The 62,620-nt window shown below is 41.4% G+C and overlaps 5 protein-coding genes across 5 annotated transcripts; 4 read left to right on the top strand and 1 right to left on the bottom strand.

Annotated features, from left to right (window-relative positions):
• Positions 1 to 1,312: 1,312 nt before the first annotated feature.
• On the top strand, positions 1,313 to 30,941 carry stac (SH3 and cysteine rich domain). The gene is made up of 12 exons (XM_071523765.1): positions 1,313 to 1,426; positions 2,974 to 3,006; positions 5,026 to 5,359; positions 14,188 to 14,321; positions 18,255 to 18,336; positions 18,600 to 18,706; positions 19,782 to 19,863; positions 20,683 to 20,750; positions 24,111 to 24,205; positions 28,135 to 28,186; positions 29,465 to 29,602; positions 30,649 to 30,941. The coding sequence occupies exons 1-12, from the start codon at positions 1,313 to 1,315 to the stop codon at positions 30,745 to 30,747; spliced, it is 1,338 nt and encodes a 445-aa protein (XP_071379866.1). The 3' UTR covers positions 30,748 to 30,941.
• A 5,381-nt stretch (positions 30,942 to 36,322) lies between these two features.
• Positions 36,323 to 37,684, top strand: LOC139647789 (saposin-C-like). The gene is made up of 4 exons (XM_071523768.1): positions 36,323 to 36,449; positions 36,549 to 36,655; positions 36,888 to 36,971; positions 37,343 to 37,684. Exons 1-4 carry the CDS (start codon positions 36,398 to 36,400, stop codon positions 37,526 to 37,528), a joined length of 429 nt encoding a protein of 142 aa, XP_071379869.1. The 5' UTR covers positions 36,323 to 36,397; the 3' UTR covers positions 37,529 to 37,684.
• Positions 37,685 to 43,272: 5,588 nt separating this feature from the next.
• LOC139647788 (non-pathogenic pore-forming peptide amoebapore A-like) lies at positions 43,273 to 44,649 on the top strand. The gene is made up of 4 exons (XM_071523767.1): positions 43,273 to 43,409; positions 43,509 to 43,615; positions 43,848 to 43,931; positions 44,307 to 44,649. The coding sequence occupies exons 1-4, from the start codon at positions 43,358 to 43,360 to the stop codon at positions 44,490 to 44,492; spliced, it is 429 nt and encodes a 142-aa protein (XP_071379868.1). The 5' UTR covers positions 43,273 to 43,357; the 3' UTR covers positions 44,493 to 44,649.
• Positions 44,650 to 45,246: 597 nt separating this feature from the next.
• LOC139647776 (antimicrobial peptide NK-lysin-like) lies at positions 45,247 to 46,910 on the top strand. Its single transcript, XM_071523753.1, has 5 exons — positions 45,247 to 45,400; positions 45,599 to 45,684; positions 46,017 to 46,094; positions 46,249 to 46,403; positions 46,708 to 46,910. The coding sequence occupies exons 1-5, from the start codon at positions 45,352 to 45,354 to the stop codon at positions 46,739 to 46,741; spliced, it is 402 nt and encodes a 133-aa protein (XP_071379854.1). The 5' UTR covers positions 45,247 to 45,351; the 3' UTR covers positions 46,742 to 46,910.
• Positions 46,911 to 49,739: 2,829 nt separating this feature from the next.
• tonsl (tonsoku-like, DNA repair protein) lies at positions 49,740 to 62,290 on the bottom strand. The gene is made up of 28 exons (XM_071523754.1): positions 62,162 to 62,290; positions 61,925 to 62,020; positions 61,297 to 61,439; positions 60,849 to 61,032; positions 60,530 to 60,659; positions 60,157 to 60,328; positions 59,905 to 60,019; positions 59,622 to 59,773; positions 59,290 to 59,442; positions 58,883 to 59,008; positions 58,352 to 58,550; positions 58,169 to 58,224; positions 57,954 to 58,043; positions 57,473 to 57,545; positions 57,021 to 57,184; positions 56,810 to 56,933; positions 56,475 to 56,716; positions 55,579 to 56,065; positions 54,836 to 55,047; positions 53,904 to 54,010; positions 53,440 to 53,596; positions 53,265 to 53,343; positions 52,856 to 53,163; positions 52,218 to 52,389; positions 51,405 to 51,580; positions 51,078 to 51,151; positions 50,513 to 50,646; positions 49,740 to 50,363 (listed from the first exon to the last, which is right to left on the bottom strand). The coding sequence occupies exons 1-28, from the start codon at positions 62,184 to 62,186 to the stop codon at positions 50,164 to 50,166; spliced, it is 4,350 nt and encodes a 1,449-aa protein (XP_071379855.1). The 5' UTR covers positions 62,187 to 62,290; the 3' UTR covers positions 49,740 to 50,163.
• Positions 62,291 to 62,620: the final 330 nt, after the last annotated feature.

Below are 62,620 nucleotides of genomic sequence, written 5' to 3' on the forward strand. Positions count from 1 at the left end.
CTCTCTAGAAAAGCTAGACAAATAGATTTCAACAGAAATACATTTTAGAGCACATATTAATTATCCCAGATCTCATGGGGTTTGGTCCAATTGCTCGAAAGTGTACCATCAAATCTATTTAGAATAGATGTCTCTTGGAGCCGAGGAGTCACAGGGCAATTACAGAGACCTCAGTACCTGGCAGGGTGAAATTTATCGTCCAGTCATGAGGAAAGGGTCTTATGACGATGCATCATACTTAAGGTACTGGGTCGTTTCAGATATGAGACACACAGGGTGACAGAGAGAGAGAGAGAGAGAGAGAGAGAGAGAGAGAGAGAAATACAGTAGCTTAATCCTTTTATGTCACTGAATAGGAATATTTGGTATAAATCAAATAGTAGGCATAGTCCTTTTCTTTGTATACTTTGTCAAGCATTATTTGTCTCATTTTGGTGGTGAAACAGTGTTTCAGTATAAGAAATAACAAAACTGTGTTTTTAATAAAGAAAAGAATGTCTGTCTTAAAAAGTAATTTAGTCTCAAAATCGTATTTTGCTTCAAATAGCCTAAGTGAATAAGTTCAAGAAAATTCTTATAATAAGTTGATTTGCAGTGGAGATATGAAACAGGTGACATTATGTAATCACACTGGTACATTTTTTTTTTTTACTTCCTTTAAGAAAAGTAAGACAACACTAGATTAAAGAACTTGTTTATAGACATTTGTTGTAGTGTATCTTACTCCCATCTGAATGTGGGCAAGGCAGAGACTTGGCTATCTCATACTGATACCGACACATTAAAGAAGGAGGGATCTCTGATTCCCCAACGTTGTGTAATATTCCTCCTCCTTCCCCATCCTTCCTTCCCTCCCTAGTCGCCTGCCAAGCAGCTCTCCGCCCATTTGCATGAGTGCTGGCAGTGTGAGGCGCACGGCGCACAGCATGGACATGGAGAGGTCTTGGCAGCATTACGCACGACACGACACACGCAAAAGTCTCCTTTAGACGGACAAAACAGTTTGAAGCTCAACTCGACCGACTTTGAACTTGAGATTTGACAAGAAGCAACACTACTTTCCCAGCCGCTTGAAGTTGTCTTGTGTCGTTTTTTCCTTCTTCTTCTCCTTCTTCTTCTACTTCTTCTTCTTCTCTTTTTCCTGTCGGTGGATGAGACTCGGCTCTCCTCTTCTTCGCAGCAGCAGTGGATCTGGATGACTTCTCTTATCCTCGGGTCACGGTGACCACAGAGGCATGGCAACGATGTAGACATTTTCGGGGAGAACGCAAAGTCTGCAGAGCAACAGTTCTTGAGATCCCGGACAGAGAGGATGATCCCACCGGCCAACATGATTCAGGACGAAAGTGGGGGCAAAGAGGACGAGCGGGACCAGAACGAGACGCCCCAGTCCCCGGCGATAAGCGTCAGCCAGCAGGAAACCAAGGTAGGGCTGTCCTGTCTTTATTTCTTATTTAGCATTAGCCCGGATACACTGTGTGATCGCTTTCTGCACCAATCCAACTCCTATTAATAGAGGGGGGGGGGAAGCAAATTTCTATAATCTTAAAAATTGAACTAAAATCGACAAAATCAACGGTCAGCTGTTTACTTTGGTTCGACCAAACTTACAACATGCCCCTTTTTGACACTGTCACTATATGTTTAGTACTTACCCATGCACTCGTCAGCCTCAAAAATAACTCTTGTAGCCTAATAAATCTAAGGAGCATACTATACGCTACCGACGTCACAGCAAAACTTTAAAAAATTTGTCAAAAAACTATAGGCCTACCACAGAAAATCCTATAGTAATACCATATTAGATCAAAAATAGCATATATATGTTATAAGGTCATTGTAAACTGGGTTTGTGGTACCACAGACACACGGTAAGTCCGTGTATGGGAATATTATAGGAATAATATAATGATACCTATTAAATTACCATAAAATATAGATAAAGATAGTCACTATATAGTCACTAATGAGCACCACACACACCCTCTGGGTCCCTATATGAATTTTATAGATATATGACAGTGATTTTTCTTTAGGGAAGATCTGGTAAGTGACAGTTATCTCAGTTCAGTTCATTAGGCCTTGTGGTATTTCAGTTCAGCTCAGAAATGTAGGCTACATCAGCAGAATATAGCCTAAGCAATGTATTAATAGTCTTAATTGCAGCCTTAATTAGCTGCTACCCAATATAGCCTGATGGGAATGGAATTTATTGTATGTCTTATACTTGTTGTATAGCTTTATATCATGTTAGTGTACTGTAGTGTCAAACAAAGCAATTGGGCATTGATATTATGAGAATATTAATAAGAAGGAGGCATATGGGATGTGCATTTTACTGGCTGGCAGACAAAACTAGGCTGTGTGGTAGAGATCCAGGCTGCCACAGGCGTTTTGTAGTCCAGTGCCATCTATGTGGGTCACATGTTGCCCAGACTACTACAATTAGCAGTGAAATATTGGACTAGTCATCATGGTAGTAGATGGTTACAGCCACTCTCCCTTGCTTCCCCCAAAGCTCCTGTGTGGCAGCGGGACAGATGAGACTCACACATCCGTTTGTTCTTTTTTAAAATAACAAAGAGAGAAAGTGTTTACGTTTTTACATCTGCATTATTTTGTCGGACAGTTAGTTAAGTTTCCTCTTTCCTTTCTTTGTGTCTTTAACGCTCCTGGCCTCTTACGTTGGCAGATGTGGTCACTGGGTTATTAGCTGCTATTTCAAGAGACTCCTGGCTGATGTTTCACTGAATTTTAAGGCTTCTGGCAAACAACCTCACCCGCTTTCAATATCTTGGGATGTTAGTAGTAGATGACCTCAGAAAACAAAACAAAAAAACAGGAAAGTGTTTGATTTTGCCTGTAGTTTTAAGACTGAATAAGTAGATATAGTATAAGCAATACACAGTAAGAAAAGCCAAAAATTTAGGCTGTCTGCCATTATACTGTTTGTGTTTTTATTCCTCCTTTAAGAATACTGTGAGGCCTGAACATCACAAGCGCAAGGTGAGGAACAGCTCCACTCTTGTGCAAACTAGTAGCGTACTGCTGATTTCAGCTCATCATAACAGCATACCTGCATGTACATGAAGATAAAAGTTGTTTCGCATTACAACTTTTATAAGTCACCCACTGAGATGAATGTCGCACACCGTAAATTTAAGATGAAATCGATCATCACCCTGTAACTTCCAGAGGATACGCTTTGTTCCGAGGCCTGTTTACTGTAAGCTGCACCGATACATTTATATGATTCATGTTAGTGTTGTGGGCAAATTAGGCTTTTTCTGCATTACCTCTCCGATTCCCATTAACCCTCCCTGCTTAATGACAGAACATAGCTGATAGATTCGGTGCCATCAACAACAGCATGAGCTCTCAGATGCATGCACACAATCCCTCACACTGCTGTCTGATTTCTCTCTGAGCGTTCGTTTTCCCTGAAGCATATCAAACTCAAGTGTTGAGTTTCAGCCTTGAGGAAAGGAGCATTGTACCCTTTTGCCACTGTAGTCTTTGTAGATAAGTACAACACACACAAAATGTGCACACAGCTATACAGTATCTGATACTATAGATATAAGTAAGTGATCTAGAGCCAACTGTATTTTTTCACCACTCTGCTCTTTTGCTGTTTAGGATGTATGAAAGACTTGCGAGAGGAGAATATATGTGTGTTTGTATGTTTATGTTACTGCATGTTTGTGTGTGTGTGTGTGTGCCCTCCTGAGTGTGGGTGGTAGTGGTAGAGAAGAGGAGGGGTCCAAATTGATTGTTTCCAGATTGACCCGTAGAATCAATAGATCTTCATCATCCCAAACACTCACATGCATGCAATGGTGCCTCCATAACTGCAATGATGTATTAAGCGCTCTGAAAAATGTGCTCATGCATGTCATACAAAATATCCATAGCAAACAACATACATAATGTTAATTCACCTTTGAATATCTCCGTTTAATTAACTAATTTGATAAGAATATCTGTCAAACAGTAACACATCAACTGTTAAGTCTGTGCGTCTGTGTATTCATGTGTGTGCATATGCAGGCATATGTGTGTGTATATCAGCAAGCATGAGTATGTGTGTGTGTGTGTGTGTGTGTGTGTGTGTGTGTGTGTGTGTGTGTATAGCTAATGCTCTGTAGTTAATGAACTTAAAAGCCATTGTCAATATCATGTTCAGGGAGAGGACGGATCAACCTTGAGCAACTGGCAGAACAAGAGTAAATCCGCCCAGGTGTTTATTTCCAATTAGGCAGGCCCCTGCTGTGTAATAGGACATAATGGATCATTAGGAGTTCTTTCCCTACTCATCAATTACTTAAAAACATAAAGATCTGTTTCTTCAATCAGATATCTCCAGGCACAGACTGGACAGAAACCAGCACCATAAAATGACATTATAGTAGCTGGGAGATTTGTTATTGCATAATTGAGTCTAAAATTACCTGGGTTCCAACACAGAAGAGGAAGCACACACTAAGAGGGTAAATTAGGAGTTGTCACTGGTGTAGCTTTATAAATAGCGTTTTTTATAAAAAGGACCCTAATGAGATTGATGGAGGCCGCAGCCAGACATTGCATCCCAGCGTGTTAGAAATAGTTCTAATGTGATGCATCGCTCTAACCTCGGAAATTACATTACCTTCCAGGTGGGGAACCTCTAAGGTTTTCCACTGAACAATGACAAGTTGCCCCTAGCAATGGTCTTTTTATCGGCCGCTGCTGTACAGCAGGAATAGAGTTAGCTGGAAACAAAGGAAATGAAGCATTGCCTAAGACATTTAGGTGATGATTTTAACCAGAGGCTCTGAAAGCTAGCAATTCAAGTAACTTATTACAGGAATTGATTCACTTCACATTTCACTCTCTCCTGTCTGTCTTGCAGAGTTTTTTGTCACTTATACTTTGTTTATTCTCTCTCTTCATTTATTCTCTCATCCTACATCCCTCTATTCTGTCTTTTTCTCTTTTTTCTCCCTTGCTCCTTCGACTCCTTCTCTCCTCTCTCTCCTCTTCCAGCTGCAGAGACTGAAGCGCTCCTTGTCCTTCAAGACCAAGAGCATCCGCAGCAAGAGCGCCGACAACTTCTTCCGAACCAGCAGCGACAACAAGACGGAGCTGCTGTCCGATGTGAGCAGCAGCACGGGCCATCTCTGCAGCATCGGGATGGCCCCGCCGCACTCCACCAACCTGCCCATCCCACCGGTCCCTCCGGCCATCCCCTGCGCCCCTCCTCCTTCGTCGCGCTCCCCGTCGCGCAACCCGCTCCAGCTAGACTCGGCGGGACACTGCTTCATGGAGCACATCTTCAAGAAGCCCACCTTCTGCGACGTCTGCAACCACATGATCGTAGGTACGGTTGATGACGCCTCCCTTCCTTCCCGCGCATGAGTAAATCGCGATGTCAGAGGAATGAGAATATCGAAAGAGAAAAACTGTCTACTGAACTTTGCAATTAGAGCATCTTCATTGAGAACAGCGTCTCAGCGATTTTGAAATATCACCCGATGAAGGTTCCAGTACTGAACCATTGTTCTCAATAAAGACACTCTAATTGGAAAGTTCAGTAGACAGTGGAGCTTTTTCTTTCTTTAATGTCATCAGAATGACAGATTCACTTTAATTGCAGAGTCTAATGAATGTGCGGAGATATGCGCATATGGCAGAAGGACAGCAGGACGTGAGAGGTTATACTCTCACCAGTGTTTTCTACTGTATAGGGTGTCCTGTCATTATTATGCTAAACACTAGATAATGACTTGCAGTGATCCGAGAAAGCCATGTAGACCCGAGACACAGAGAGACAGACGGACAAATAGGCAGACGACGCTCTGAGCAGCCAACTTGACCAACTGACGCCTGACGCGAGCCCGGCAGCAACGCCACGCTGCCGAGCCGGGTCGCTCCATCTGTCTGCGAGGGTCTGATTGTGTGTCTGATAGCCGGTGGAGGCAGGAGAGCCAGTGCCAGCTCCGCTACCTGTCCTCCCCTCGGCAGATGTTCCAGTTTCCCTGGCTGCCCCCCTCCTTGTTAGCCGTCCGCACCGAGGGACCGCTGAGTCTTTATATACCAGAGCCTGTCCTGCACCATAGTGACCAGTGCGGCACAAACCATCTGCTCCACAAGACACTGACACCCAGTCTGGTAGCAGATTAAAATAATCAGACGAGTATTAGAGAAGTATAGTATAGGCTGGTGGGAATGTAGGTAGGTACACAATATATTGTCAGTGTATGCACAATGTTTCATGCAAACATGTATATGCTCTAGGGTTAGACCAATATATCAATATATCACTAACCTGGTAAAAAAAAGTCCTTCAAACCTGTAAGGAGATTTGATTTTCTTTGCACATTGCATTTATTTAATTTTCCAATAATGATTTTGTAAATTAATTCTTCATTTAAAGTAGTAAAGAATGTCACAGTTTCCCCTACCATTGAATAGGTGCAGTAGGTGATCCTGCTTTAAGGAGCTGCTAATCCACCTAAAAGAATTTCATTACTATGGGCTTCAATGGAGCGTTTTAGTGTCCCATGATGGTCTAAATGCTGTTTCAGAGACTTTTCCACCTTGACAAGTTTAAAGATATTGAATAGTGGCACAAAATATCAGCTACTAAAGTAAACCTATAGTATAGTTCACTCTAACACCAAACATATTTATTTATTTATTTATTACTTGTTCATGACTGTACTTGTTCACACTTACAACTTTGTTTTATGTGGTCTGGCCAGTGAAGCAAGTCCAGCGGCTGAAGTTTTGAATGGCCCTCTGGTGGTCTCTGGGTAATAGAAGTGTAATGTCAGGCCTGCCTGGCCTGTGATTGGTGCTTCTCCCTCTGGCCACTCATAAAAAAAGATGTTGCGCTCCTCCTCATTTGTTCAGCTTTAATGAGAACACATTGTGGTCAGCAGCGGAGAGCAGAGAGAGGGAGAGAGAGAGAGGGAGGGAGAGGACGGTGGGTGGGTTTTGTGTGTGTGTGTGTGTGTGTGTGTGTGTGTGTGTACGTGTCTGTAATGAGCAGAGCAGTAGATGCTATGTTGCTGTCAAAGTCTGATTCAGTATCCCAGAGTCATAGAGCAGCAGAGAGAGAGACCGAGAGAGAGAGGGAGAGAGAGAGAGAGATGGTGGCGGGGGAGGGAGTTGGGGTGTCGGGGACTGAAACTGCCAGTGCAAGCATATCATGTTTCTACAATACTAATGGCCATTCATTAGAAATTGCTACATAGAGAGCGTAGTTCCATATAGTTCCATTACCTGACCTGGCAACGTCATCCAGAAACAACATCTGCTGCACACCAGACCTGTTAACAGCAAAGACTGTGTTACTGAAAAATACAGTGGAAATACACTGCTGGAAACTTAAGAAAAAATAGAATGATCTTTGGATAAATAAAATGAAATACAATCCATTAATTTCACTAATCAATTTTTGTCATTTTCAGTGTTTAAGCGAAGTTAAAAGGCATTATAAGGGCCATAAATACTGTATGTATGTTTGATCCACTGTATACAGAGGCACAGCTAATCAATGATTGATGATGAACAGCAATATGCTAATATTATGAGGGGTAGACTACAAATATTAAACGCCCACCTTGTTCCTAGAGAAAGACGGTTTATTACATAAAGGTCTGCGTAAAATTAATGAGTCATCCATAATGAAATAGGCTGAATTAGATTATAGTGATTTCTGACTCATTCATCAGATTTACTGTAGATGAAGGCTGAGCAAACTTAATTTGTAAAAATTCAATAGAGCACAGAGCTTATTTCCATTCATCTGTAGGCGTTTATTTGTTCTTGTGACAAAATGTAACTGAACCACTGGATATATGAGATTAACTCATATGCTGTATTTAATTGATTTGGGAAATTGCAAGCAGAATTATTGTCAAATCCAAAAGGGAGCAGCAAGGTCAGGAGTGGGTTGATGAGAGCAATGTAATAGTTTTATTATGTAAATCACTGATTATTGTAATCCAACATGGGAAGAGTAGAGACCTACGCCAGTTTCAATGAATGCCAATAAACATTGAGGTTTTTGTCTTCTTGTGTGCAGGACTGTAAAGATTTAATTACTTAACTTGGATATTTCCTATTTACTCATCCTCTCTCTTCACTGTAGATTATAGTTCTACTTTGTGTCTTTATGGGGATTTCAGCCCTTCCTGATTTTTGGGCGTCCTTATAAGAGCGACTACAAAACCCTTTTTCATGGGGAAACTTGTCTGCATGGTTCTACGTGGAACTCTTTGCATGTAAGAAAACTAAAATGAAAAGTACAGTAATCTAAGGTGTCAGTGTAGGTTGACTCACCATCTGCTCCACATACTGTATAAGCACAATAGCATCAAATTTATTCATACAAGTTAGAACAACTATAGTGGTGGAATTAGTATCATCTTGTTAAGTTTGTCTACCTTTTGATTACATTGTGTTTTAATGTAAAGAGCGTTGTGTCATCCCTCACTGACAGATTTCTGGATTTATAAAGTTGTACTTCTGCTCCAGTTTGAGCAGAAAGATTCTCTAAACCCATGAACTAATCAAACAGTACATTGTCTTACTGTCTTATTGTGAGACTACACTATCACACATCAGAATCATTTTAAATCTCCAAAATAAGAGTAAAGATTAACAGTGGTTAAATGAACAAACAAGCACTTAATCATAAGAACCGTCCAACTTAACTAAGAAGCCTATTCAGTGTGAACCTTCAGCTATTTCTACCAAGGTTGCTCTTTGCGTTTATTCTGCTCCACCATTCTGGAAAATAGCGTTTTAATTCATTACATGGGTTGAATGCTGTGTGCAGTATGTAGCTTTTGTTCATTAAAGCAGGTGTCCTTCTTGAGGAGGGCGGAGGGATGTGGTTTCGTTTCACCAGTACATAAAAATGCTCTGACTGAATACTGGCTGATGCCGGGATATTGATTGCAGGCCCTTGCTGCAAATGGCTTATTAAATAAACGTCCAACTTTATGCTGGAGAATGAATGGGAGAGTTATCTGTGGTTGATAGAGGGTGAAATATAATTTACGGTGCAGAGTTGAAAGAGCTAATAATTCCTTGGGCAGCTTTTACGTTACTATTTAATGTAAAAAAGAAAAATTCCATATGCAGAGCTCAAAGGATTTTACTGTATCTGCCTTGTAACTGATGTATTTTTCTTACAGTACATAGTGCAGATGGAACATGCAGCAATGTAAGATACTATGTGTGTGTCAGTAGCGTATGCGAATATTTCATTGCATTGAAATGTGTAAACATCTCTTGTATGTAAACTATGTCTATTCGTAAGGAAAAGTTTCAATTGCATCCTATATGGCACCTCTTACACACACACACACACATGCGCGCAACACATATGTACACTCTCTCTCCCCCTCACTCTACAAATACAAATACACACACACACACACACACACACGCAGGATATGATCGCCGTTGCCTGTAAAGACGTTGCATTTCTATTCATACTCCATTTTAACATTATAATTGACAGCTGACACTGTCTGCCACGTGTTGAAAATGTCTCACAAACCATTAAACCATTGAGAGTGCATTATAAAATGTCAAACTACATGGGGGAAAATGTCAGCTGGAGAGAGTCAGTTCAAGAAAAGTTGAAGAAAAGTGACATTTTTGGAGATGCAGGTTTTTTTTTTTTTTTTTTGCAGGGCTGTTGGGATACAGTGTGCGACCATGTGAGACGTTACATCACTGCTGCATCTGTTCAGGATATGACATATTCTAGTTAAAGCCTTGACTGCACACTACAGATAGCTGTTTTTCTGAGACATCCTGTGATAAGGAAAAGGTTTATTTCAAATTGTCATTTTGCCAGAAAAAGCCACACAGGACGGTATGAATGGCATCAGTTACAAATGTAATTGGTCTTCCAAACTCCCAGATGTTTGGGCAGGGATTAGCAGATGCAGGGTGAGCAGACGTCTCTGCAGGGCAGAGTTAGGCCTCAGTGCTCCAAGTGAGTTGAACATTTATGAATCAGATGCTACCAAAAATAGCTCATGTTCTTCTTTACCCTCAACACCCCTGTTGTAGATGGGTAGATAAAGAAAATGTTCAGCTATATTAATCTTTTATGCATTAATCTGTGCCATTGCCTTTATCTCCATCCATTGCAAGAACAGGACTGGACAGGAGCATCTGTCTATCTAAAAAAAATTCAATATATCGCAATACAAAAATGTGACAATACATATCATGGGGCAGAAAATGAATCGCGATATTAGCTCCATTTTATTCTGCTGTAGTAATCACAAATGAGACAGCTTGACCATCACAATTTCACAAACTCTCCATCCAAATTATATTATTTGCGCTTTGTAATAACATTTTTAAATTGTTGTTTACATTCTAGCAAGCCAGTGCCATTGCCAGAAAGATTTGTGGCTCAGAAATAAACATAATTCTGCCGTCAGACTTTGTTGTCATTGGACTTTTATTTTTTTACATCGTATTGTGGTTGTATCGAATCGTGAACCCGTGATTCATCATAAGATTAGCATATCGTCCCATCCCTACTATCTATCTATCTATCTATCTATCTACACGTTATTTCATAAATACGTACAATTAGACATATATATCACCTTATTCATCCATAGCATTTTATTGAGCAGTGAAGGCCCCATTTCCTTTATTCTCCAGATGGGGAAATGGTGTTTTCAGTGGCGACGGATCAAATGCCTAAGGGGAAAACTAATTAAAGTTTGCAAATAAACCAAAGAGAGTTTCTCGGGTTAGTGTTTTGAAGGGGAAGACGGGGAGCGTAGAAGAAGAGGAGGGAGAGCCTTTGTCACGATGAAGGTTATTTGCGCAGGAAATTAGGAGGCGTGAAGTAAGAGCGGCGGCTTAATGGATCAATGTGTGGGCGTCGTATAGAGAGTTGGTGCCGTGTTTGTATGGGAGAGATAGAGAGGGAGAGGAATACTGGAAAAAGGAAGGGAGAAACTGAGAAAGTATGCGAGAGAGAGAGAGAGAGAGACGAAGAATTTGAGTGGAAAAAAAATGTGCCTGCCTGCTCAAACACAGCGGTTTGTTCCCTTCCTAGCTGTTACGAGTTAACATGGAGGCGTCACATTATTCCCCAGTGTTGCTGCAGTCGGTCAGCTCAAACAACCCCAAACCCCAATCAACAATCGCTTGACAAGGGTTTCATTTGCTTCCTGCCCCCCTGTCCAGCCGGAGAGAAGGGACTAGAGACGGGAAGTGTTAAAGGTCCCGTAGAGAAATCGTATGCTGACCTGTAACAGAAGGTAGACGGAAAACAAACACCAGGGATTGAAGTGCTTGTTAATACGGTCTATTAAGCCAGTGGTTCACAACCTGGGGCTCGGGACCCCCAGGAGGTTGCAAGATAATTTTGGGATATATGGGATAGGGAAAAAAACATATTTCTATTATACAAATTGATTATCAAGTGTATTTTTTCAGATTTTCTCAAATTTTTGCTTTTTTTCTTATAAATTCTGAATAGTTTTCAGCCTCTAGCACAAGCCACAAAGGTTGAGAACCACTGTATTAAACAACATAATTAATCGACCTGATTTAGCTCGACCTAAACACCTGTACAGGTGTGTGTGTACGGATCAGCTGTGGCTTGCAGTCACTCTGTTGTGGTTGCTGCTGCCGTTGTTGTCGTTGTGATCTGTGACTGACCGCTCCTGGTCTGGACCTGGATCACATTTCACTGGTTTCCATCTCAATATCACTAACTCTGTGGCAGTGAGACTCAGTCAAGCAACACAAGACCCAGTTTTCCTCCTATTATTCAGGTTCAAGTTCCCGACGCGGCAGCCTCGCTCCAGATAACCGACTCGTGACAGAAGTTCATATTACAGCACGTGTGGAACAAGCAGAGATTTGTTTTTCTTTGGTGAAGTTGACTACACATGAGGGGATTCATGTTTGCTGTCTTGTTCGGGGAACCGGTGCCCTGCTTGGTTTCATATTTACAGTAGAGTATCACCTCTCCTCGCTGACCCCGCTCCCCCTGCTCATCATAATGTATTATGCAGACCATCTGGACCTAAACGCTGTCTGACATCCCTTTGCATTCTTTTTCTATGATGAAACTGGCTCGCTGCAGTGCCCATCCACAATGAACAGTAATCCATATACAATCTGACCTAAGCGTACAGCCTTGTCAGGTGACAACATGGAAAAAAATAACATGACAAGCTACAGTGATGGAACTTGGACAAAGCGTATCTTATGTACTCGCTGTGCGCTGGTGCCCAGTGAGAGAAGTAGATCGATGAATCCTTTGCATGTCCACATTTTCACACGCTCACACAAAGAGTCACGGCCCGAGCGGGGCACGTGCTCATTGATTAATCAATAAAGAGCTGGAGGAGCAGAGCTGCCAGACTACGACTAATAACAGCACTGTGACTTGGTAACACTGCCCTTTTTTTTTTTTTATTAATGTGGAATGGGAAGTAATGCTGTCAAGCGCTACACTGTTGTTGTTAGTAAGCACCATTTTCTGTCAAGCTAATTAGGAACATGATTCTATTATGATGTGGAGCAATAATTTTCAGCTTGACGTTTCTCATAAAAAAAAAAAATATTTTCTGTTAGCCGCTACATTCTTACACTGGACACTTTACTATTTTTGCTGGTTTAGTCGGATTGTTTCTTAAATTATATACACCAAGAAAACCTTGATGGTTAGGGTTATCAGTGTGTAATGAGTCTAATGCTTTGGGGATAAGACAGTAATATCAGCATCTTTTAAATGTTTAAAAGGCAGCTAAACTTGCCATGTGTATCAGAGGTTGAGCTCCACCCTATTCACCTGTTTATTTAGTTTGATTGACGAGCTTTATTTAATTAAATCCCTGAGATAAACAAGGGAAAGTTTGATTGTCCCTGGAGTGACATTAGCAGTGGGGTCACAGGTCAACACTGACCAGTGGTTAGATCCTGTGGGTGGACTCAGACTGTGGGAGTCTTCTGCTAAGCTTTACACTCCCTCTCTACATGCCAGTATTAACCACAGACCTACCTACTCTTTCTCTCTGGCTCTATCGTTCTCTTTCTCGCTCTCTTACACACACACACACAAAGTAATCAAGTCCCAGCTCAGTGCCCTTCATTGTATTGGAATCAGCTGCTGTGAGACAAAAACATGGTACAGAACATCTGCTATTGTCGCCATGTGGGCTTTCTTCTCTGCCAACACCTTTCTCTTTACTGCTCACATCTCCACCCAAACAAGATTAGCTTTCGCATTTTCTCTATTCCTTTTTTTTGTGCCATGGCTGTTTGTCCATCCCTCTGTTTGTTCGTCTGTCCTTCTCTCTGTTTCTCACTATCCGCTCATTTGTTACTCATTCACACTCCTATACCCCCAAACGCACACACACACACACACACACACAGACTGATTGCAGTTGCAGTTTTGCATAACTTTGGTTCACAAATAAAGCAGATTAATCCTCATTTGTTCCAGCATCTGTGCGTCAGATATCAATGGGTAAAAGGTGCAGCAGCACGTAGAAGCTGATTCACATGAAGGAATCAGTTCTGAGGCTGGCGGACTTCCTTTGTTGCAGATTAAATTATACTGCGCCGGGGTGTGGTGGGAAGGTGGACGTGAAAAAGCAGAGACAGGCTTTTGAGGAGTATTGGATTAAGTGAGATCCACTTTCATTTGCAAAGGTCTGTGTGCACCCATTGATCTTTTTTGTATTTAGGATTTTAGTCTGAGATCCCTCCAAAGTATTCTATTCGTGGGTACCTGGGCATTAGATTCAGTTAAATTCAGGTGTGCAGAAGTATACACATCCTATACACTGTTGCGTTTGGGCTAAATTATACCAATGGCTAATATATTCCATGTATCATATGACATGTTCCACCAAATGCATGCTGGGATAGTCTCCCACCCCCTCTGTGACCCTGAAAAGGAGTAAGCGGGGAAAGTCAATGAATGAATGAATGAATGAATATTACATGTTATACAAGCTGTCAGTGGGGTCCTGAACAATATTTTCCATTGAAAAGTTTTCTTATTCTGCCTTTTTACGTGGAATTTGTGCCTCACTCAGGAATACCATTCAAGTCCAGTTCCTAACTTGACTGATTTTACCATGGATAAAAAGCGGACTTGACCATGTTGCCTGTTTTCTGTGCGTGTATCAGGTACCACAGCCAAGCATGTGGTGTTCCTGGCGGGGAACACGGCGAAGCACGGCCTGCGCTGCAAAGCCTGCAAGATGAGCCTCCACCACAAATGTGAGAATGGCGTGGGGCAGCAGCGCTGCATGGGCAAACTGGTAAGAGCTGGATCAGGATCGCAAACACAAACACATCAATCGGCAGGTACAGTAAATGTACAGGAATTTGTCCCGGTGAAATTTGTGCAGAGACATATTGACAACAAACTGACACACATGAAGAAGAAACAATGTTATGGACAGGAGACAGTAGTATGGGAGATTGTAATCTCTGGAAATAGACCTATAATTGATGTCATCATGTATCATAGTTAATAAAAAACAGACACATTAGACTTGGCTGTATGACTGTTTTTCACCAGAATGCGCTTATTCAGAAATCACACTCTCTCCTATGTGTGAGTGTGCTGGTACATCTGTGATCTGCATCTTCGTCATCATCCTCATCATCGTTATATCATCGCTCTGTCTTTCTGTTCTGTTAGATAATAGTAATGTAGCACCAACATGCTGACTTCCTCACCCCCAGCAAGTTCCGCTGTGCTTCCGTCAGCATAAACCATTAATCAGGATCAATATGATTACCCCGAGGCACCTTCATACCACTGTTGAAAATATCATACATAGCAATATTAGATGTGTTATGATGTGTCGTCTCTGACCTCTTTTGTTTAACATGCAAGTCATCCTTTGTTCTTGCAGGGTCAGTTAAACAGGGAACAAAATTATATTTGGGATAATAATCAAATTATGAATTATTTAATTCCAGTATTCATATCACTGAGAGAGGTAATAGGATTGTAAAAAAATGAGTGATACAAAAACGGAAAAGTTGGTGATATTGCTAGTTATACTGAATAATTGTGGTCCTAATGGTCTCCTGTTGCTACCAGCATATCACCGTTGTCATGTGAAAACCTTGTGATTCACTTCGATTGAAGGATTACATGCTCCTCTAATGGTTGAGAAAAATCTCCCACCTGTTGTTCTTATGAAACCTTTTCAAAACCCATTAGATAAACTCAAAAATGCATGGTGGTCGAGCTAAAAACAAAGACATTTGACATTTTTGGAGATGCAAGGTTTTCACCTGACAGCGACGAATATTAAAAACCGGAAATTGAGAGATCAAACCTACTCATCATTGCTAAATATATATTTCATTCTGTCCCAAGAACACGCTGTCTGGGGGCCATTATTGGGTGATGGTTATTGAAATTGGGAGTTATTCTGTCATCGTCATCGTCATCGTCATCGTCATCATCATCATCACATCACCATGTCTGTGCTTCTGCATTATGATGAGAGCGTTTAGCTGTGGAGTTGGCCCACTGGGTTTGGGGTGGGCAGGGTGTTTTTCCAGGGGAGGGTTTGGTCACACTCATGGAAGCCTGTGCCAAGACACATTCATCATTTTGCCGTCTTCTATAGCAGTCCAGAAAACTGGCAGTCATGACTGAACTGGGACTCTTTAGTCATTCACACACACATCCCACACAGAAGGGGGAAGAGAGAGAGAGAGAGAGAGAGAGAGTAGGAGAGAGAGAAATGGCAGCACTGTGTTTGTGGTTTGTAGTCACATTATGTGTCATTTCCACTAGGAATGCCTACCATGTTCTTCTACAGTCTTCTACAAGGTTTTGTTGGGATTTTTTTTGAAGGAAATTGGAATAACGTGGGACGAGTCTATGTTAGTGCGTAAGAATGAAGGGAATGATTGGAAATGATGAAGATTTGCTGACAATTCCTGTAGATTTCATTGTGTGTCTCTGAACTGAATCATGTTCCCTGAGATTTCACACAGGATACACGACACAAGGAATGCGCTTTCTCTCCCTTTTCCCATTGCTTTCCATTAGATGCCTTGAAGATGAGGCTCTCTTGGAGATATGATCGGCTTTCAGGAGTGGAAAATGAGGTTGAGGGGTCAGGCATAAAAAGGGAAGTTTCCCCAGTGGAGTGCAGCTCTAAATTAGGGTTGCTCTAAACTTGGACACTTGTACTTCTCTGGCCATGCTTATTTCTCTTGGCCAGAGAAAGCTTTGGCAGAGAAATAAAATTACCTCATGTTTTGCTTCTTTATAAATGCTGAAACCAGTTTATTATCACTGCTTCAGTAAGTTTGAATGCTTCTAACAATGACTAAAAACCAGCAGTGATATAAAAAATAAGCCTTTGTTGTCGTTCAGCTATTTCACTACATCACACATAACTCCACTGATATTACTCAGATTGCACAGCTACACGCCAAGAGCTGACTCAGATATGTTATGATTTACTTTGTCAATAACCGACTGTAGAATATTAGATGTCAAGAATGATATTTTTATATTTTCCAAGCACTCCTTAAACGCTGCTGTCACAACAACATCAGAGTGTGGCAATTGAAGTCCCACTCGCTGGCAGCGCTGTGCTGTCTTCTGTGTGTGGCCAAATGAACCAGATGGGCTCACGACAAGCATGTCTCTTTTAACCTTTTCCTTAATGAGTTTGCCCCTGAAAGTCTGACATCTCAGTTCTTGAGAGCGGCTTGAAGAGCTCTAGAGTTGCTTATTTTAGCCGTCTCATCACGGGTTGTGTCAAACAGGGAATTAATCAGGACTGATTAGCGATGCAGATTGCACCTACTGTGCACTTGAATATATCAAATGTAAACAAACAGAGAAGAGCCTATTCTGGGAGTGTGTGTGTTGGCCCAAACATACAATGTAGAATTAAAGCTGTTGTTGTAATTGAGGTACATTCATCTTGTGTGTGTCATGCCACAAATATCACAGTGTCTTATCAGTAGATGGGTTATGAACATTATGTGACTGTTTATCCAAGACTTCTCCCACAGATCAAAAACAGAGAAAATACAAAAAAGTGTTGTGCTGTACATATTTCATAAGCACAACTTACATTAATCATTACCCTCTGTGCTGCAGACGACGTCCTCTCTGCAGGGAGAGAGGAGAATTTCACTCTTCTGTCTTTATATCTGTATATAAGAAGGAGTCAAACCCGATGGGGAGGTATTGATTGAGCGGAGGACTTTGACTACAGGCATGGATAGATAAATTATAAATGTTTGAAGGTCTGTCCTTACTTGAACTTGGGAGGCGGGAGGAGGACATGACAGGCAGGTAAATTAAGTCCATGACTCCACGTCTCCAGTTTCAAGCCTGGCCCAAGGCTCTGCGCCAGCTCAGCCTCAATCAATATGTACAGCTGCTGAAAGACAATACAATTACGTGACATTTTCTACTCCTGCTTGTTAGGAGATTAAATCTATAATTGACCGTTTACAAGAAGAAATATGGATAGCAGTAGAGATGTTGCTCAAGGTACAAGGCAAAGAAAGGCACAAAACCACGATTCAGGAGACATTTTAGTTTATATTTTAGGAATTCATCTGATGCTTTTATGCATAGTGGCTAGCCTGGGACAGATTAAGTTATAGTCTGCTGGGTGGAATATGACTGAACTTGTTGTGATGCATCCAAGCAGTGATGTACACACAGAAAAATAAAGGTGCGAACTGGAACCGACAATGGTTCTTCGGAGTGATGACATAGAAAAACCATCTCTGGTTCCACAAAGAACCTTTCAGACCAAGGTTCTTTAAAGATCCATTTCTGCACTCCTTTGCTTAGACACCTGCATTGTGTTTTTGTTTATCTGCCTTTGTACAGTCTCATTTGCAATTGGACAATAATGGAGGGGTTTGGTTATTTATCTGAAAATGTTCTTTGTGGAACCAGAAATAGTTCTTCTATGGCTATTTTCGGTTCCAGTTCGCACCTTTATTTTTCTGTGTGTAGCATTGCAGGCTAGAGGAGCAGTCCCATGGTCAGTGTAGCGGAAGTTTAGCAGTGCAAAGTCAATTCGATTTGGAAAAGCAAAGATGGAAGACGAAACAGGGTTATGTATTTTAATGTGAAGGTGCCGTGCTGTCTGTGGTGCTGCATGTTGATTCATCTCTCACTCTAACGTCTATCACCTCTCTCTCTCTTTCTCCTCTTCCATTCCCCCCCCCCCCCTCCTCCTCAGCCAAAAGGCTTTCGGCGCTACTACAGCTCCCCGCTGCTGATCCAGGAACAGTTCGGGTGCATCAAGGAAGTCATGCCCATTGGTGAGGACATCTGTCTTAATCTTCATAATACAGTTAACTGTCAGCTCTGTGGGATGGGGTGCACTGAAGTGGGCAGCAAATTCTATTCCACTACTCCAGGTCCACTTTTCCAGCTCAGCTGCTTTATAAGATTTGCGTTAAGTGCTACCTGTTTTTATAGTATTCTACATCACCGCTCGGCCATCCTGACAGCTAAACAGCAGTTGTTTGTGATCAGGGTGCCGTGGCTTTTATCGTGCCTCTTGTGTTATTCTCTTCTCAAGCCTGTGGCAACAAGGTGGACCCGGTGTACGAGGCGCTGAGGTTCGGGACGTCGCTGGCACAAAAGGCCAAGAGGGCCAGTGGCTCCGAGTCTCCTCACAGAAACTCGGTAAGGACAACTGAGTATCATCTATCAGGTAGTTTAGTGCCAGTTACCACCTTGTTAACATGTATCTTCTGTTGCAGCTGTCTTTGTTTTGGCGATCAGGGCTTGACTCATTTTAATCCTAACACAGTCCAATTTTTATTACTTTCGATTACTTTCGTCGGTCCTGTTCTATCTCTCAGTTATTCTAATCATTAAACATACATATGGACACTTAAGGATTAGGAGATCATCACAGTTCAGTTCAGGTATTATGTCTGTTATGTTTAGTCCCACTCAGACAGACATGGTCGATGGTCTAAATAGATACAGCCATCGTTGAGCCATAAACACTACCAATAAAGGCAGTCTGGTCAAGGCAGTGATGAGGGGAGATGTCAGTGGGAATGCTCACGTTACAGCTCTCTAGATGGGCCGGACAGATTGTAGAGCGAAGCTACACTCTCCAGCCTCCTTCCCTTCTCTGTGTGTAATATAAAAGGAAAGCTGTTTTTCACAGCTTATCGCTTTTAGTGTAAGCTATATGTGCAGTTTGGATACGCGCCTCTGCATGATGACATCTGAAAGCTGTTGGGTTTGGGCCTTCCTGTCCTGGGCAGCTGCTAGTGAATGGGTGTGTGTCACTGGAGGCCCGTTGAGACAATGTGATCTCAACAGGGGTTATGATCGTTCCCAAATGCAGACTTAGAAACCACATGCATGCTGCATTAGAAGCTTCTAGGAAATGGCTGGTCAGTCTCTTAAACTGAATGCATTTCAGAAATCTGAAGTAATTACTAATAACTGCTTTGTTTATGTGCCAAATGTTTCCTTGTATGAAGGGGAGGACACAGTTTTCATTGTAGTTTCAATCTATCTATCTATCTATCTATCTATCTATCTATCTATCTGTCTGTCTGTCTGTCTGTCTGTCTGTTTATGTGCCAAATGTTTCCTTGTATGAAGGGGAGGACACAGTTTTCATTGTAGTTTCAATCTATCTATCTATCTATCTATCTATCTATCTATCTATCTATCTATCTATCTATCTATCTATGTATAGATCATTATTCTGTCTCTCTGCTCTGTTTGTGTGCAGACCAGCGACTTGGATAATGTTCCAGAGGAAGCGGTGGCTCACAGCAGTAGGCAGGAGCTGTCTAGAAAACACAGTGATGATGGTGAGTATCCATTGCAGTACACTGTGTGCATCTGGACAGAAGCCAGACAGTGACACAGGGAAAAAAAAAAGAAAAAAAATGTCCTGCTCTTCCCACAAGAGAGGCTGAGAAGGTTGCAACATCGAATTCTCTCTCTATGAACCATCAGGTTTTTCACCGTTTTCCACTGAGCTTGACTCACTCTTTTTTGGAGTGTTTGTTCACTGGTTAAAGCTTCAAAAGAAAGCGTGGATTTTTAACTTGTATTGCGTTTGGCACTTTATTCAGCGGTGGCTGGGTTCTTTTATCTGCTCAATGTGTCGCTGCACAATAGGATCTGTAGTGGAGGGCGAGGCATTGACCCTTTACATCCTGAAGCATTCAACCTGAGCAGTGAAGGCAGAAGTAACTACAGGGAGAATCGTGAAGTGTACACCTCGGTATTGGAAAAAAACATTTCAAGCACACCCACAATGCTGACCAATATTCTTCAAAGAGAATAGCAGCCGACCCACGAAAAAAGAAATGAAAAACCTCTTGCTCACCTTCTTAGGTTGCAAAACAACAAATTCCCCCCACTGTCTACTTGAGTTTCTCGAGAGTGAGCTTGGTGAAGGGAAAAACACACACACACACATTTATGAGTGTGCTCTATTCTAAATGCCATTTCGACATGCTGTGCCTTTAGCAAAATATGTAATGAAAGCAGGTATTTCACTGACTCCTGTAAGGTCAGCAGTTTAAGCATTTTCTGATAAGACTTCTTCTGAAGTGTTAAATGTTTAAGATTGGTTATTTCATGTTCGTTGGTTTCATTAAGCGATTTGTTTTTGTTCTTAGTCTTCACAGTCCTGGAGAACGGGACGGAGCATTACCAGCAGCCAGAGAGAAAACCTGAGGATTCACCGGTGAGAAACTCAAACACTTAAAGACAAAGCCCACAAAATCTTTTTATGCAAATCTAATATTGAAGATCAAAGGAGGGATGGAAGGGCAAATTAATGAATATGTGTGTGTTTGTGTGTGTATGTGTGTGTTTGTGAAAGAAAGAGAGTTTTAGACACCTTGGCAACACTGTTCATCTAACCTTCATGTACATCAATAATGTCAGTAAAGCAAAGTGAATTGAACTGAGAGGGAAAGAGAATGATTTAAAGTTGCTGCTGTTTTAAGCTCCGTGCAAAAGCAGAGCAGAGCAGGATGCACAGCCATAAATATGAATTAGTTTGATTTACAGTAAATGCTGCTTTATTAGGCCACAGTTAATGGTTCTTGTAAGGTGCTTGTTACATCAAAAGACCCTTTTCATGGGTCCACCTCTTATGACCAAACTCAAACCTCAGTGAATTAAGACTGCTGGCACACAAAGCATGGGCCTACAGTACTGCACTGTTGTTAGGAAACCTTGTATTTCCAAAATGTCGACTTTTCAGCTTTATTTTTAGCTTGACCACCATGCATTTTTGAGTTAATCCAACTGGTTTTGAAAGGGTTTCATGAACCCAAGAGATGTAGAATTTTCTCATCCTGTAGAGGAGCATATTATCCTTAAATTGTTAAAACATGAAAGTCACCAAAATTGGAGAGTACATTAAAACATTGGAAGGTTTTCACCCAACAGCATCTGTACATAAATTAACTTTTTAGCCAAATAATAAACTTCTGATGATAGAAAGAGGAAAAAGAAAATGCAGACTGAATGTAGCCTACTGTACGTTAGGGGAATGAGATTGTGTGATGCTCCTCCAGTCCTGGACTCTCTTGCATTCCACTTCTTTTCAAGTTTTCTACAAGTCTCCAGAAGCCAACTTTTTACCCTGAAATTTATTTTACCCTCGTCTTTCACAGTGCTAGTTACTGCAGCCCGGTGTCTAGGCGGGTAGCACCGGTGCAGCCTGAAAACCTCTGAGAACTGTCTGTGCTCGTTGACCAAGGCTGAACTCTGTCCTGTCGGTCTGAGAACTGATACGGAGCCAGATCACGCCAGGTCCATCAGCATGCTACACTTGGCCCGGCTCCATCGTCGCTGCCGAATTTCCCAGGAGTTAGAGGGAAAACTTCTTTTCCTGCTGTAACAAATCATACCCCAGCTGACTCGGCCGCTGGCCCGCGCTGATAGGGATAAGCCCTGACCCTCATGTTTGGATCTGCAGCTCTAGGGTCTGCGCTGCAATATTTATTCTCCACGCTACATGCGCCGCTGACAGTGCAACAATTCATGTCGGTGAAAGAAAAAGGGTAAACTTTTGCGAATATCACATTACCCCCTGTGGAGTGACGATGAATATTTCATGAGCAGATTTCGAAAAAAGCTCTGTTCGTTCCCTTTCTATCTTTTCATCTTCCACGGTGGGATCTGGTGGGAGAGGTGCTGACTTTACCGCTGCAAGATCAACGTTCGTTGCACATATTTCCTCTTTGCGGCCATCTTTCCTGTTTACTTTTTAGTTTTACATGTTTATCTGTATTGTCAACAATGGAAAAAGACCACAGACACTTGGGCAAACGCAAAAATGAACAAATAACCATGCAAGGCAAACATGAACACACACACACACACACACACACACACACACACACCTCTCCTCTGCACACACCCAATACAATCTACCAGTCCAGCCGGCCATTTCAGAGGAGCGCCGTGAAGTGCATTGTGCGGTGTTATCAGGCTGGACTGAGCACAGCTGGCAGCGGGCTGTTTGTCTGTCGGCCGACAGCTCCATTAGATCAGGCTGGCGGACGGACAGATGGAGACTCTGCAGGGTAATGAGCAGAGGAAAACGCTCGATGCTCCTCCACCAAGGAAGGTGCCTCCAATCTGAGATGAGAGGCACACACACACACAGACATTCACACACACATACATTCACATAAATACACACAGACACACACTGGATCGCCGTCTGTTCACATTTCCACATTTACTGCTGAAGTCCCAGAGATCACTTGATAATCAAACAGTGTGGCCAGTAATCTTTTTCCTTGGACTTTCTGTTGATGAAGTTTGAGTTTCTCTTTTCGTTGTCTGTTCAGTCATGGTGGCTATCGCTGCTCATGCTAGCTACCCAGTTTTCTTCTGTTTGTTACAAACAAACCAGGAATGTATCACCACTTGTGTGTCAGAGAAAATCTCCTGGGAAAGATCTACCAGACATTGTAAAATCGTAAAAGTGTGATGTGCGATGAACAGAGTATAGTTTGAATCACTATTCTGTTAAAGGAATCGGCGATAGAGACAAGTGCTTAGCACATAGTCCCACATACTGCCTACTGACTTTTCCAGTACTTCAGTTACAAAGGCTGCTGTTATCTTGGCTGCCCGAGCTCCTCTCCACTGCTCCAGGCTCCCGCAGCACCGTGAGGCTCTCAAGGCCAGTGAGGAGCTCTTAGTTAACTGTAATAGATTGCCATTGGTTGATGCTGTTGCTTTCAACCAGAGGCCAGAGGAGCAGTTTGCCTTGTGGCTGCGGTAACTCGACTCATCCATCAGCCACATCGCTAGTCTGCCCGGGTGATGCATGGGGAGCCATTTTGTACCACGGCAAACTGGAAAAACCGCTCTTCATTACTGTACAGCGCCACGACCACGGTCTCAGAGACGGCAGATTTCCCTGTTGTCTTGCAAAAGTAGCCATCAGTGTGTCTTAAGGTCTTTCTCATATCTTTAAACACAATTTCCCCACAGGCACAAAAGAAAAGCGTACATGATCTGTGCATTTGGAAGAATTTCAGATCCACAGGAGGTTGGTTTGAGACTTAAGATGCTGGTGATGAAACAGGAAAACACACCCTCGGTTTTTTTGAGCAGGTGCGAAGAGCGCCAGAGCGCCGGAATATCTTGCTGCTAATTGTGCTAACACTTCAACAACTTCCTCTCCACCCACACCTCGATCCTCTTTTAATTTCCTGAGAGTTTATGAAAACAGGACCGAGGGATCCTGCTTCTCCCACTCATGTTGATGATGGATTAAAAGGGAGCAGATTGCAGAACAACTTAAGCGCTTCCTCCGTCTATCAGTCTATTGTAAACAAGGGCTTTGTGTGAATGTTAAAAATGTTAGACTATATTACGATATGATTACAAGAAAAGTGTGTGTGTGTGTGTGTATTTCTGTTTCTGCATGTGTGTGTGCCTGTGCATTCTTTAATTTGTCAGTCCGTATTGCATTTTAATTTTTTCCCTTAGAATTCTTGAAAACCAACTCTTTGTGTTTGTGTGTGTGTGTGTGTGTGTGTGTGTGTGTGTGTGTGTGTGTGTTCTCTATCAGGAGCGGAACCAGCTACAGAAAGACGTACTCCAGCTCAACACCTATGTGGCCTTGTACAGTTTCACTCCCCAGGAGAGCCAAGACCTGGAGATGAGGTTAGTTTGCACACACACACACACACACACACTTACACACACGCTTACACACACACACACACTTACACACTTACACACACACACACACACACACACACACACACTTACACACACATGCATCTTACATCTTATCTAGAAATCTCACTACAACACCCATTGGCATTACTCAGTGGAAACAATAACACAGTACCTGTCCAGGGAGCGCAGAGGAAATACAGCCGGCTGACTGACTCTGGCTTGCCCACAATGATTTCTTTTGATGCATTTTTCTGCTGTCCGGAACATCCAAAAGAAAAGAGGAAACCCAGAAAGGAAGCAAAGCAAAAAGGCAGAGACTCTGCCACGCTGCACACTCAGTTCTTCTTCTTCTGCAAGCACAGTTCTACATTAATGTGAAATCTGATGTGAAACTTCCTGACAAGATAAATTGAATCCAGCACTGCTGAATTAATTCATAGACAGACATATTTCCCCAAAGGTCACCTGCCAGGTAACATCTATCACAAAGTCATGCTGTACATCTCTACCTGCTTAAAAAACTATCTGCTCCAGTTCAGCTGGTGTCTCTCTGTCCATAAACTGTGGCTTATGATGATTGCAGTTATTTTGCTTGATATTGTGATCACAATTTTTAATTATGATTATTAGTCTCAAGGATTTGTGAAACACTATTATTTTCTTAGACTTTTTTCATCTCCCGTCAACATCCTCACTATTTTCAATTACAGCGGGGCTGAGGAATTGAATTCCAGTGGTGTAAAGAGAACTAAAACATCCTACTCAAGTAGAAGTTGTTACTTTGCTGATATTTTACTTAAGTGGAAGTAAAATTATCAGTGTAAAAATCTACAATAAGTAAAAGTAAAAAGTAGCTCATTTAAAAAGTAAAAGTTATTTTTTTAGATAAAAGAACATTGTTACAAGTGATTTTTTTCCATGCAATTATAAAAGGATGAGAGGACAGAGTTCAAACTAGATTATTTTAATTGGAAAAATTACAAAATAATGTGCAAAACTCCTCTTTGCTAACTGACTGTGAATGGATCCACAATTTGTCAGTTTATGATTGTCCAGTTTCTGTTGCTTATGGAGATCTTACAAAATTTGTATTCTGTAATGGATGTGATTTAAAATGTAGCAAAGTACAATATTTCAGTAAAAACATACTTAAGTAAAAGTAAAATCACTGACTTTAAAAAAGACTCAAAAAAGAAACTCAGAGATACTCAATGAAGAAACGACTTAATTACAGTAACGTGAGTAAATGTAATTAGTTACTTCCACTCTTGCTGAATTCTTTGATTTTTACAGTAATTGTGGAAAGTATAACCATGATATAATGTACAATTATACATGATACACATATTACATTATACATACATAGGAGCAGTCTCAGATGGAACCACTGATTACCAAACACAGTCCTCCTGACCCTCCTGGCCTCAGCATCTGACCTGCAGCGTCACAACTGGATCTGTGACTGGATTGAGTTTTATTCATGGGTTTCTGTTGCTTTTCCTGTTGCCTTTGTAATGGTGATCACAGCTATTCTAAACTCTCCTTTTACACCACATGTACACATACTTTATGCATGCACACAGACACACACACACACACACACACACACAAGGTGTTTACCATTGGAGATAAGCAGGCAGGCATCAGTGACTGCTATAGTCGCTGGTGAGCAGCTATCTGGTCCTTGTCAGTGTCCCTCTCTAATTCCTGCTTTATTATGCCAGGAAATCCAATTGTCTGTCATTAGTGTGTATGTGTTTGTTGTCCACTGTTGCCTATGTAATCATTCAGCCTGTATTCTATTCGGAGAGTAGCAGAGGCCAAAGTCTACAGGAATAGATCCCCAACAGGATCTAATTAACTTCCTTTTATTGGAAGAGTTTTTGACCACAGTGGCCTCATTACCAGAACCCGTCTTCCTTGATAGTCTATAAATATCCGTCAATTTCATGCGTTGTTGCGCTAACCCTGACAGAGACAGCTAGTCTTTGAAAAGTTGTGAATCAGCACTAAATCACGTTTTTTGAGCTGTAAACATGCTTATATGGCGTCTATATATAGTGACTGACTAGCATTAATCATGTACTTAATGTTTTTTAATTAAGCCCTGCATCCGCTACTAGGGGAAGAAAACCGTGTTTGCACTTCTCTCTATGGGCTGAAACTTTCAACTGTATTCGCACTTCTAGCCACACCTTCAGTCAAGCGGTTTGCCGTGAGAACATCAACCTCTATTCGCTCTCACTCCACACCCCGCTTTTTTCGCACGTTCACAAAAGTGTGTTGCTACTAGGCTGAAAACAGTGCATTAACACACTCTTTAAATTTAATAATTCTCTAAAACAGTATGAGGTTTTGTTTGGACACTATATGTATGGCTGCCTCTTTTTGTTACAAGTATTTAGGTTTGTCAGCCTGCACCTTGACACTAAAGATGTGCCGTTTTTTATGTGCATGTGTCAAAAAAACATCTTGTAGAACGATAATTCACATTTGACATTGCTGATATCTCTATGCCACTAGCCTGTGTCATTGTCTACAATACAATCTGACACTCAAGCTGTGAATTTTATCCCCCACCTTAACAGTGATGGATAGGGTGTCATCTGTAACAGCCTTTGAAAGAGGCCCTTAGGAAAGAGAGCATTGCTTATGAACAGTCCTTCAGCCCAAGTATCCATTTGCTCCTGGTTCTCATAGAAATCCTAGGAGGCTTTAAGGATATGAAAGTGCTCTCTCTCTCTCTCTCTCTCTCTCTCTCTCTCTCTCTCTCTCTCTCGCTCTCTCTCCCTCTCTCTCTTCAATCACCAGGCTTCATTTGATATTCATTGACTCCTTCTCCAGGACTCCCTGTCCACCGATAGCAGCCGTACAGTACAAGCTTCACCGAGTGTTGTTTCAAATCACATCTCTTATGAAAGCCCGCTTCGAGGCTTTTCCCCCCGAGGATCCCGTCGCAGACCGTGATCAATACATCACAAACTTAACACATCAAAGCACAATGGGGAAAAATTGGAAACCTCAATCAAAGGGTTCAATTTTCTTTTTAAGGTAGAAAATCAGGTTTGTGATTAGTTGCAGATGCTGCCACACGCTCTGATTACATGATTACTTTTGGACTATGTGATATTACAGTGATGATGAGTGCTGCATTATTAAACTGTTGATTCAGAAAATCTCTTTGTTATTTAATGGACAATCATTTCAATAGCCTTTGTATAAGAGATGCCCACCATTTTTCTCACCTTTTATTGTATGTGGAAAACATGCAGCATCTCATGCTGCACAGTTCCTGTTCTTCTACTTGGAACAACATGCATCAACTTTGTTCTCACAGTCTTAGAAGGTTTTACAGTGTTGGGTGAGGATGTTTTTCTCACCTACTATAAAACAGTGTTTTCTGAGTCACATTCATTATTCCCAGCAAAGGACAGTCAGTGTTGTAATTGGACCACGAGAGGAGAAGAAAGGAAACTATATAAAACCGCATTTCGGCCAACTACGCCGGTCCCTTAAGTTCTTATTGGTTGAATGTTGCCCGTGGCTTTGAAACAGATGCTAGTAATTATGACACACAGGTTTGATGAGGTAGACATGATTCATGCATTTCCTGGATGAGGAAGAATTACAGACAGGATGGAGGTGTATCACATCTAGTGTGAAAAAGAAAAAAAAAGAAAAGACAAACTCCCTCTGTTAAGAGAAGCTTTAAAACTAGCCAATTTGTTTTGGAAAAGTCAATAGTGATTTTGTCAACAATCTATCTTGTCTTTATTCTCCAGTAGACGATGCCTAATGTAATGTAATACTCTATTCCATTCAGCTTTTACATTCACCCTTGCTGCTCAGATAAGAGGAGAGAAAAAAGGAAATTTTAGGCTAATTCTTTTTTTTTGCTCTATTCGTTGTAGACCGGGAGACAGAATCATACTGGCTGATGACTCCAATGATGACTGGTGGAAGGTAGGTATGAAACCAATAATGTATCACACTTAAGTAAATAACTCATGGTCATTAAAAATGTAATAATTTGTTTTGTTTGGCTCATTCAGCAAATTGTTTATCTTCCCATGAACTGGATTCAAAGTTACTGTTGGATAGTTGGCTTGTTGACCAGTTTGTATCTACTGTGTATCTTCTGCTTAGCCTGAAATGCCTGCATAAGAAATGGATTGATAAATTACAGGTAGTCGAGCAGTAAATTATGGGAGCAAGACAACAGCCAGCCTCCGGACACAAATGCATGACAGATAAATTATGGAGACAAAAGGGCCAAAACGTGACTCTGCAGAGCAGCTCGCCGCCACCAGAGCATGAAGAAGCTCATGCATCTCTTAACACTCTTGTTGTTCTCCACAGTCTGTATGTAAACACAGACATCTGGCCTGACTGGCCTTAGCATTGAACAACAGATACAACAGATAGTAACAAGTCAAAAGACAAACCTGGCACCTGATAAGAGACATGGACTAAAACAGCTTTTGGTCTTGTGTTGTAAAATAGCCTTTTGTACGTGTGTTATGTGCTGTAAAGGGTCGGGGTCAAATAAATGAACTCATCAATTCCAATTCAACTGAGGAATTGGAATTGGAATTAAAAAAAACAAACTGAATTGGAATTGAATTGGAATTTCAGGAAGATTAATTTAATTCAATGAAATTCTGTGAAATTACATGTTTTTTTGTTTTTTTTTTCTTTCCCCATATCTGAGATTGCATGTAGTATTATATACAGTATTATCAATACTGAATATCATAAAAAGTTAAAGGTATGTTTCAGGTAGTATTTGATGCATAACATATAATTGTAATACATACATTATGACTGACTGCATTTGATTTGTTTAACTGTCTTATTTGATTAATAATGTTTGATTTATAATGTTTTAGCAAGTCAAGACAAACTCTCAGTGGAATTTAATGGAATTTAATGGAATTAAATTCTGTTTCCTGTCATTCCAATTCTGTTTCCTTAGAGCTGGGTAAAATTCCAATTCCAATTCCAACTCTAGGAATTGAATTGGAATTTACCATGCATTCTCCATTCAATTCATGAATGACCCAAACCCTGCTACTGTATCTAACTAACAAACACCAGTTACCTCTAACCTCCTGTTGTTTCTTGGTTTAGACTTTTAGCTAATCATTTATAAAAACGTTGGTTTTGTAATCCTCTGATGTAGTTTGCCATCTTTCCATGTGTCAGCTGTTATAATGTTGAATGTCATTTGTTTTTTTCCAGGGGGTAATTGAGGACAGGATCGGTTTCTTCCCAGCATCCTTTGCTCATCAGGTGCGGGCCGGGGACCAAGTGTTCAGGTGTAACAGGACATTCATCGGCTGTAAGGAACAAGGCCAGATCACCCTGAAGGAGGGACAGGTAGGGTCCCACAATCCTCATGATGATGATGATAATAACAACAACAGTAGGTAAATGCTGGATGTTTTTTATCCAAAGTGCAGTACAGTGAATACTACAGTAGAGGATTAGGGCCACATGTGAAAAATGTTTCAGAATCCTGAGAAAAAAAACGTTAAAATCAGAATTCTGAGAATAAAGTCAGAACTCAGAATTCTGACTTCAGAACTCAAATAATTTTTTTACATGTGGCCCTAATCATCTTCTGTAGGAATACAGTACAGTCCGTAGGTTTTTTGGTTAGGGTCAAGCACCTAAACTTTGCAGTGTTAGAGCCACGCTCTACCTATTGAGCCTCAATGACAAGACACATTAAGGATTAATCTAGCCAAGTAAGCAGTCGGACCAAGCATTAGTAAGGCTGATCCACTGAACATCGCTGTCATTATTGAATTTTGAAGCAATGACCTTTATCCTGGGCATAAAAGTTTCCACAGTACGCCTGTGACTAATTCATAATCACACCCGGCCATTAGAGCACATCAGAATCACATTATCCACCAGCTCCTTATCCATCTTATTAACCCCCTGCAGCTCCCAAGTCGCCTCTTACCTCACCTTGACTCTTCCCTCCCATACACTTATTCACTGAAAAGCTTGACTTGAATTGGCCGATAGAGAATCCCTTTCAGCTGTTACCGCTGCATTAGCATTTTGGCATAATGGCTATTCGCTCGGATCACTCCGCCTTTTTCCCACAACGCTTTCCGGGGCATTTTGGGACTCGGAGGAGAGTTAAAGCAAGCAAACCCCCAGCGGAGATGAAACCACTAAACACAAGATCAGTCCGTGACCCGCTGCCTTTATTTCCCAGTCTCACAACAGTGAACACTAACCCAGTGGAAAATGTTGCATAGTACTTAGAGCAAGTATGCAAAGTCAATGTGTTTCAGGTCACTTGTGAGGGTTTATAAATGAACCAAATAGTAGGAAAGACAGAAATACATCCTGAGATTTGTCTTTCCGTTCAAGTAACATTCTCCATTATCTTTCCCTTTTGCCCTCAGGTTTGTGTGAGCAGTGAGTGTGAGCGCGGCGACTTCATCAGAGTGGCCTGCGGGAAGAAGAGAGGCTATGTGCCGTGTGATGTTCTGGAAATCATCTGAGAGAAACACTCAGAGAAGCGGAGAGAGAGAGAGAGACAGTCAGAGAGAATGAGAGAAAGAGAGAGCGAGAGAGAGTCGGAGAGAGAGGAAAGGAGGGTACGGTGGCTGTGACAGTAGCTGTGGGGTCAGTCGTCGCCAAACGCCGAACCCTCAAAATGGCCGCGCGGTACCAATGAGGGAATCGGCAGAACTGTGAGTTCAAAGGTCAAAAGGTGATGCTGCTTCTGTCGCTGTGGACTCAACTCTGACTCAGTCTCCCTTCCTCACTCCCTCTCAGCCCAAAGGGAGAGACGCTGAGATGACGGACCATGTCATGTTTGCAAGGAGACTGCAGGTCACCGTATCACTGGATCCAATTTAATTTAGAGAGCCTATTTATGTTTCTTTTTTTTTCCCTTTTAGTTTTTATTCCGCTACAAATTGTGGTTTATTTTTGAAAGTGGAGCTGGCAGGCAGAATGTTTGACCTTACAAGCCTAAGAAAAGGAAATAAATCCTTTTTGCCATGATTGTTTTTCAAGGTTTGAGTACATACAGTGGCATTCCTCGTACAAGCAATTTAGTCTCTCATGCTTTAACATTATGTTCCAAGCAAGAGTTTAGCTTTTGAATCAGTGATCAAAATAGTAGGTAGGTTTTGCTCTGAAATGTCAGATTATTTTCCATGATGTAATCCCTGATGTGAGCAGCTGATGTAAGAAATGGATGAGAACAAACACCATATATTATGAAAAGAGACGTAAAATTTGTTCCTTTGCCTCCCAAAAAGTCTACAATCTCTAAGAATTTACTGTATAACATCTAGCAGAACCAAGAAACAGCAAAACATCAGTTGCAACAGTAAGATGTGGGGGAGTATCTTCAAAGGAGTATGAGAATCAAAGAGATCAGAAATTCTCAATGGTTTTTCAAAAATAGTTGCTTAGTCACTGCACTCCAGGATTTCACGTAATGATGATGATAATACACATTTTATCATTCAGAACCTGTTAAAATTTTGTTTCAGTCGATGCAAAACTTCCCACCAAGTTTAACAGTTTGTCATTCATTTTTGAAGGCTAATCTTGATTTGATAAGATATGATTTAATTAGTTTTTATTGATTTATCGATTCATTTCATTGATTTATTTGTTCCATACATACATAAGATGTCAACATTTTCCTCACTGTAAAAGACAAGTGAATGAGACCCAGAAGGTACAGCCAAGGTACAAAACAGTTGTTCATGACAGGCATGTAGCCCACATTATGTATGTGTTTTATGATGTAAATGATCAAAGCCCATTTGAACAGCTAGGAATGGCTTATCAACACGTGATGGTACATATAAGACATAAAATGATGCATTTCTAGTTAGCGCTTTAACTTTAAATGTGATCACTTTCCTGTGGTTTTCCTCTTTCTCAGCACAGACTATTCTAAACAGGATCTAGATAGGATTTCTTGTTCAGATCCTCGTTGAGTGAATTTATGGCAAGGTGTCGCACCATAGTAGATATAGTATATCTCTTAAAGGTCATCCTGCACTGAAACTTGGCTTTATTGAATGTCCAAGACCACTACAATGTACATACTGTATGCACAAGATTAAAATCCCTTGATTATCACAACAACCAAGAGTGTTTTATGAAAAGTGTTTTATGTGGTGTTTAATTTTTTTTGTCCTCAAATGGGATTTCAAATGGGAAGAAAGGAAAGTGGGAGAGGGTTTTCTTCCATTCTTTTCTGAATGATTCATGTTTTTCTTACCATCCCCATTGTATCATCTTGCTCTTTTCATTAGTATTACGATTTATGTTTTCTGTGAATCCCAGGAAAGTAGCTTGTTGTTATGGCATCAACTAATGGGTTTCTTACAGTAAATTATATGAAAAAAAACATACCTAATATTTCACCACTCACTTGGACTCTTTACTGGAATACTGAAGTCACAACATTAATCCAATATAGGCCACACTCACCAGTCCTATAGCTACAAATGCAACTGATTCTTGCGTCTGTCAGAATGATTCATAAAGTTTCTATCAGACAGTTCATGGTTCTGCTTCATGCTCCTTAATTACCTATTGATAACAAGCTCATCATTCGCTCAACTGGGCCCCCAAAAATCATCCATTACCTATCAAGCTTGTAGTGTGATTTATTTTCCAATGAGAACAACTGGGCTGTGACTCATTTACTGAGACTCCATGCAGAACTGAACGGTGTCATATTTTCACAGTAAAAAGGTGTTAACGACTGGAGTTGAGAAGGAGACAAATCAGATGAATATTTTACTTTAAAGCACAGCACTGGCATTTCAGTTTTGCATTTACCTCAGTTTTCACAAGAGAATTTCAAAGTGCCTCTTAATGCAAAGTTCTATACTCTAAAGTCCCATACAGCAGGCAAAATAACAATAACTTTGTCAAATGACATTGTCCGAAAGGCTTATCCTAGCATCAGAACATTGGATATGTTCCTTGTTGAATTTTAGAGTATGCAAAGGTAATGTCCTAATATTTAGATATTTAGATTGCAAGTAGGAATGAGCAAAAGGTTTTCAAACTCAGTTGCATCAATCACATCAATTTACTGTATATTCTCTGTTCTGCATCGACCTTACAGTAAAGCTTGTGTTTTTACACAAGACACAAACCACTTTGATTACTATACTGAAATGTAATGTAATCACTGAAGATGAACAAATACAGTAATGCTGTAACAAGCAAGATTCACTCAAAATGTGTACATGCAACAAATGCTGTAATGTACTGTAACAGTACAGCAGCACAATACTGCAAGGTGTACACAAAGCAGAAACTCAGTACATTACACTATTTTAAAGTACCATTAACCCAAAGAAACCAAAAATAACAGTAACAGCAACCAAAAATGTTTTAGAAGTACGTTTTCTGTATTTTCTGTAGTGGTGAAGTGATTAGTAATTGAGTTGCAGTGCCTGTAACCTGGGAAATATCATTGGAAGTAAGAAGACATGACTGAAAATACTGTACATGTTTTTCAGTAGTGCATGTGTATAGTAATAAGCATTGGAACATTGTACTTACATGTATTGGGTATCTGAGAAGTGAGCTTGTGATTTAGAGTTGTGCACTTTGTAAGCAGAGCATTTATGAGTCTTAAGGTAAGATTTTGGCTAGTCAGTTTGGCTTTTTGCATCCACAATTTTGCACATTTTTGGAACTCTGTTATGAAAATAGGCCATAGCAATTGTAAAAAACAACAACTGTATGTTTCCAGGTCACCCTCAATTAATCCAGGTCACATTTTCATCCCCATCCATCTCACAGTTCAGTAAGCCTCACTGATTTAGCCCATTTGATCTACCTGGCCATCTGACCAGGCAATCTGGACACCCTGCAGTCCGCCACCAGAGAGATTGTTTCACTGCAGCCCTAAAGGTTTCAGCAGGTCCATTAGGCAGCTGTTCAGATGGTTAAACGGTTGCTGGAGGGGCGGCCTAACCGTAGGAGTTGAGACAATCACAGACACTTTTCCTGTTTCAGTGTCTCCCCGTCTCTCTGTTCTGTTTCTATGTAATGACACACAGCAGGCAGCCACTGTGGGGCTCAGGCAGGTCTCAGCCATTTGGCTCTAGCACCCCCCGTTGGTTTACTAAAGTATCCTGCAACATTTGGTGCATCAGCGTTTACAGGGTTGCTGACGCGAGAGTTCAGTAATGGTGTGGTGTGTAAGAGCTTTTTGAATGGAAATAGCTTCAGAACTAATGAAGAACTAATACATGGAAATACAGTTTAAAATGAAAGGACAATGGCCTGAAAGAGGTTGTAAATTTATTTAAGTTGATAAGTACAACTCAACTGGGTAAAGATACATTCTTACAACTCTGTGTGAGTGTTTGTGTGTGTGTGCGCGTGTGTGGATACACATACACATGCATGTGTCCATGTTTGTGTGTGTGCATGCATGAGTGTGTGTGTGTGCTGCTATGCATGAGCTGTGAGTTTGTGTCCTGTTCGTAAAAGGTGTTAAGCAGGAAGGAGACATCTGACAGATGTTGTTGTAAGTGTTGGTGGTCTCTGCTTCCTTCTCGGTATTTAAACCTACAAAAGGAAATTGAGCCATTTGCAAGGAAACAAAGGAAAAACTGAAACAAAATAAACTGTGAAAGATGACGCAACAAAAAAAAGCTAGACTGCGTCACAGAAAGGAATTCAGTTAAAAATGCCTGGGAAGCACTGCAGTGGGTGACATTTTCCCATCGAAAAATTAAATCCTAACTAGGAGGGCACTCAGAGAGCGCAGACCTCCGCCAAGGTTCGTGCTATTATTGCTTGTTCGTGAGTCGGATCCGGATCCGCTCCAAAATTTTATGGGTTCTTCCTTGGCCCATGCTACACCCTTCCACGAAGTTTCATAAAAATCGGGCCAGTAGTTTTTTCGTAATCCTGCTAACAGACAAACAAACAGACAAACAAACAAACGGCACCGAAAACATAACCTCCTTGGCGGAGGTAAATATTGACATCATCATTTTGAAGTTGTGAAGATCAATGGATGCCACATTATAAACAACAGCTGTTACATATTTAAACTTCACCTTTTTCCACAGTACCTTTTGGACCCTATTCTTTCTATTCTCCCCTGTTCTTTGAGAGTTGCACTGCAACTACATCGTCTTCTCCCCTGGCTTTATTGTCACCTCATGCTTTTCAGTTAGCAGGAGGTGACGTCGTCACTGAAACTATGAGGATGTCATGAAAGACTGATTAATACTGTCTTTTTGTAAAGTATGACTTTGGTGTGATTTCTCATATTCACAAGTATGACTGAGAGGCATACTTGTAAGTTTCTCATATTCACAAGTATGACTGAGAGGCATACTTGTAGGTTACAATAAAAAATGAGCATTCGTGCTGTTGATGATTGCCCTTTTTATTCTTCATTGTCTCTGTATGTGAGTGCTTGTATGTTAGGAATTTAGATGGTGAAGGTAGGGGGGATGATGGGGAGAAAAGGAGAGAATAAGGAAGGGTGGTAGTTGGTTTCATGATACTGGCAATGCACAGTTATTTGGTTGTTGGGTTGTTGGGTCCTACCTGTTCTCATAACCGAAATAAAGCTGTCAAAAAAGTTTTACTTTATCCAGCAATGTGGGACAAGGTTTCACTCACTTGAGAGTCCTTATACAGGAGAAGCTCTGGTATATTTGGTGCCAAAGCCGAGGAAGAAAATGGGAGAAATGTATTGAATAAATAACAGAAATACTACCTTCTTTAAAAGTTGTAAGTTGGCTCATATGGGGATGTAGAGTTGGAGCAACAGCATATCTATATATTGAGTGGGCTATCCTGGGCCATATGAATAATGTAGATTGAAACTTCACTTCTCTCTACAAGTGAACTGGTTCAAATAAAACAACTGGATAACCTTTTAGCTGTAAATGTTTTCTTTTATTAAGCAGTTGTTAAATACTTTGTGCTGTATATTTAGTTAAATGGAACAATGCAGTCTAAATGTAAGTAGCTGAACATGCAGTCTTTTGTACTCTTCTGTCTGTGGCGAGTGAAGTGTTACATGTGGTTAAGAGCTGTGGTTGATACATTTGTAAGAACCAGTGTAGCACAAGTTTTAAAACAGTATAAAAAGCCAAGGAAATAGCTGATGACAACTTTGCTGAAGCAAGAATGAAGACCATGAAACCTGCCATCGGTATCGCTCTTCTGCTGCTCTGTGCACGTAAGAAATTAACATTATTTCTCCTAAGTCAGTGATAATATGAGTGCATCTTATGACATAAATATATATATTTTTGTTTGCATTCTGTTTTATTTCAAGTTGTTGTTGAGTCATGGCACTCTCTGGAGGACCGACCAGAAGACCACGAAGATTTTCCATCCATGTGGAAAGACTACATGGAGAGAGCCGACCACCTTACAGAGGAGGTGAGAACCTGTGACACATAATGCACTTTTCAAGAGGTCAGTCACCTGTGAACATGTTGCAAACTCAACATCCAGCCCGTTGACTGACTCATCACCATATGGTCAACCTATAACACATGAACTGATACCTTCATGGGAACATATCTGAAATGTTTCTTTTTGTATCAATAGACTGTACAATATATATGCCTATATACCAAAGTTGCTTTTTTTTTTTTTACAACTATCACAGTATGAAGCTTTCCCCGGTTTCTGTAAAGCCTGCAAAGTCATTATATCCAAAGTTCAGAAGAAGCTGGGCGGTGCAACTGCAAAGGTAATGAATATAAAATGACATCATACTGGTCCATTTATCACAGTACTGTGTAATTATTTGATCCAATTTAATCATCTCAACTAAGGATATGATACATTGATCTGGCTTCATTTCACTGCAACAGGATACTCTAGTTAATGTTTTGGTCATGCAAAACAATCTGTTCAGATGTTATCCCCGATATTGTAGTCTCTTTCACAGATGTTTCCTTATGTATCATACGACCTTACTGAGAGAGACCAATATCCCCCTGTAGTTGAAAAAAAAAAATCTGCACTTGTCTTTCCAGCAATTCTGGCAGTTTTAATTATTTTCTATCAACCTAGAAACAAATGTGTCTTTTAAAATTGTACATGTGTTTTTATTTGCAGGATGAAATCTCAAAGCTGTTGGACAGTGCCTGCAATAGAGTGGGCAAATTGATCAAGGGCATCTGCAAAAAGATCCTCAATAAATACAAAGATAAACTGATTGATGCTTTAGCCAATAAAATGTCTGCAAAGGATGCGTGTGTTAAGCTGACACTCTGCAAGAAATATACACCTGCTGGCCTTTAGATACTATAGATAATGTATCGCTGACGGTTTTGGTCTACACTGATTGGACTGAAGTCTAGCATTGCTGTTTCAACTGTTTCATTTATGAAGTTGGAGATGTGTGAAATTCTCACATGCATACTGCGCTGCACTTGCCTTTGCAATAAAGCATTACTGAAGCTATGTAGTGGTGTAATTCTTTCCATTTCTTTACATACAGTAATGTTGAGACTTCAAATTCTTTTAGACACTAAGACTGTTTTCTCTTGTTATACAGCTAATCAAAAGTTGAGAAAATCGAAATACAGATTTTTGGTTCAATTTGGAGCCAAATATTTTGATCTACCCATAGATCCTCATACAGATGAAACATGGGGTAACGTAATGAATAATGCAAAGGTTTCCACTTTTTAATTATACAACAAACACATTCACTATTAAAAAAACTACCAAACTCCTGCTGGAGAAAACCCCATTTGTTTGACCAGGTTTTTCCTTCCCAGTGCTCTTTAACTGGAATTTAAAGTCGGCTTAATAAGTGCTTCATGTTGATAATGGGTCATTTCCCTCCATTGAGTTCAGTGACAAAGCAAAGTAAGACTCATGTGTATAAAAGGTGTCATAACTCTCAGACACTCTCAGAGTTCACAGCAGGTTGAAAGCCATGAATATGTCTGATCCTCCTTGCCTGCTTCCTGATGACATGTTCAGGTGTGCTCTTGTGTTGTTTGATACACTGTTTTGACTTGAAACATGTGAACATATTACATTTTTTATTGCAAAACCCATTTCATGAATTTGAGAGTGGATCCTCCCTCTGCATGTCGTAAGGTGCTGCAGGCTCGGTGGCTTCCCTCTTATGTGAATGGCAAGTCATATTTTAACAATTTCCCCTTTTTTCCTTCTCAATTTGGACAGTCCATGGGAGATGCCTCGAGTTTGACCTCGATGATCTTGACCAGATGGAAGAGGAAATCTCTGTGGATGCTGTGAAAAGGCTTCTCCCCTACCTTTTCACCTGACCCTATTTTCCCCAAATTACTGCATTCTAACGTAATGCCACCTTACCTGTGCAGAGTCTTACCTGTTCCTTGGGCTGGTTGGAGTATAAGGGAGGACATGTGTCTGCATCCCTGTATTTAAGGTGTGGCCTGGGCCATACCAAGTCAATGGGGGAGGGACTTTCCCTGGCTAAAGTGTAATGTGGAAGTTAAATTGCCCACATAGAATGGTGACTGTTTATTGTTTTATTTAGATAGTCCACCTATATAATGTTTGAAAATGTATGTTTCATTTACATTTTAAGAACATTTATGATAACCTCCTCTTGTATAGCCTACCCTATGTTTACCTATGATAATAGTTCAGTCCAATCAAGGTGGGGCTGGGGAGGGTATTGACCTGGTCATTCTGACCTTGGTAGAGAGAGTGTAACAGCTTGCTGTGAGGCTGTGAGGCTGTATTTGTAGCATCCCGGGCCTGTGTCTCTTTGTTTCCTGATTTTTGGCTTATCATTTTTGGTTAATAAAACCACAGCCTCGTTTGTATTATACCTCTGCCTCATGACTCCCTTCTTCAGCATATCAACATCTTTTTTTGAAGTTTTTCCAGTGCCAGTCAGCCACACTAGCATCCCTTTTAAGTAGTGGTACAAGCGGTAACTCTACAGATGCGAACAAGGTAAAAATGGCTGCTGAAACACTAAGGGAAGAGCAGCAAAAAGAGAGTGCTCACCCATAACTTATGGAATATTTAAACGTAAAGCATTCTTCCTGGTATATAACTTGCCATAAATAACAATCCTTTTTATTCTTACATTTGTGTTTTTGTAATCTTGATATCACTGTAATTTCTGATTGAGAGCTGCCACTTGATTCTGTGATCTGCCTCCACTACTTAAAAGGGATGCTAGTGTGGCTGACTGGCACTGGAAAAACTTCAAAAAAAGATGTTGATATGCTGAAGAAGGGAGTCATGAGGCAGAGGTATAATACAAACGAGGCTGTGGTTTTATTAACCAAAAATGATAAGCCAAAAATCAGGAAACAAAGAGACACAGGCCCGGGATGCTACAAATACAGCCTCACAGCCTCACAGCAAGCTGTTACACTCTCTCTACCAAGGTCAGAATGACCAGGTCAATACCCTCCCCAGCCCCACCTTGATTGGACTGAACTATTATCATAGGTAAACATAGGGTAGGCTATACAAGAGGAGGTTATCATAAATGTTCTTAAAATGTAAATGAAACATACATTTTCAAACATTATATAGGTGGACTATCTAAATGACAGCATCCCACTTTCCAGGGACCCGTGACTCACTTGATTTTTCAAGAGGCCAATTTGGTTGCAGACGGACGACACCTTTTTTGTCAGCTCCTGTAACAGAAATTCATTCGTAAGAACCACAGCGGGGCCTGACCAGTGGAGAGTTAGACCTCACAAGCACAGCAGGGCATCAGCTAGATTCCTTCAGTTTCGCTCCATCCTGTTTATAATGCCATGATGACTACAGCGTCATGACGCTTTTTACCTCGGCAGTGGCATTGGCGCCGGCGGATTTCTTCACCTTGTTCAAAGCCCACTTGCACGCCCAGCATAAACCTGGGAGCTGCGGAAGCAAATGAAAGGGACACAGAGATATATTATTATTATTGTTGAGGCCAGGCATTTTTGCAAAATATCAAAATATGTTTATGTGATGGAAGAATGTTAAACAGCAACAGTGCAGGTTTCTAACCTCAGCTCTGACGGTTTGACTAATATTGATTGTTTTATTATTTGTGGATTTTGCAGTTAAGAAACATGAGGAATATCCTTGATTTCAAAGAACAACTCCTACGCATCATTTCCTTATCCCAGATGCAACAACTCTAATTACAATTTCTTGAACTGATGAAATCTTAACAGTGCATCAACACATTTTCCCTAATTCTTTCTCTTTTTTTTCTGATGTGCACCCTTTAGGACAAAGGAGGTTCTGGATCTGTTTTACCGATGAAGCCATCAGGATTCAAGAGACTGAACGCAATGGAAACCCCTGACTTCTTACACATATACAACTATTAAACTGCCGCTGCTTTGTGTGCTCTGCTGAATTGCTTGATTTCACTTTCTGTATCCGCGCAGAATCAACATCAATAAATTTGCTTTGGAATTTCATCAGGTATGTGTTATTGTGAAAATTATTTGTCAGACTAGATCTCTGTTACACACAATGTTTCACCACACAAATACATATTATGGAACAACATGGTCATCACTATTAAAAACAAGTCACTGGATCTTCCTAAGTGGAAAAAATATGAAAAAATATAATGTATGTAATGCATTTATTTGATGAGACTTGACATATGTTGATTTATGAAGAGTAGATGAATTAGTATAATTTTCCATCAAATGTTTAGAGAATTCAAACCGGTGATAAAGGCAAGATGTCCGATGTCAGATGTCCAATATCAACTTAGGAAGGACAAGAAGAAACTGAGGGAGTCCAGGTCAGGGAGACAGCAGAGAGCAGCCAGACCAACCAAACCCCAGATCCAGTCAGGACACTGCACCACCCATGGCTTCACTACAGCCTTTTTCTGTTTATTTTATGTCTGCAGCTGTTCGTGCTCAGTGTGATGGAAATCTTCCATCAAATTACAATAATTATGTAAAACAATTCCACGCCATTATAATACAGAGGTATGTTATAAGATATTCAATTTTATCATTTTCAGGTTCAAGTTAACAACTGTATAGGTCATGTGTGACTTGGCTTGTAACGCAGTAGTGTCCTAAATCCTTGGTGGTGCCTCTGACTTAGATGGAATCTTTTTACTTGACAAAAAATCTAATAATAAATACATCAGAGAAATTTTCCAAAAAGAAAAACAAAGTGATACCTAGAGGTAAATTTCCCTGGAATGCCCTGAAATCTTGGATGTTCCCACATAAGTGCTGCATCCCTAACAAAGTCAGGGAAATACACTGCTAAAATTCTTCACAATATATATAACTTTACTATCTCGAAACGTAAAGATATAAGCGATATTTGTGTTTTTTGTCACACACCACCTTAGAGATTGACATAGATTAGATTTTGGCACATAGATTTGGACTGGGATGGCATCTCAGCAAAAAATATTTGATGTCACTATGAAATGCAAGATAACTGCTGTCTTGAATACATCGTAAACTGGATTATTATGTTGGGCAATTTTTACACACATAAACAAAAAATTAATAAGTCCTCCCTTTTACTCAGTATCTTTCAATATCTGGCAATATCTTTACTCCTAACCCTTGATTAACTTTGTAATGAGCAATTCCCCCTCTTGTATTTATTTATTTATTTATAATTTACATTGTTTTTTCATTTTCATTTTTGTATTTTCTTATCTTATTTCATTTTCATTTTTGTACTTATTTATTGTTGTACACTTAATTATGATTTTTATCTAATGTTAATATTCATATAATCTTGAATGCAGCAATATGCATTGCTTTCTCTACTGCTTTAGTTGAATTGTAATGTACATTTCTTTTTCTGACCAATTAAAACAACAACAACAAAGCATTACAGGTTTGTGTGCTTGGTGCTATGGGAAATGATCGGAGGGCAGATCTCCCATGAGCCCACATGACTCCATTATCAATAATATCTTGACTAAAAATGAAGAAGCGTGTTCTCGTTTTACACAACCCACTGCCCTCGAACAATATGGCTACACCAGACCGACACTACATGGTGGCAGCTAGATGAGGATCATGACAAACTTTAAGAGAGTGACATTAAGAAAATCAAGAGTGAAATTTAAAAGCAAAAACTAGACCGTCAATACTTTTATCTCTTGACTAATCCTGTGTGAAAACCTAATATAATAAACCTAAAATCACTAGTAGACCATGAAAGCCTAGTATATGGCTGGACCGTGTATGGGTGTGCCACGTGCCACGGCGGACCAATGGTGTAACTAACTCCGCTGTAGACTGTTAATACAGAATAATAGTCCATATATCCATACTGATCTCCGTTCCAGCGCGTCCCGACTCCTCTCTCCACTGCTGTCGTCTCCACCGCGCCCACGGCCCGCATTGATCCTGCCGAACCAAGCGCCAGACGCTCTGTTACACGTCGGTGCCGAAAACGCTGTTTGCCGGACACCCGGGGGCGCATCGTCATCGGGACCCCAGCCGAAATCTCGGCCGGATCACCGGTTACAAATCGGCGCCCAGCTAGTGGCACTGGCCAGAACCGTGGCCCCGGGAAACTTCGGGAAGGTCGGAAATAAGCCCTCGGCGTGATGAAACCTCCATGCTTGTTTGTGTCTCTCTCTCCGCCGACAGAACAGAGGGGCTTCAGGTGGACTGAGCTCGCGCATATGCATCGACATAAACGGTGATATGATATCATTGTAAAGATTCTACTTTAGCTTCAGCTTACATGCATGATATTGGTCAGCCCGCTTACTGTGTGGGAGAAACGGGCTCCTGATCTCAGCAGAGAAACTAGACGGCGAAGAAAACGAAACTGAAATTTCTGGCTCTGTGATACTATGATGTGCCACGTGCCACGGCCGACCAATGGTGTAACTTGATCACTCAGTCACTCAGTGAGTGACAGACATTCGCATTGTAGGGGTGGCCCCGCTGTTGTGGTCCAACCAAAAATGAGGCAAAGGTGAAACGCATCAAACAGTCAAAAAATAAAAACCAACCCCTTTCAAAAAAAGCCATGACATTGCCCACTAAACCCTCCTCTGCCAGGAAGTGAGACATTAGTAGGAACCAGTGTAGCACAAGTTTTAAAACAGTATAAAAAGCCAAGGAAGTAGCTGATGACAACTTTGCTGAAGCAAGAATGAAGACCATGAAACCTGCCATCGGTATCGCTCTTCTGCTGCTCTGTGCACGTAAGAAATTAACATTATTTCTCCTAAGTCAGTGATAATATGAGTGCATCTTATGACATAAATATATATATTTTTGTTTGCATTCTGTTTTATTTCAAGTTGTTGTTGAGTCATGGCACTCTCTGGAGGACCGACCAGAAGACGACGAAGATTTTCCATCCATGTGGAAAGACTACATGGAGAGAGCCGACCACCTTACAGAGGAGGTGAGAACCTGTGACACATAATGCACTTTTCAAGAGGTCAGTCACCTGTGAACATGTTGCAAACTCAACATCCAGCCCGTTGACTGACTCATCACCATATGGTCAACCTATAACACATGAACTGATACCTTCATGGAAACATATCTGAAATGTTTCTTTTTGTATCAATAGACTGTACAATATATATGCCTATATACCAAAGTTGCTTTTTTTTTTTTTACAACTATCACAGTATGAAGCTTTCCCCGGTTCCTGTAAAGCCTGCAAAGTCATTATATCCGAAGTTCAGAAGAAGCTGGGCGGTGCAACTGCAAAGGTAATGAATATAAAATGACATCATACTGGTCCATATATCACAGTACTGTGTAATTATTTATTTGATCCAATTTAATAATCTCAACTAAGGATATGATACATTGATCTGGCTTCATTTCACTGCAACAGGATACTCTAGTTAATGTTTTGGTCATGCAAAACAATCTGTTCAGATGTTATCCCCGATATTGTAGTCTCTTTCACAGATGTTTCCTTATGTATCATACGACCTTACTGAGAGAGACCAATATCCCCCTGTAGTTGAAAAAAAAAATCTGCACTTGTCTTTCCAGCAATTCTGGCAATTTTAATTATTTTCTATCAACCTAGAAACAAAATGTGTCTTTTAAAATTGTACATGTGTTTTTATTTGCAGGATAAAATCTCAAAGCTGTTGGACAGTGCCTGCAATAGAGTGGGCAAATCCATCAAGGGCATCTGCAAAAAGATCCTCAATAAATACAAAGATAAACTGATTGATGCTTTAGCCAATAAAATGTCTGCAAGGGCTGCGTGTGTTAAGCTGACACTCTGCAAGAAATATACACCTGCTGGCCTTTAGATACTATAGATAATGTATCGCTGACGGTTTTGGTCTACACTGATTGGACTGAAGTCTAGCATTGCTGTTTCAACTGTTTCATTTATGAAGTTGGAGATGTGTGAAATTCTCACATGCATACTGCGCTGCACTTGCCTTTGCAATAAAGCATTACTGAAGCTATGTAGTGGTGTAATTCTTTCCATTTCTTTACATACAGTAATGTTGAGACTTCAAATTCTTTTAGACACTAAGACTGTTTTCTCTTGTTATACAGCTAATCAAAAGTTGAGAAAATCGAAATATACAGATTTTTGGTTCAATTTGGAGCCAAATATTTTGATCTACCCATAGATCCTCATACAGATGAAACATGGGGTAACGTAATGAATAATACAAAGGTTTCCACTTTTTCATTATACAACAAACACATTCACTATTAAAAAACTACCAAACTCCTGCTGGAGAAAACCCCATTTGTTTGACCAGGTTTTTCCTTCCCAGTGCTCTTTAACTGGAATTTAAAGTCGGCTTAATAAGTGCTTCATGTTGATAATGGGTCATTTCCCTCCATTGAGTTCAGTGACAAAGCAAAGTAAGACTCATGTGAAGCATTATGGCACGCACGCACACACACACACACACACACACAACACTGCACCTATTAATTTCCCAGCATGCTTTGTGTTGATATGTGGTTAAATTTGGTCCTTACCTTATTTGGTACTACTTACTATATATGTACTGTGTGCATATCCTGTAAGTATAGAGCTGACAGGAACAGATGTGGGCAGGGTGAAGGGTGAAGCATTTCGTGCAAAGATGTATAAAGGTGTCATAACTCTCAGACGCTCTCAGAGTTCACAGCTGGTTGAAAGCCATGAATATGTCTGTGATCCTCCTTGCCTGCTTCCTGATGACATGTTCAGGTGTGCTCTTGTGTTGTTTGATACACTGTTTTGACTTGAAACGTGTGAACATATTACATTTTTTATTGCAAAACCCATTTCATGAATTTGAGAGTGGATCCTCCCTCTGCATGTCGTAAGGTGCTGCAGGCTCGGTGGCTTCACTCTTATATGAATGGCAAGTCATATTTTAACAATTTCCCCTTTTTTCCTTCTCAGTTTGGACAGTCCATGGGAGATGCCTCGAGTTTGACCTCGATGATCTTGACCAGATGGAAGAGGAAATCTCAGTGGATGCGAACAAGGTAAAAATGGCTGCTAAAACACTAAGGGAAGAGCAGCAAAAAGAGAAGTGCTCACCCATAACTTATGGAATATTTAAACGTAAAGCATTCTTCCTGGTATATAACTTGCCATAAATAACAATCCTTTTTATTCTTACATTTGTGTTTTTGTAATCTTGATATCACTGTAATTTCTGATTGAGAGCTGCCACTTGATTCTGTGATCTGCCTCCACACACTGTTGCTGTTTAACATTCTTCCATCACATAAACATATTTTGATATTTTGCAAAAATGCCTGGCCTCAACAATAATAATAATATATCTCTGTGTCCCTTTCATTTGCTTCCGCAGCTCCCAGGTTTATGCTGGGCGTGCAAGTGGGCTTTGAACAAGGTGAAGAAATCCGCCGGCGCCAATGCCACTGCCGAGGTAAAAAGCGTCATGACGCTGTAGTCATCATGGCATTATAAACAGGATGGAGCGAAACTGAAGGAATCTAGCCGATGCCCTGCTGTGCTTGTGAGGTCTAAGTCTCCACTGGTCAGGCCCCGCTGTGGTTCTTACGAATGAATTTCTGTTACAGGAGCTGACAAAAAAGGTGTCGTCCGTCTGCAACCAAATTGGCCTCTTGAAAAATCTATGCATCAAATTCGTGAAGAATAACTTTGGAGAATTGATCGAGGAGCTTTCTACCACTGATGACGTCCGCACCATCTGCGTCAACCTCGGTGCCTGCAAGTGAGTCACGGGTCCCTGGAAAGTGGGATGCTGTCATTATAATATTCAATTGATCTGACACCCTGCAGGTTTCTAACCTCAGCTCTGACGGTTTGACTAATATTGATTGTTTTATTATTTGTGGATTTTGCAGTTAAGAAACATGAGGAATATCCTTGATTTCAAAGAACAACTCCTACGCATCATTTCCTTATCCCAGATGCAACCACTCTAATTACAATTTCTTGAACTGATGAAATCTTAACAGTGCATCAGCACATTTTCCCTAATTCTTTCTCTTTTTTTTCTGATGTGCACCCTTTAGGACAAAGGAGGTTCTGGATCTGTTTTACCGATGAAGCCATCAGGATTCAAGAGACTGAACGCAATGGAAACCCCTGACTTCTTACACATATACAACTATTAAACTGCCGCTGCTTTGTGTGCTCTGCTGAATTGCTTGATTTCACTTTCTGTATCCGCGCAGAATCAACATCAATAAATTTGCTTTGGAATTTCATCAGGTATGTGTTATTGTGAAAATTATTTGTCAGACTAGATCTCTGTTACACACAATGTTTCACCACACAAATACATATTATGGAACAACATGGTCATCACTATTAAAAACAAGTCACTGGATCTTCCTAAGTGGAAAAAATATGAAAAAATATAATGTATGTAATGCATTTATTTGATGAGACTTGACATATGTTGATTTATGAAGAGTAGATGAATTAGTATAATTTTCCATCAAATGTTTAGAGAATTCAAACCGGTGATAAAGGCAAGATGTCCGATGTCAGATGTCCAATATCAACTTAGGAAGGACAAGAAGAAACTGAGGGAGTCCAGGTCAGGGAGACAGCAGAGAGCAGCCAGACCAACCAAACCCCAGATCCAGTCAGGACACTGCACCACCCATGGCTTCACTACAGCCTTTTTCTGTTTATTTTATGTCTGCAGCTGTTCGTGCTCAGTGTGATGGAAATCTTCCATCAAATTACAATAATTATGTAAAACAATTCCACGCCATTATAATACAGAGGTATGTTATAAGATATTCAATTTTATCATTTTCAGGTTCAAGTTAACAACTGTATAGGTCATGTGTGACTTGGCTTGTAACGCAGTAGTGTCCTAAATCCTTGGTGGTGCCTCTGACTTAGATGGAATCTTTTTACTTGACAAAAAATCTAATAATAAATACATCAGAGAAATTTTCCAAAAAGAAAAACAAAGTGATACCTAGAGGTAAATTTCCCTGGAATGCCCTGAAATCTTGGATGTTCCCACATAAGTGCTGCATCCCTAACAAAGTCAGGGAAATACACTGCTAAAATTCTTCACAATATATATAACTTTACTATCTCGAAACGTAAAGATATAAGCTATATTTGTGTTTTTTTTCACACACCACCTTGCACATAGATTTGGACTGGGATGGCATCTCAGCAAAAAATATTTTATGTCACTATGAAATGCAAGATAACTGCTGTCTTGAATATATCGTAAACTGGATTATTATGTTGGGCAATTTTTACACACATAAACAAAAAATTAATAAGTCCTCCCTTTTACTCAGTATCTTTCAATATCTGGCAATATCTTTACTCCTAACCCTTGATTAACTTTGTAATGAGCAATTCCCCCTCTTGTATTTATTTATTTATAATTTACATTGTTTTTTCATTTTCATTTTTGTATTTTCTTATCTTTTTTCATTTTTATTTTTGTACTTATTTATTTTTGTACACTTGATTATGATTTTTATCTAATGTTAATATTCATATAATCTTGAATGCAGCAATATGCATTGCTTTCTCTACTGCTTTAGTTGAATTGTAATGTACATTTCTTTTTCTGACTAATTAAAACAACAACAACAAAGCATTACAGGTTTGTGTGCTTGGTGCTATGGGAAATGATCGGAGGGCAGATCTCCCATGAGCCCACATGACTCCATTATCAATAATATCTTGACTAAAAATGATAAAGAAGCGTGTTCTCGTTTTACACAACCCACTGCCCTTGAACAATATGAATCAGGGTGTCATATTTTCGAAAAACAATTCCGCAGCAATCACTATGTACATTTCTTGCCATTATTTTGTAGCACTACATCCACTGCAGTGCTACACCAGACCGACACTACATGGTGGCAGCTAGATGAGGATCATGACAAACTTCAAGAGAGTGACATTAAGAAAATCAAGAGTGAAATTTAAAAGCAAAAACTAGACCGTCAATACTTTTATCTCTTGACTAATCCTATGTGAAAACCTAATATAATAAACCTAAAATCTGAATGTATCACACCGGTAAACTGAGAAATAAATCTCTTCAAGGATGGAGTCTACAAAGAAAAAAACACAGGCCGACCAGTCCTATGCATTTTAAGACGCACACAAGCTAATCACAAACACCATAACCCCTAACCCTAACCAATATTATTAGTCAAACAAATAATAATACTAGCTACAAACATTAAAACCAACTTGGGTGGAGTTGAGAACAAGGAGGCCAGGCGCTACTCCCGAGTATTAATAAAATAAATAACACTAGCTTTTGACCAAATGACTGAAACACCCAGCCCTAAGTTTTCCACGCATATGGATACTTCTACTACTACTACTACCTCCTACCTCCAAAGCAGCCAGAGCGAGGTGCAATCTATTTACAGTGGATGGCCAGTGCCTAATCTGGATAGCTCTGATAAAAAGCCCCTCTGTTCTGTGTAACAGTTGCGGTCGGAGCTCTGAGGAAACATCTACACACAACCAGCCTAACTTGCATAAGTTGTCACTTGATACAGATGGTCTTTGTGGTCTTTTTGCAACACGAGAGAACAAAATGCAGCAGAATTTGATTTCCTCATTTGATATCGACCCTTGCCTCACAGATAACACTTAAAATTCATTCAGCACTGAAAAGGCCTGTCTATTGTTACATTGAAAAAACAAACAAAATGACCAGGGTTGAATTTGAAGTGTTTTTGATCACATTTGTGTATGTGAAGCTTGTAAGGGATGGATGACTCAAAAGTATTCAACATGTAGATTATCTTTATCTCACTATGAAGATAGTCAAGACCACTATTCAAAAATGAGGCGAAGGTGAAACACATCAGTCAAAAAATAAAAACCAACCCCTTTCAAAAAAAAGCCATGACATTGTCCGCTAAACCCTCCTCTGCCTGGAAGTAGTTGGTTATTATCAAAACTGTGAACTGTGAGAAAAGTTTTATCTGTGAATCTGTGTACGACCATGCATGCATTTCTTCACACAAAAGCATCTTCATCAGAGTCACTTTAATCATTTTCTTAATCAAATTCATACAAAAGTTCTGTAGGCTATAGGTGGCAGGGGGTGCATCACAACACAAACATACTGTAAGCATACCAAAATGTATTCATGCATACAAAGACGTTTCACGAGTCAACATAAATAAGGCATACAACACGTTAACACATATAAGCTACAGTATATCTACAGAATGCCCACACATGCCACAGCATTGGTTGTTTTCAGTAAGTCCCATTTGAAGATGTAAGTGTGCAGCTCTAAAGCGGTCACCGTTAATTCAACGCAACACAACCTCAAAAGAATAGCACCTTTATAATCCACATTGTGTGATTAGGACAGAGCAATGTGCTGTTCAAACAGCAACAAGCTACCCATTGATTCAGTGTTAGTAATAAAGGGAAGACGCCAGAAATAAAGATTTGTCCTTGGTCTCTCTGAAGAAGGTTTCAGGTGTTGGAAGCTTGAAGAGTCGTCCTCACACAGAGGGGGCGGCAGAGAGCAGGCACTTGGTGTTCCGGTCAAGAAAGTATCTGTGTGAGTGACCATGCTCCCAGATCTGCTTTAAGGCCTGGCGGTCCAGCTTGTTGAGTCCCTGGGAGCAGAGGCGGAGGTCCTTGATCTGCTCCGACAAACCCTCCAGACCGGCACTGTCCCAGGGACCAGACACCTGGCAACCTGAGGGGGGGCAGCAAGGGGTGAGCAGGTCAAAATGTATGTATGACATTACTGTAGTTCTCCCTTTCACAGGCATCTTTCAAGGGCGGCACCCCCCATCCCCCCAAGCCCTCGTTAATTTCTGACCCTGTTGCAAAGGCAAATGATACCTTGAAGGTTTAGGAGGGTCAAAGGTCGACATGCCTCTCTGAGAGACATCAGGATGCTGTGAAGCCCTGCTGAGGTAACAGACGGGTTCGCTGATAGGTCCAGACACACCAGAGAGGGACACAAAGGCAGACACCTGGAAGGAGAGACAGAAAAGTTACAAACACAAATAGAAAGCTACATAGTCAGAGAGAGACAAAAGGATTATAGTCAAAACCAAGGAAATGCCAGAATAAAACCTTCCACTGTGAAAAGTTCTGTTGCTTCTTTATTAGTATAGGAGGCATTTACAAACATTGTATTAATCACCTATAATAAGGCAAGGGAAATTTAGAGAAATCACCAGCATAATTATGAATGTACAGCAAATTTGTTATTGTAGCAGCAGATCTGGCATCAACAAAACCTACACAAAGTATGTACATAGATACACAGTCTAAAATCAAACTGGCAGCACACTTATTGTGAGGATATTTTCACACCATTATATGGGCCATGCATGTTCTCACACAGAAGAACACCACAGTAGACACACACACGCCTACACACACACACATACACACACACCTGGTCAAGGTGGCTACACTGCTGTCTGTCAGTCCGTTTCCTGCCAGGGTCAAGTGGGTTAGTGAGCACTCATCCTGCGAGGGAAACAAAATTTAATAATAATTTCAGAGTTCAACATTTGCAAGTGTGTGTGAGCAGGCATAGTATGTGTATATACATATATCTCTGTACTTTAAACTTAAATAAATTCAGTCAATCAATATGCACAATAAATTACCAGTGCAAATGATCTCTGTATCTCTAAGTGTTTATGTGCAGGGTACAAAAGAAGGTTTGTGTGTGTGTGTGTGTGTGTGTGTGTGTGTGTGTGTGTGTGTGTGTGTGTACCTGTGATAGCACTTTGGTGAGGTGTTCCAGTGCGGGGTAATCAGCGGGCCCGCTGCGGACAGCAGACAGGTCGAGGTGTGTGAGATTGTGGAGAGGCAATGTCTTCAGCACCAGCTCAAAGCCTGTGGAGCCCAGTGCATTATGGGATAGACACACTGACTTCAGGTGGCCTGTGCCTGTGGGATGAAAGAATGATGTTAGTTTTTCTCACAAAACTAAAAAAAGATGCTATGGTAAACCAATCAATCCTGATCAACTTCTTACATATTACCATGCACATTATATATAAACACTATCTTATGTAGAGAATCATCATTTGTGCTCCATCTGCTTCACTTCCATCCCTAGTCAGTAAGACAGAACAGCACTTCATGTCAATTAAAAAGCCTCAGAGGGGCATTATCAATAAAACAAGGCTTAGAATAGCAAGACACTGTTGTATGAGCTCACACAACCATTAACGTGTTCACAAAGGCAACACAAATTACTTTGTTTATCAAAGAAATTAAACATGGCTTGTATAATTGATAAAATAACACCCTGTAGCCACTTCAGTCAAGTAAACTTTACATAGACATCCACAATAACTTAATAGTTGACTGAATATCTACAAAACCTTCTCCTATAAGGTGACACCAACTCTTTTCATCCAATCCCTTCTTTATTAAATCCTACTGGTATTTTTAGTTAAGCCCATCAATTTGCAGATAAAAGATTATCTCACTTGAAAAGAAAAACAAAAGCATAAGATAAAAGAGCACACACAGAAAATGATTTGACATTTTCATGTTATTCCCCCTTGCTAACTGTTACCCGAGAGGGTGTTGGCTAGCAGTAAGCGATGCTGCTGGAGGAAACGAGCGGTGAGGCTGCAGGCCTGCAGGGACAGGTGGGTGAGCAGGGGGCAGCCAGACAGCAGACAGGACAGAGACTCAGACACGCCGTCACCCAGCGGGTTCATACTGAGGTCCAGCTCCTCCAGACACTGCGGAGGGGAAGGACCACAGAAGTGAGTGTGTGAATTCTCTATTATATTGTATATACATTAATATTGTCGTAAATATTTACTGTGTGGCTACTAGCCAGTCATTCTCAGATGTGACAGAAAAAAAAATGTGCATGCAGTGTGAGAACGCAGCAACAGTTTGTCACCACACTCTTGGTTATCACACTTCAGCAGCACATACAGGGAGGGGCTGTGATCGCTGGTGGCTAGTCACTCTAGCCACAGTGTTGGTGACAGCACACATTTTACTCATGCATGCATGTTCCAAAATGAGTGTGATGATCTAAATATGAGGACATTAAGAAAAGGTGGTTCTTTGTTTAGCAATTGGTCATACCACTCCAAGCATGCTGACTGTGTGGATCACTGATAAACAACTATGAAAAGTTTCATAATAGCAAGCAAAAACAACATAAAAACAGACTTGTCCAGCTGGGGTCTTTACCGGAAACGCAGGATGGGTCTGCCCTTTCAAGGCATTCACCGCCTTCTCCAGTCCTTCCCCTGTTATGTGATTGAAAGAAATGTCTAGCAGGCGAAGTCGAGGCATGGTGATCACTGTGGCGACCAGTTCGGGGAGAAGGCTGTCGTGAAGGCGGTTGCCGGAAATACGCAGCTCGGTGAGGCTGGCCTGCAGTTTGAGGGCGCGCAGGAGCGGGGTGAGGGAGGAGGGGGCCAGGCTGAGGCCGCACACCGACACGGACGAGCTGCCATCCTGCACCTCGCACAGACGGGACACACGCTTGTTCTCATCTGCAGGCATCAACAGACAGAGACAAAGAGACATCTCGTTCCATAACGCATTATCAAAATGTGCATGTGTGTGTTTGTCAGTATGTGTGTGTGTTCCTCACCCACTGCCAGGCTGTGACAGGCCTTCTTGTACCGCTCAGGGAGAGGAGGGAGATCCCAGGAGCTCACTTCAGCCAGGACCTGCAAACAACCGCACCATAATGAAGTCTCTTGGTCTTGAGAAAATGAGTAAAACCGATCCTAAAGCAGCCCCTGCCCCTCAAACTGGCCACTAACCTCTTCGTTGGTGTGCAGGACGGCCAGCAGCAGGTCCTGTGGGGAGAGGAGAGCACCTTCCTTCTGCAGGGAGAGGCGAGGCAGGAGGCCACATTTCTGGTAGTACCTCTGAGCTGCCTGCTCACACAGCCAGGACACGGTGCAGGAGTCTGCCTCACTGCAACACGGTGGAACAGGACATTACTTATGTGTTAATACGTACCCAGGCTTTTTTATGCAATACATATATCTTTATTTGTTAAAAATCTCTTCCTTTAAATGTATTATGTCTGATTCTTCCAATACCTCTCTAAATGTCTGTGCATATATTACATGATTATATGTAAGAGTCAAATAACAGGTACTCAGTGCTCTATAGCCCCTTTCACCAGAGCACCACAAAATTATGTCATTTTAAATCCAAGAATTTGCCAATGGTCTCAAACTGAAAGCACATCATTGGGGCTGCTGTTTAATATGCCAACCTTTGTGGAACTGGGATGAGGAACACATCTTCTTGAACTCTGACCCTCATTCTGATTGGTGGAGGCACTGGTGTGTGCATGGGAGCAGCGAATGTTTGAGCTGGAGCCTGAAATACATAGACAAAATATAAAAATGAACTCTAAACAAACCTTTTACACTGTCTTTTTTCATGTAAGTCTATAAAGTCATGGTTCCTACACAGGTGTGGAAAGTCCGTGAGATGTATGGAAAATGAATTCACCATTTTCCAGGTATGGACTGAAGATTATAGTTCAGTCACAAAATAGATGAAGCGACACATTTGTATGTAGTTGTAGACACAGCTTCACATAGTCATACTGTTGTGAATAATAATCTTCAGCTATATGAAGTCGAAAATCAGCATAAAATGATCTTCAACACTGACCAATCTCACCAAAGTCTACAGTCAAGAAACAAAGGTCTGGAACTTTTGAAGTGGAAAATGTGTAAGCATCCAGTAAAGCTATGAGGCAAAACACATGAGGTCATGATCCTGGAGGCGGGTGATGATGTTCCTGCAGCGGTGATACCTGAAAATGGATCTCCTTTTTTGACCATCTCTCTCTCTCTCATCTGCCACCACATTCATCACAGTCTTAAGTTAATCAAAAATGGAGACAGATTCTTGACAAATGAGATTCCAGTAATAGCCCCTAGTGATGCTGAAGCATTAATAATTGTTGAGCCGCAATCAGCCTTGTGGTGATGTAGTAATTTGAATTCTCTTTCTGAATTTTGACGTTGACTCATCCACTCTTCAAATGACAACATGACACAACACAACAATATACATCGTTTTAGAGACACTTTTATCCAAGGCACATTACAGTATCTTGATATTTTAACACAGGTCACTCCAGTGGAAACCCATCCAGAATCAAGGAGAGGCGACACAGATTCTCTCTCTCACCTGTGTGACGTGTATTTGGGAGGGCGGGGGAGGCGTCTCAGGTCGAAAGTCGTCATCATCATCCGGGACGGTGGGGCTGTGTGACCTGCTGACCTCCCGTCTGCCCAGCCTGACCATCCCAGACAACTGAGTCATCTTGACCTGGCGAGGCTTGGAGGAGACATTCTTTCTCAGAGAGAGACCCCTGCTGGAAGAAGACGGGACTGCAGAACCTGAGAGAGGAGAATGAAAGAATTAGTGCTGAAACGATTAGTCGATAGACAGAAATTTAATCGATTATAATTTTGATAATTGATTAATCGTTTTAGTCATTTATCAAGTGAGAATACCAAACATTCGCTGGTTACAGCTTCACAAATGCTAAGATTTGCTGCTTTTCTGTTTTACATCATTATAAAATGAATACTTTGGGGTTTTTGAGTAAGTAAGCAATTTTAGCGCATCACTTTTGGCTTGTTGACATTTTATAGACTAAATGATTAATCGATTAATCGAAAAAATAATCAATAGACTAATCGATAATGAAAATAATCGTTAGCTGCAGCCCTAGAAATAATGAAGGTACAGTTAGCTATAAAATCTAACTGAAGTCATTGGGATAAATCACACAAGGAAAAGCAAACCATGGGAGAGGGACTGACAAAGCAAGAAATTATGAGCTTACATTATATTGCATTATGATTATGAGCATGTGTGTTTGTGTATGTGTGTTTGACAGTGTTTTGACCGTTCTGAACACGAACCTCGGCTAGCTGTGTCAGAGTTTAAGTGTCTGTTTTGACCTCTGGCTGCTGAGGAGAAGGTGCTGTCCTCCGCTCTCGTCCCATTCTGCTCCACCCCGAGCTTCCTCTTTTTCTTCGGCTGGACTTCCCCCAGGTCATCCTCCAACCAATCATCTACCAGATACTCCTCCTCGGGCACCAGTGCCGATTTGCTACTGGAAGAAACTGCGGGCATGCTGGTGAACTGCGGCTGTGACAGAGGCTGGAGGAGCGTTTTGGAGCTGCCCAGGCCCCGGATGGCACTGTGGTACTCCTGTCGAGCAAAGACAGAGGGCGCAGCAGCCTCCCTAGTGCTTTCCCGGTCGGAGTTGGGGATTGAGCTGGCTTCCTTGTTCGGGGGAACTTCCTTCTGGCTCGGGGCTGCTGGGAAACTGTGTCTTGGGCGGACGGAACGGAGGGGACTGACTGGACCCTCTGAGTCACTGTCGTCTGAGAAGCTGCTGTCATTCTGAGAAAGACAAATCGATACAAAACCTGTAAGTGTAATTCTGAATAATTCAGTTTGCACATGGGAAGTTTCACTTTAAAACCTGCCATGTCATTGACATTCATGCTGACATTTGAGTAAAAGGCTGTTCAGTTTAAACTCAATATTAACTACTAATGCATTACACAGTATTTCTAACAAGAAATCCTTTAGTATTATTTCTATATTAACACACAGAGTGCAGACCAGATGTACTGTAAGACAGCAGACTAAACAACAACACACTAGAAATATATATTCAAAGCCAAAGAATTGTACTGGGAGTTTTCAGGCACACAGTTGCCATGAAAGCATAAGAAGCATATATGCCAAGGTATGCAGACAGCGTTTCTTTGCATCAACCACACAGACAGCATGAAACAGACATTACCCCATATAGAACAGCAGCCTCTGTTCCTCTGGCTCTGTGGCGCTGTGTTGAGACATTACGCTGCCACCGTGTGGGGCTGGCAGGTACTGCGCTCACTTCTGACTTCCTGGTGCTCCTGGGCCGGTCTTGGCGGGAGGAACAGCCCCCGCCTGATGACAACAGCGGCTCCGAGTTCTCCGCATCAAACAGCTGGCTGTCCTGCAGGGAGTCAAAAGGCTTGGTCGGGGCTGGAGCAACCGGCACTGTGGTAGAGAGAGATAAGGAGTCAAACGGTGACAGGGGCTAGGACCAAGACAAGCCACTTCTGGTATGGTGCGATGATGTAAAGGCCTCACCGCCTCCTGCTAGGGCTTTCCTCAGCAGTCTCTCTGTAGCTGTGCACTCCTGCCTGGTCTCCTGGTCCAGCTCTCTGCTGTAGGTCCCCTGCCACTGCCGCAGGGTGTCGACGGGGGTCTCACCCTGGGAGGAGGAGGTGAAAGCATGAGATGGATACACAAAAATACATCAAAACATGTATTCTGTTGACACACTGAACACCAAACACACCCTGGAGTTGCGTACGGTGACGGAGGCCCCTCGTTCCACCAGGAGTCTAGCCACCTTAAAGTGGCCGCAAGCGAGGGCGTCATGGAGAGGAGTCACTCCCTCACACAGGGGGCCACCGGGGTCACCGATGTTAGCGCCCCGCTCCACCAGCAATGCTACAATATCTGGTAGAGAGAGAGAGAGAGAGAGAGAGAGAGAGAGAGAGAGAGAGAGAGAGAGAGAGAGAGAGAGAGAGAGAGAGAGAGAGAGAGAGAGAGAGAGAGAGAGAGAGAGAGAGAGAGAGAGAGAGAGAGAGAGAGAGAGAGAGAGAGAGAAAAAAACAGTTGAATAGAAGAGTACAATGTTCTTGATTCTCATGATAAAAATTAAACTAGTAATGCAACGGCGTCCTACCTAAAAACAACAACTTTTTTTTTAAACAGGGTTAAATACAAGTAAGCTTAATCAGTTACCATAGTGACCGTGGTTGCAGGCCTCATGCAGCGGAGTCCAGCCACAGTAGTCCCTGGGGTTCACTGGGTGACCCTAACATACAGTCCAGAGATAGGAAATTATTAAGTCTCATACAATCCATGCCATGGTTTAACAGCTGAAAGAGCCAGTCTCTCTTGGCGAGATTAAACTGTTAATGAAAACTGCTGTGGCACATTCAAGAAGGAGCTGTTTTATTGCTTTGTTTAGTCAATATTTAAATAGCTTTGGCCACTGGTTTGATACTGGACTACTGCTAACTGGACTAAGTATAAAGAAAACTTTACTATTTACTGAAAATGTCACTCCCTTCTGCATGACTTTCATTGTATTTTGCTTTTGTGCATTGCTTTTGTTGTATGTCTGCAAGTTTTATGTTTCTCTTGATGCTGGTTTCTTGGCCAGGTTTCCATTGAAAAAAGGATTCAAGAAATAAAAAATTTAAAAGCCTGTATTTCTCACCTGTTCCACCAGATACTGGACCTGCTTCAGGTTGCCGTCAATACACGCTCTGTGGAGAGATGTCTCGCCCTTCTCATTCCTCTTGTTCCACTAAAGGAGGAAGACAGAGAGAGGAGCAGCAGGAGACATATGAGAGATGATTTCTTGTGCAAATTGACAACCTATATATGATATCTAGGACTTAACTGGGCCAATGAGACTGACTCAGCACTTACCTTTCCTGTCTTCCTCCTCCCTGACACCATCTTGTCATAACCCTCCAAATCATCATCTAGAAATCATATGAACAGTCATGTAAGACAAGCATGATAAGGTCCAGATAAAAATGACAAGTTAATTCTGGGAAATAAACTCATATAGAGATGACAGAAGGGCAGCAGTCTACATCACACACTTACCTGAGTCTGACAGGTGGATGTCACTGTCCTCCAGAGGTTCACTGTTCTCCATCTCCTCCTCCTCATCCTCCTCTCCATCGCTCCCGTCTGCACTCCAGCCCTCTGAAGCACACAGCTCTTGCAGCCTAGCCTCCGTGTCATCAGCATTCGACGCGCCGCTCCGTCTCTGGGCCGCCAGCCACAGCCTCAACACACGCTTCTGCAGCGGGAAGGATTGTGAGGCTTCCTACACGGTTTCCATTTGGAAACTGCATACATTTTCCCAGACCCTAATTTCTTTGGTCTGTGTCCAATATGATGTATGCCAACAGTGGCTGGGTAACACGGCAGCATGCACATATCACAGGATTACGGCTAAATAAAAAATGTAGCTATGTGTATCAGGGCTGAAGATTTGTTTTTCACACTTGATCAGATCACCTAGGTCTGCTTAGGAACCCTGAACACTATCCAACAACATAAGACACCTTCTACCTGCACTCCTTGTACTGTAAGCTGTTAACCCAACATGAGCTAGTCGTGCTACCTCACCTGTAGTCTGGTCTGCCCAGCTCTCTGGGCGCAGCGCAAGGCGGTGCTGTAGCTGCTGTCGACATCCTCAAAGGCACAACCGCTCTCCTCCTGAGATACTGCGATGTTCAGCCATGTGCTACACTCCTGACAGACATCCAGATGATAAGTTGCATAGCATGGATAGCATTGCATATACATACATGGACACTGAGAATGAGCAGTGTACTGTAGCTATGAGTTGTCTACAATGTGGGATGGGACTATACTTCTAACGATACGATTCGATATGGAGTTCATGATTCGATACAACCACGATACAATGTAGCATATAAAAGCTCAGCGACAACAAAGTCTGACTGTGCAGAATTATGTTTATTTCTGAGACACAAATCTTTCTAGCAATGGCACTGGTGTTGAGTGTTTACCTCAGTGGGGCTGCCCTGTCGTAAGGCCAGCTCTTGTCTGTAGTGCTCCACTGCCTTGCCATGCTGTCTCAGGTCAGTGTAGGTAGCAGCCAGGGACACGTGGATGACAGCCAGCTCCCTGGCAGGCTTTCCCAGTGCCTCAGCACCAGACAGCTATACCGCATTAACAACACAGCTTATATCATTCATTGTTGTGACATTCTACTATACTGTCATTCAAATTAAACTGAATAAAGGAAAAATGAAGTGCAGGCTGGATGCTAAAGTAAAAACATTCAAGAGCATCTGAGCATGGTCTGCATTGTAGCATAATATTTGCATGTTTGTCTCACCTGAGCTTGGTATGCATCCAGAGCTTTGCTGTAGCAGCCCACCTTACAATAGAGATCCCCCAGCTGCTCTGCCAGCCCCACGGCCTCATGGGAACTCCGCTCTCTGCCCAGATCCTCCCCCATCTCTTCCTCTAACTTACAGCCTCGGTCCGCTGTGAAATTGTTATTGTGAGAAAAATGTAACCATGCCATCAACTCAGCTACCTTACACTGGTGAGAGCAAACATTTTAAATAAATACAAATAATCAACAGGACTGAGTGAATCAAACATCGCTCTTTTACCATATTTAAAAGCCTTCTTCACTGCCTGTCTGTCCAGTGGCTGCTGGGAGCCCAGCAAGAGGGCCTTCTTCAGAGATCGTCTAGCTGCTGCAAAGTCACCCAGAGACAACTGCACCTGCACACAATTACACATACGTACGATGTTTAGAGCCTAAATGATGGGCAATAGCAGAGTTGGTTAAGTAAATGACTGAAACTGGTTTATTGTTCCTAAAGCAATTTATATTTTTCAGACCAATAATAAGTTCTTACCTTGCCAATGCAGTGGAAGCACTCGCTCTCACTGAACTTGTCTTTGATCTTCCTGGCACACTCCTTGGCCTGCTCCAGGCAGCGCACAGCGTTTGAATGCTGCCCGTTACGAAAGCAGATGTTGCCCAGGTTGAAGTTGGCACGGTACAGATCCTCCAGCAGCTGGCTCCTCCTTTACAGGATAAGGATAGAGGAAGAAAGTGCAATTAAAAATAGATCAAAAAAACAAAAACACATATGACCCTTGTGGAGAAACTATCAATGAAGGGCAAAAAAAAGAGGGTGCAACCTTCAAGTGAACATCATTGGTAATTTGCCCACTGCCAATCTGAATATTTACAAAAACATACAGTGCAGTTAAGTATGTTCTTACTCTGCAATGAAGACACTGCGTCGGATGAACTCGCTGCAGCGCTTGGGCTGCCCTAGATGATCACAGACCAGACCGAGGTTGAGGAAGAGGCGTGCCCTCATCTCACTCAGCTCCCGCCCCGGCACAGTGCCTGGAGGAGAGACAGAGGTCAGACAGGTTAGCAACCCCAGCAAATAAACTGTTGGTTATAGCAAACTAGCTCTATAAAAGAGAAGCAAATCTCCCAGAAATACTACTGACATTGAAACAAATGACAGACAACTCTCCAGGAATCCCCGTGGATACACACAAGCACACAGACACGGACACACACACACACCTTCCAGGCGGTCCTCCACAATGGCCAGACTCTTTCTGAAGGCATCCTCTGCTTGCTCTAAACTGTTCTTCGATTGGTCTGATTCATAACGGAAGAGGAAGGTTCTACCAATAGTTGCCAGTGCCCGTTGCTCCTCAGCGTGATCACTGACGGAGCGAGCCAGGTCCAGGTGGCATCGCTGGTGCTGGAGAAGACAAACACACAACACCTTTCATCTGCTTCCTAAACATCCTTGTGTTATTTTATGTGATTCCCCCACAGAATATTGTAGCCATACATCTGTGTCACTCTGTAGCACAGTATTGAGGTAATACATCCAACGTAGCGCTTTTGAGACTTTAGTTTAACAGCGACAGTATACTTGTACAATTAAGAGTGCAAACAAGGGAATAACACAAAAACAAATTTTTCCTACAAGCATTTTAAGACAACCGTACAATCTACTCACTTTGAAAGCAGACTGAATATTCCCCATCTCCGCATAGCACTCTCCTATCTTACGATTGGCCACAGCCCGTCCAATCACATCATTAAGCACCTCAGAGAGAGCCAGCTCCTGCTGGTGCTCCTCGATGGCAGCCTCATAATCACCTGGGACACAAGAGGAGGAGACAGTGGACCATGAGATTTCATGTTTGTTTATGCAGGGATGATAATAGAGGGCCACTGATTCAAAATCACTCAGAACACATCAACACAACCTGTGTTATGTGTGATCATAATGAATTGATCCTTAAATCTATGTCGCTTTTGTAAATACTTACAAGGTACATTCGCATGTCAGAAGTCAGGTCTGTATATATTACCTCCGTCTGAATATTTTACAAGGTGCTAACAATAAGCATCTGCAACTTCCATCTGCACTGCTTGAAAATGTCTGATCTATGTCCATGTCCTGTACTAACCCCAGAACATTATAATGCTAACGATCCACATTTGCACTGTGCACATATTTCTATACATCAGTTTTACCTCAGTCTGTTAGTCTGATCATGTGAATAGCTACACTCTCGTCCGTGATATTGTGAGACTTAAAATCCCGATGCTAGTCCAACACCCAATTAATACAAACGTACCATTTTTGGACAGCAGTTCCCCCAGTAGATTGCAGATATTGGCTTCCTCTCTGATGTTGCTGCTGTTCTGGGCTTTGCTCTTTGCTTTCTGCAGCTCTGTGTTGACAAAAACAGAGTGATCGAGCGAGCGGAAGTGAGAATGTTGTAACTGACGACAGGGAAAATAATCGGGAATAAAGAGAGATTAACAAGACTGCTGCCGAATCGTAATAACAAGGGCCATGAAGCGATACGTACGTTTTATCTCCCGTGAAGAGCTCATCTTGATTCAGCAGCAACAACAGCACTGCTATTCCTACAAATTAATGACAAAGTACGGCGCCTGGGCTGCTAGCGTTGGCTAAACGTATGCTAACTGGCAAGAGTACAAATTCACAAAATAAACCCCCCTTTCACTGCATTTTTACTGTTACACTTCTCGGCTTGTCCGTTAACACTATCGATGGCATTTTCGTACTCGATCGTGCTCGCTGTCTCTCATTAAATGCCACTATAAACTAGACATTTCGTTGGATTATTTTTTTTTAGCAGTAATATCTTCCTTCAGTAAACTTTACAATGCCCCGCGCCAGTACTGCGTAAGCCAATGACAGCCATGGTGGCCGTTCATTGGCTGGCGCCGGAACGTGACGTGGCAGCACAGCACACAGAAGCCACCATCACTGTGAGGGATTTCCTGCATCAGCTGGATCTCCA

This window comes from Centroberyx affinis, unplaced genomic scaffold, assembly GCF_046629955.1.
Source record: "Centroberyx affinis isolate AG114_WGS23_722 - 3 ecotype Tasmania unplaced genomic scaffold, CSIRO-AGI_Caff_v1 ptg001111l_1, whole genome shotgun sequence".
Classification (NCBI taxonomy): Eukaryota; Metazoa; Chordata; class Actinopteri; order Beryciformes; family Berycidae; genus Centroberyx; species Centroberyx affinis.

What these genes read in the sequence shown, in the direction of transcription:
- stac (XM_071523765.1), top strand. Translation starts at nt 1,313, where the DNA reads ATGATCCCACCGGCCAACATGATTCAGGACGAAAGTGGGGGCAAAGAG. An exon ending in AGCGCTGCATGGGCAAACTG is followed by an intron (nt 14,322 to 18,254) that starts GTAAGAGCTGGA and finishes CCTCCTCCTCAG; the next exon opens with CCAAAAGGCTTTCGGCGCTA. An exon ending in CAAGGAAGTCATGCCCATTG is followed by an intron (nt 18,337 to 18,599) that starts GTGAGGACATCT and finishes TCTCTTCTCAAG; the next exon opens with CCTGTGGCAACAAGGTGGAC.
- LOC139647789 (XM_071523768.1), top strand. Translation starts at nt 36,398, where the DNA reads ATGAAGACCATGAAACCTGCCATCGGTATCGCTCTTCTGCTGCTCTGT. An exon ending in TCTTCTGCTGCTCTGTGCAC is followed by an intron (nt 36,450 to 36,548) that starts GTAAGAAATTAA and finishes TTTTATTTCAAG; the next exon opens with TTGTTGTTGAGTCATGGCAC. An exon ending in TGGGCGGTGCAACTGCAAAG is followed by an intron (nt 36,972 to 37,342) that starts GTAATGAATATA and finishes TTTTATTTGCAG; the next exon opens with GATGAAATCTCAAAGCTGTT.
- LOC139647788 (XM_071523767.1), top strand. Translation starts at nt 43,358, where the DNA reads ATGAAGACCATGAAACCTGCCATCGGTATCGCTCTTCTGCTGCTCTGT. An exon ending in TCTTCTGCTGCTCTGTGCAC is followed by an intron (nt 43,410 to 43,508) that starts GTAAGAAATTAA and finishes TTTTATTTCAAG; the next exon opens with TTGTTGTTGAGTCATGGCAC. An exon ending in TGGGCGGTGCAACTGCAAAG is followed by an intron (nt 43,932 to 44,306) that starts GTAATGAATATA and finishes TTTTATTTGCAG; the next exon opens with GATAAAATCTCAAAGCTGTT.
- LOC139647776 (XM_071523753.1), top strand. Translation starts at nt 45,352, where the DNA reads ATGAATATGTCTGTGATCCTCCTTGCCTGCTTCCTGATGACATGTTCA. An exon ending in GCGCCAATGCCACTGCCGAG is followed by an intron (nt 46,095 to 46,248) that starts GTAAAAAGCGTC and finishes TTTCTGTTACAG; the next exon opens with GAGCTGACAAAAAAGGTGTC. An exon ending in GTCAACCTCGGTGCCTGCAA is followed by an intron (nt 46,404 to 46,707) that starts GTGAGTCACGGG and finishes TGCACCCTTTAG; the next exon opens with GACAAAGGAGGTTCTGGATC.
- tonsl (XM_071523754.1), bottom strand. Translation starts at nt 62,186, where the DNA reads ATGAGCTCTTCACGGGAGATAAAAC. An exon ending in TCACCGTACGCAACTCCAGG is followed by an intron (nt 56,934 to 57,020) that starts GTGTGTTTGGTG and finishes TCCTCCTCCCAG; the next exon opens with GGTGAGACCCCCGTCGACAC. An exon ending in GACCCTCCTAAACCTTCAAG is followed by an intron (nt 50,364 to 50,512) that starts GTATCATTTGCC and finishes GCCCCCCCTCAG; the next exon opens with GTTGCCAGGTGTCTGGTCCC.